We start from the raw sequence: 72,089 nt of genomic DNA, 5'->3' as shown, positions 1-72,089 counted from the left end.
CTTGCTTGCTAAAATAGGACTTTCCTATGCCCCTCTCCTTCTAGTCGTGATCTCCGGTCCACCAAAGCCAGAGATTGACCCAACAGGATGATCGATCTTATCCAGTCTTCGTTGAAATTGGTGTTTGCCTCATCCAGTCTTCATTCTAATCGGTGCTTGCATTGAATTAAACCACATGACTCTAAAGACAAAGACACGAGCCCCTTTTCAATTCCGACGTGTAAGAAGCGAGCATGTGAGCAAGTGCAGGCCTTAGCATTAGAAAAGCAAGGAAACCGTGAACGAATGCCAATTCATGTGCTTCTCTTTCAAGGCTGGGGCTTGGGCCTCTTGACTTTACCTTTTGAATTTGAAGTGGACCAACCTCGTGACTGATTTTACCTAAGAGAATCAAACGAACCGTACTCCCCCTATCTTATAACAACTAACAACCGGCTCATCCTTATTTAAGGAAAGCGCCTTCACTCCCTCCTACACACCCATTTAGCCTTGATAGGCCTTTAAGGAAGTAGAGACATGGGTTAAGTAGATTAAAGGATCCGTGCTAATAGTGAAAGGATGCATATGATAGATGCTCAGGAAGTAGCCTTTGGTAAGAAGTTTAAAGGCTCATAGCTTGCTAAAAAAAGAGTGACGCTTTAGCGCTAGCGCATGATCCGCCAAGTTTTCTCGATGCGAAGATTTCCGCCTCTATATTCAAAAAATTCAACAGGAATGAAAGAGTTACACGAAAGCCAATAGGATCTTCTTCTTACACTTCATTTAGTAGGGTAGTGGATGTTAAGCCCAGATTTAAGTCCAATCCTTACAAAGAAGGAAAGAATGCTTTTGGACTCAAACAAGGTAATTAGGCGCTATCGGCACTCTTTTATGGTAAAGGACTCATTCTGTTACCCAAGCCTAAGGCCAAGTACAATCTCATACACGAACTCCAACCCTAAAATAGGTTTCTCCAGCCCCAAGGGAAGGCCATCTCATTTCTTTCCTGAGATTAGTTTCGCTTCGCTTTGTAAGTTAGGTCGAATTTCACGAGCCATAATGCGCGAAAGAATCTTCCTCTCTTTCCCTTTACTAATTAAGAAGTCCCGTTTCTAAGGGTCTTTTTGGATATGAAAAAAGGTCGTGAAATTTGATGAAAAAGAATTAACTTTCAGAGCTAAATGCTAGGTTTTGGCCATAGCTAGATGATAAAACTTCGAATGATATTTCATCGATTAAAATATCTTCTTTAGATGAATCAGATGTTTAAAAGAAATGTAACTGGTTGAATGATTTCAACGTTGATAAGAATTGAGCTAATGCTGTTCTGCGATAGGAATTTTTCTAATGAGCGGGCTTCCCTCTATGTTATATGGCTTCTCCTGTTTCACTTTATGTTTACGAACTCCTCTCCCTATGTCGAGCTTCTTCGTTCCCCCCCTTTTTTCTTAAAGAATTTAGGACTCCACTCTTATGACAGAATGCGCTTCAGTCTCCGTCTCTTGTCTTAAAAACCTTTGACCCCAGCAATCGGAAAAAGACCCCTGATCGTCTTTGCTTTGACTTTGAACAAGGTGGATATGCTGAATCTGCAGATGGACCCATTTAAAGTAGAAAGTCTAAGGGGACCAATCTTGGTTACGATTCTCCCCTTCCTGTTGGAACGAGTGGAGCGAGTGAAATGTATGTAATGAGCCAGTTAGCTGCCCCTTCAATTAAGAGCATCTCGGGATAGTCCTGAAGATCATAATGACAGATTTGAGGGCTTTTCCTTCCCCTCCGATTATGATTATATAGGTAAGCACGCTGTTGGGGAGTCGGCTCATTCTCATACTAATGCTCGCAAGCACACGAGAACTCAAAGGAAAAACTACATTCCCTAAGCGGAAAGAGAAAGATGACAGCGATCAGTGCTCAGAAGGAAGTCAACTTAAATTCAAGCATCAAGCTTTAACGTAAATAAAGAATAAGAAATGTCTTTTTAGTATGGATTCTTCTTATTCTTCTGCTCGAACCGCCTTCTCTAAAGCGAAAGGGAGTTGAGGTAAAGTAAGAAGTACTCCAATACAATAAAGCAACAGTTAAAAGGGAAACCCTCCCTGGTACTCTTGAAGAGCACGTGTAAAACGATGCACTAAGGGAAACTCCATGGCTATGAAGAGATCAAATAGGTCGCAGCAGGTAGTTATTCTTACTAAGTCAAATTCAAGGGGTCAAGCCCTTTCATGAGACTAGCACATGAATCTGTATCTGTTCTAGTTGTGCTAAGTCCAAAATGACTCTATCTATATCTGTGACAGCAGTGCGCGATGACCATAGTGAGTGTTAAGAGAGATCGTACCAATCTCGGGAGAGGCTATGAGTACACAAGAAGAAGTTACCTCCGAATCTCGCATTTTATGCATTCCAGAAGTGAACTTGCTTTTCTCATCTATGCTTTCGACCTAGACGAGTTGAATGGATGAAAGAGTTTAGTCAATCTTCCTCAAAATCTTTTTGAAGGAAGTGGTGAATGATAAACTGGTAATCCAAGTCGGAAGTCCTCAAAGATAGGAAACTCTCTCTTATATACGCTATTTTGTCTCTATATTCCATTTATTTTCTTATCTTAGATGATTGAACTTATTTTCTCGACCTACAGGATATGAAGGGAAGAGATTGCTTGCTTGCGACAAGTAAGTGAAAACTGAACAAGCTCTCCCACATGGGCTAGTAAGATCAAACCCCCTTTCAGATAGCACTCCTGGATGCCTAACATCTTCCTTTGCTTAAAGTCTTCAACCCCAGGAGGGAACTTCTTCTTTAGCCAATCAGTCGGATCCTAGCTACCCCCTTCTGTAACCAACAAGCATTTTCTTATGGTATTAAGGAAAAAGTAGTTGGAAGCATAACTGAGACTAGATGTAACTGAAAGAAAGGGGATATAGAGGGCACGGTGAAGCAGGTAAGCGAAGGCTCTCTCTGCGCGGGCCCTAAGCTAAGGCCAGGGAAGAACTACTTATTTGTTCTGAAGCTGTATTTAAGAGATTTTCTGACTTTTACGTAGCATGCTAGCCCGTCGCTGTCTTTATGACCAGTCATCATCATCGATCCTTTCTTCTTTCAAACAGACTTAAAGAGTCTTTGCAATCAGAGTTACAAGAAAGAAAGAGAAGGGACTAACCTCAGGAAAGAGAAGGCTGAACTCTTCCTTTCGGCTTGTGGGTCTGACAATGACAAAAAAAAGGAAGGTCATTGACTTTAAAACTTGTATTTTCCTCCTTACCTTATCCTTCCTTATGTGCAGCCGTCGCTCATGCTACCTCGGATCAATCACTTCAGGCTCATTCATACCAAATCTTTACACCAACATGATACTTTTTAAAAGAAAAAAGGGTCAAACAAGAGAATTCTTGGGATTTGGCTTGGCAACTGCAATCTCTCCTGCCACACATGAAAAACTTGTGCTTTGGTCACATAACATAGTAGGCTGACTACCTGAAGGTTATGACTTTTGAAGATGTCCTCTTCTTCTTCCAACAACTGGCTTAGTGCCTTCTAGACAGACTCATTAAGGGATTACGGCATAAAAGAAAAGCAGGCTTTCCACTAGGCGAGGGACCCTACTCTAGTCAGAATTCATCCACCATGGCTTTTTGATAGAAGGTATCCTGTCCAGTAACTGGTAAAGACCCGCAAAACAAAGTTTAATGATTGGGCGAAACACCCAAGTGTTAAGTTGAAAGGAAGTTAAATGCAAAATAAGCTTCCCCATTCCAAAGTACAACTACAATAGAAAGCACAAACGCTAGCACAAGCGCGAGCCCTATAATGTCTCTACCTGGCTTACTATATATAATAACGTTAGGGGAACAAATTGATGGGAAACTCCAGGGTATACGAAGACAGAGGCTACACAAACATAAGGGGCAGATGATACATTCTTAGAACAATTTTGTAAGCATCCTATCTATCCAGTCGAATACTTATATAGTTAACATTATATCCGTACATTTAAGACAATAATGGGACTACTCACTACGCATGTTATGCTCTATTTTATCGTTATGCCGCCCCGCTTTTTTGGTAGAGAACTTCTACTTCCTATCTATACTATAGGGACGAGCATTCCATTACTGCGGCATCCAACTAATGTAAGAAACTGTTTTCTTTAAAATAAAATATAGTTGAGCTGTAACCTCACAACTAGAATAATAACTTCTTGGTTGAATAGTTAACAGGAAAGCGCCTATGATATGTCCTATAAAAATCTTTTTTCTATTATTTTTCTTTATTTAATTACTTTCAGATTTAAAAAAATTTCTTTAATTCTTTCTTTTTCTTTATTCTAAATTTTCTTTAATATTTCATAATTATAAGATAAGTTAATATTTCTTTTAATATTCTTTTCTTTTTTAAATTGAATATTATTTATACAGGAGCAAGACCAAATCATAGGCGCTTTCTTTTATGTCTTTGTTCTGATGCAACTTAAAGAAATGATAATAAGTAGTATTAAAAAGAACTATAGTTAAGAAGAAATTCTTATAGATATTCTAAGAAATATTAATTAATCTTCTTTAAATAATATGAATGAAATAAACTATATAAATATAAAATACAGGAGTGACTATCGAAATAGAGATATATGACAGTAAAACAACTATGGGAAAGATGCTCTTCTTAAGGTAGTTTACTTGTCATAGGTTGGGAGAATTGGAGGAACTCATTGACTTCATACCTCGAAAAGGGATTATAAACAAACACCGAAAGTGATCAGGATATCGGTGCAAATCAAATATTGTCTGTGATCCCCTTATCTAGAACATGTGGACAAGCTTGTTCATTCTAAACAACTGGCATAAATGCCCTATTCTTCTTAGTGGATTTATTCTAAGTCCTAGACTCGGAAGCCGCACTCGTCGACAAACTTCATATTCTCACTCCGTCCCTATAATGCTAGTTATGGAGATCGGTTAATATAGTAAGGCACCACGCATCTGGGCTGACTGGATCGACTACGCAAGACCGCTCCTTCGTAGACCGAGGATGAAGACTCATCGTATTAGTTGTACTTGCTATATGAAGTCTTAGATATGTTAATTTGACATTTATCATTAGGAAGATAGAAGTTCTCCGGTTTGAACGACAACAAACGAAACAACTGTTTGGGCAAGCAACGACAGCAGAGGGAGTTTCCAGAACAAAATAAATGACGAAGACAAATGAATGGGCAGAGGAAGGTAACAAATGAAGTTTCCGTGGTAAAAGTAGGGGCGGATGACTAAGTTGTATACCTTGGAGGGGTCAATAAGTATTCCTATTAGTAGTACATGATGAACCTAAGAATGGTCCCCTCCCGTGCCTTCGGCAAGCCTGTGTGCCACTGTTAGAGAGATAACAACGGCTGAGCACTGACCAGCACTTCTCGTAGGTTAGGATTTGGACACAAAATCCACATGCTCACATCTAACTTTCTACATATCTTATGCTCGCTCGGGAGAGGGAAAGCCATCATTTCCTTTAGCGAAGCTTAATTCTCTCATAAAAGCATCAAAGTACTCTCGTGTAACCGGGATCAAAGGAAGATTTTGACACTGAGAACAAACTTACAATTGATGCTTAGGATGGAGCTTTCTCAAATCACTCTCTTTGGTTGGCTTAATCTTCTTAAATCACATCTTGCCTAGGAGCTTGTTGTGATGTCCCACTGGATTCTCATAGGCTTGGTGAGAACATCTTCTAGTTGGCTGTGAGATGGTTCATAGGTAGGATTGACTATGCCTTGAGCAACCTGGCACTCATATGAAGTGCTGGTATTCGGTATATCTACGATGATAATAATAGGTCCACTTCAATATGTTTTGTTCTCTTATGATATACTTGATTTGCGGCAATAAATAGAGCAGCCTGATTATCACACTTGAGGAAAGCTGATGACAAGAACTTCAGTCCTAGATCCCTGAGTAGAGCCATTAACCAAGTAACTTACTGTTAATGCCATTGCCCCGTATTATACCTCTGCTGATGAGCGGGCCACTACACTTTGCTTTTTAGATTTCCATAAAATGGGAGAATGGCCAAGAAGAATACAATACCATGTGGTTGACTTGCGCTTGAAAGCACATGAGGCCCAATTCTCTTGGAAGTCTAAGAAGAATACAATACCTTGTGGTTGACTTGCGACTGAAAGCACATGAGGCCCAATCTGAGTCCCTATGTAATGTAATATGTAATAAGGCCTGTGAGTTGAGCTACAGAGTCACTGGCAAAGAGAATATCCTGACCACAAGCAGATTTGTGATATTTCAGTACCCAACGTACTGCTTGCATATGATCAGAGGTGGGGGCATGCAGAAATTTACTCAATAACTGGACAGAAAAGGCAATATCAGGCCTGGTTTGTGGGAATTATCGATATACTTCCCTTAAAAATAAGGATTATAATGAAATTATAATCTATGAAAACTAGTCATAAATGAATTACATAAACAAAATAGAATAGGGATGAAGAATCAACCTTCGGTCCTAGCAATAATGGCCTAAGAACAATATCAAAATGATATTCGCCTATTAGTTGCACCCAAGATGCTCCGAGAAATGCCCCTCAAATTGCTAGAATGAGATCCCCAAATTTTTCTAATTAATTTAGGGTTTTTTGTGTTTTGTTTTGATGAGAGAATGCTAGGTTAAAAATTAGGTTAGAAAATGATCTACCACTCCCTCTTAAAACCGTGTAGGAGGAAGAGTATTAGGGTAGATTTTTCTTTTCTCATTTTCGGCCCATCCAACCGAAATAATAAGGAGGATTATCTCCTTATTTTCGGTTTTACACCTACCAAAATAAGGTGATTAAATCTTCTTCTTTTTTGGTAGTTTACAAAATGTATATAAAATGTATAATTTATAAATTGTCATTTAATTTATTCCGTATTAATAAGTCTACATACAACAGCTTGCAATCGATTTATTAATGTCGGTCTGTAATAATTTATTATGACAATATCGTATAATATATACTTTAACTATAAATATCGCATATTTATAATTAGGTAATTAAATATAACTGGTTACGTTTAATTACGAATTAACATCTTAATTCGTTCAAGCTAACATTATATACATTAATTAAATATAACATATTATATTCAATTTACGAATTGACAGTTAATTCGTCTCAGCTAATATTATTTAATTAAATTAAATAATCGTCTCATCAACACATTGACTAACTGTTTAGTGAAAAACATGGACTAACCTTTTAGTCAGGCATCAATGTGATTATATTTTCATACAATCACATCTCTCAAACACATCCTTTAGGTGTGACTTTTAGGGACCAGTTGATCACCGCCATCAGTATGATAATAACGTCAAACTTTCTAGCAAGCCAACCGTTATTAAGTAATCGTTAATCAACTGATAAAATACGAAGTATACCCTTGTGAACCTATAAGAGATTTATAAATGTTATCACACTAATTGTGGAGGACACAAGCTCCAACAATCTCCCACTTGTCCTCACAAGTGTATGTGCGATAACCGATTCTCATATCCTAAAATTTCTCCCACTCAATGTAAAACAATTTGCAAAATCCGTATTCACAAAGTTCTTATTTTACAAGTGATCAATATCAAGAGTGGTTTCCCCGACTAGAGAGTAACTTAACTGATAAACGAATCATCATTCGAGCATGGCCATGCATTTCAGTTACAACTCCTCGAGTGGCCCTGAGAAATAACTAAACCTGATAAAGGTTGGATATTTTCTTCAACTCGAATCCTGCAGATGTAAGCACAGTATGAAATGACCCAGAAAAAATCTACTTAGTCTCCTGTTACGGCAGACCATGAGAAAGAAACCAAAGTCACCCAAAAATCTTCCTTAATCTCAAGAGACAGTCGATAGTCAAAAGAATCAACTCTAGGAACACAATGGACGTCCAATCCACGACCTGGCACCGAATGTTTTTAAACATTTAGGACTCCATTACGTTGTCACAAAAATTTGTCCTACGAGGTATCGTTATAACCCGTATTTGTGATCGATCAGCCAATAGATTGACTTATGGCTCGTTGAACCCACCATCAATCGACTGCACAATATAATAGCCAAAGTTATCAGCTCATATGGGCGATTACGGACCAAAACAAATATAATGTAATTCAGTTCACTTTGTGGCGTTCAATGTTGTCAGTACAATCCACATGAAAAACAAAATATGAAATAAAACGATGTAGTTATAAATAGTATATGAAAAAGATAATGTATCGAGTTCATAATCAACTACTACAACTCAGGAACACGTTTAATTCCCATGGAAATAACGTGCCCTTCATGCTTATCATAATTTAACGGTTTAGTGAAAGGATCCGCGATGTTGTCATCCGAAGCTATCTTGTCAATCACTATCTCTTCTTGCTCCACGTAATTACGGATCAGGTGAGCTTTCCGATGTACATGTCTGGACTTGTTGCTAGACTTTGGCTCCTTAGCCTGGAAGATGGCACCTCTATTGTCACAATAGATGGTGATCCGGTCATTCGAACTATGAACTATCGTAAGTCCTTGTAAGAATTGACGCATCCATATAGCTTCCTTTGCTACTTCCGAAGCGGCATAGTACTCGGATTCAGTAGTAGAATCTGCTACAACACTCTGTTTGGAACTCTTCCAGCTGACCGCAGCAACATTAAGAGTAAAGACGAACCCGGACTGAGATTTTGAATCATCGCGATCCGTTTGGAAGCTAGCATCTGCGTAACCAATTGCGCATAACTTAGTATCTCCTCCATAAGTCAATAACCTATCCTTAGTCCTCCGTAGGTACTTAGGGATGATTTTAACAACTATCTAGTGTGTTTCATCTGGATTGCCTTGGTACCGACTCGTCATACTCAATGCATATGCCACGTCTGGACGAGTGCATATCATGGCATACATGATCGATCCTATTGAAGATGCATAAGGAACACGACTCATGCGCTAAACCCCTTCAGGCGTCGTGGGTGACTGAGACTTGCTCAACTGCATCCCAGACGTCATTGGAAGGTTCCCCTTCTTGGAGTTGGTCATGCTGAACCTCTCAAGAATCTTATCCAAATAAGGCTCCTGACTTAGTGATAACTGTAATACTCCGTATTTATGAGTCTTGGGGTACTCTATCGAGTAGGCCTTACTCTGTCGAGTAAGGGAGTTTTGCGAAATAAAATAGTTTCTGACCTGTTGGGTACTCGATCGAGTAACTAGGGTACTCGATCGAGTAAGGGGGCACTCGATCGAGTACCTTAGCTACTCGATCGAGTAGCCGGTTTACGGGGAGTTTTTCTCGGGTTTTGTTAATTATGCGATTAAAGTATAAAACACTTCCGTCATTGTTTCCAAATCACTTTTCCAAAACCTAAATTACTGTTTAAGAGAGAAGGCAAGTTTGTTCTTAATCCTAATCGCATTGTTGACAAATCCCGGAGCTAGAGGTGTCGGATTTCATTGTTCTTGGCATCATAGTGTTCCTTGCGTCAAGGGTAAGTCCTACATACCAATTTTATAGCGTTTGGTTGACTTTGTTTAAACCCTAATTTTGGGATTGGAGGTTTTTATGATTTGTTAAGGTTAGATTGTGATTATGTGATTATGTGATAGGAGAAGGATTTGTAAAAGAGAGGTTTTGAGACAGCTGCTAGATCGTCTAATGATTGTGTTGCTTTCCAGGTAGGATTTCCTACTCAGTATTAGTCCCATAATGGGATATTGGTGATGTGTTGTATTTGGTTGTTTGATATAATGATTGTATTGTGTTTGTGGTTGTGATTGCTGTTGATGGTTCTCGAGATGCGTTCTCGGCTGAGTGGGGTCACTTGCGGGAGTGACTTCACGCCCTAGTTTCGCCCTTCGTGGAACCCGCCACGGAAGGGGATGTGCACATTAATGGGACAGGGTTATCGCTCGGTATGATGAGCGGGGCTTAGGTGGGAACGATGCGGTCCCCCATCGGCGTGGTGGTCCGTGGACGCCGTCGATATTGAGATGATGGGGATTGGTTGGTGTGTGTGTGTGTGTGTGTGTGTTCAAATTGTCTGTTTGTCTTATTATTGATATATATATATAAGTTGTGTGATTTATCTCGACCAGTTTAAATGTTTTAAAAACTGTGGTGATCCATTCGGGGGTGGTGAGCAGTTGCTTGGAAGGTATATCTTGGATACGCGTGGGATCTAGCTGGGGATGGAGTCATCACATATCAGAGTCTTTAGTCTTCCGCTGTGTTTATTAGAACAGTTCCTTTCAGTTGGTTTAAAGTTTGAGGACAGTTGTATTTTGCTTACAGTTGGTTTTGTAATGTAATCACTTAAACTTATTTAATAAAGTATGTTTCTTCATTGTCTTATGATTATCATGCCTCGGGTAACCGAGATGGTGACATCCTCATACCTGAGTGGTCCTGGTAAGGCACTTGGAGTATGGGGGTGTTACAAATGGTATCAGAGCGACGATCCTGAAACCTGTAACCAATGAATCTAATGAATCTAGGGAGTCAATTAAAATGAACCCGGGGTAAAGGTTGTAGGAGCTAATGCAAAGACTTGGGAGACGTCCTAAAGTCGCGAACTCGCCCTACAATTTTGAACCGGTCACCATGGGATATGTGTCGGGATCGTTATGTGCATATTGTGTGCTGTGTGTATCTATGTAGTAGTATGTTGCATGAATTGATGATGATGACGTGAATTGTATGTTGGTTGATTGTAAAGCTGAAAGTATAATGATTGATACATGTAATTTGGCATGTTATAATTATGTAAGAAAAAGTGTTTTGTCTATATATATATAAAGCGATGTGTAAGTATACATGTTGTTGTTGTCGTGTTGAGTAAAAGTACAGAAGGTTGGGAGTGTGAATTGAACATGTGCTGGGTGAATATGTTGAACGAATATGGTGGGTAAATATGTGGTATGATGGATAAATTAGTGGAAAAGATGAATCATCGTGGTATGATAACATGGTTCCGGATTAAGCATGTTATATAATGGAAGTTATTTTATAGTGTGTTATGTTAGTAACATGGAATAGGATTTGTTATGTATGAGTATGATTTGTCTTACGAAAGGCTATAGAATAAAAGCATGTGGGTAGTGCATGATGAATGTTGTTGCTTTGTTTTCGAAAATAATAATATGTGATTGGGGCTACTGGTTTCATGAGTATTGGGGTGTTTTCGTTTAACTTGGTTGTTGTTTAAGTTGTTTGGAAGTAAAAATCAAATAATTATGTCGTTTGATTACAACAAAGTTGTCTTTAAACTGTTATAACTTGAGATGCGTAAATGATTTAAATGTGATTCCAATTGGAGGTGATAGCTTGTTCTTTTACGATTCTAACGATAGGTCACACGTCCAAAACGACCAAGAAATGAGTGAGTTATGACTGTTTTACGAAAACTGGACAGTGCTGAGAATTGGGGTACTCGATCGAGTATCCTTGGTACTCGATCGAGTAAGGGGGCACTCGATCGAGTACCTTAGCTACTCGATCGAGTAGCCCTGGTGATTTGTTTTACGTGCTTCTGATCTTCACCTACTCGATCGAGTAAGTCCCTTACTCGATCGAGTGGCCTGTACTCGATCTAGTGACCCCTATTTTGGGTCATATGTTTATCTTTTGACTTCGTTGCATATTATGTTTAATTCAAAGGCGTTACTTTGCTTCTTTATACATTGTTTTACATGTATGTTGGTCTTGACGCATAAGTTACCCAATCTTGTGGTGTAAAGAGTGGCACCTATGATGAGTATGAGTTCGGTGGGGAGGACATGATTTATATCTGTTGTGATTGGTAAGACTTAATTGAGGCATAGAGCATGTTGTGTGAGACGAGATGAGTGACATAATTATATGTTGAGTAATGAAAATGTAAGTGAATGTGGGCAAGGCATAATGTAAGTTTAAGGAACGTGAGAATGAAAAGATTGAAAGAAAGGATGTGGATAGTAGCAACCTGAGATGTATAATAAATTATGGAGGGAGATGGTTAGAAATAGTGTTGAGTAAGAATATATGTAATGAAAGGTCGTTTGGAAATAGTGGTATATAGCAAACTTAATGGGACATGTCGCGACGTGGATTTGCAGGTAGTGACTGAGTTTGGAAATTTGTGTTATCGAGAGACGAAACTACTGTGTGATTTCCTTGGGTAATTAACGGTATTAAATGAATTCTGATTTCTAGATATGTAAAAAGGGAGATGCAATTGTTTGAACATTAAACGTTGATTCTATGGATAGATTAGTGGCAAGTGTGAGTGATAGCATAATAAGAGAAGATCCATGGTAAGAAAGAGTGAGATGATGTCGGTAGAAAATAATGGAATTTGAGTTTTGGAGCAACGAAGGGGGTAACTGGATTTTTAAAGAGTTAGCTAGAAGGAATAAGGAGTTGAACTATTAATTGGTATTATTGAGTGTAAAGAGAAAAGAAGGATAAAAGTAAGCTGAGAAAAATATTCACCGGAGTTATGTGATATAAAGGTAAGGAATCATTGAAATGTGTGATAGCGTCACGAGGATGTTAGCTAAAGGTTATATAGGAGTTTCAGGACAACATGATTGATACGGAGTTTCGGGGAATTAAGGGAGCAAGAAGTTGGTGGAGTATTGGCACGATACGAGGTATTTGGTGGAGAGTTGGATGACAACACAAATAAGATAGTATTGGGAATAATGTTGAGGTAATTTTGTGGATGGGTTTGATGTTCGTTATTTGGAATGATAACCAAATATAGGAGAAAAACCGTGTTATTTTGATATGAGTGTAAGAGGTTTGATATACGAGCAGTGGTGGTATTGTGGCGTTGTTACTAGTGGTTAAGAGTGATGGTATATTAGAAAGGTAGCAATTCTAAAGAGGTTGATTTGGTAGGGACCTGATTGTTGTGTATGATTGTGAGAGGGTATAAGATGTGGTTAGATGAGGCGGATGCTAATAGTTGAATAGTAAAGGTATGGTTATATTTGGCAGGAAGTGATGGTTGTGCGAATGGGGGAATATGTTATGAGGGGCATATGAGTTAAACTCGGGCGACAGGTAACCTTTATCGAGTGGTAACTTACGTGGTCAGGATTGACTAGTTGGTTGTGATTACGGTTCTATGATATGTGTAAATGTTTGTGTGAGGTTCTGACCTCACAAGAAGTGGTATGGTGTAATAATTATAAAGTTGTTTTATGAATGTTCTGTAATATATATATGTTGGACACGGTAATTTAATTGAATGATATCCAAAAAGGTAATAATTTGATTAATTTGACATGGCTAGTTATAATTTTATGTGTATTAATAACACATGTGTATTCCGTGAAATGGTAGAGATGATGTTCATGAGATGCTTATCTGTTTATTCATATAATATGTCGCGTTGTGATTGAGTAAAGTGGATTTGAGTAAGTTTTCTTGTCCGAAAGGTTATTTCCGAGTCAGTATTTATGGAATTGTATGTAGTTGTGATGTCTATCGATGTGGTTGTGGTGCCTCGGGTGGTGATCCGGGCACGATATTTAGTGTTGTGATGCGGGTATTTTCGCACTACGGTGTGGCTGTTGGTGGCGGTGTTGTGATGCCGTCACCGGTTTGGTGGAGTAGGCGGGATGATTATGATTCGAGTTTTCGAAAGTGCATACCAGTTATACATAGATTGTTGTTTTGTTTGCTGTTGTTCTTTGTGAGTTTTGGTTGAACATGTAGACAGTTGTCTTGCTTATTGATGTTTTCTTTACCAGGTTTAGTTAAGAATGAGGTAGAGTATGATATGAAATAGAGTTGAATATGTTTTCGTTGTTGTCATGGTATAGTGATATTCTGTTGATGGGACACGGTTGTGAGAGGTTGTTACAGTAATTTTGATCTTGTTCTAGATAAGGCTTTAGTGGACATGGTAATGGCAAGTGATTCGTGGAACATGTGTTGTAATGATCTGAAAGCGGCAGGTAGTTCATAATCTTTTGTTGGGACAGTGAGTGTAGGGTGTTGGGGGAATTAGTGTCATATTAAGTTATGTATGAGTTTTGCGGTAATGAAGGAAAGAACTTGAGGATCTAGTGTGAGTATAAGTAACGAGTGTGGATCGGGAGTTATGCTTCTGGAAGATAAGTGCTTTACATAGCGAGGTATGTTGGTTTGCAGTGATAATGGAGAGTTAGTATGGTGATTTTGCTACGAGCCTTATGGTATAGGTTAGGGGTGTGCAGATTGATTTGAAGTATGAGAACTGTTGAAGTAAGAGAGCCTTGAGAAATAGGAGTGATTATGGAAATGAGGTTATAGGCAGTTATCTTTGACATATGGTGGTGATGAGGATAATGAGATAATATAGCTAAGGGTTTAGTATTAGTGAGTTACGAGGACGTAACATTTGTCTTAAGAGGAGTAGGATGCAATAAAAGAGAGTTTCATGGTGGTGCATGCGGTAATATAATTGGAAGTAGAGTGTTAGCGTAGCGTAAAGGAGGGATTTGTTTTGTGGACAATACTTATAAAAGGCCATGGCCGTGCTTGTAGTAGTGTGATGCTTCGAAGTGTGAGAATATTTTATATGGTGTTGACAGTTGGAGGATGGTGTTATGAGTCTGAGTAAACTTCGAGGACGAAGTTCCTTTTAAGGGTGGTAGAATGTAACATTCCGTTTGATGTTATGAGTATTTTGGTAGTGTATGGAAATAGTGTTGAGAGAGATATAATGGAGTGGATACGATATCGTGAGCCATGTTGTGGAGGTAGGAATAGTTAGTGGAGTTGGTGTTACGAGTTCATGTTTGGGTTGGAGTTTTGTTTTGAGTTCTTAGTCACGTTTTTGTGTCTTGATCGAGTTAGTATGTTTGTTTTCATGTATGGGTTGAACTTCGGGGACGAAGTTCTTTTTAAGGAGGGAAGACTGTAATACTCCGTATTTATGAGTCTTGGGGTACTCTATCGAGTAGGCCTTACTCTGTCGAGTAAGGGAGTTTTGCGAAATAAAATAGTTTCTGACCTGTTGGGTACTCGATCGAGTAACTAGGGTACTCGATCGAGTAAGGGGGCACTCGATCGAGTACCTTAGCTACTCGATCGAGTAGCCGGTTTACGGGGAGTTTTTCTCGGGTTTTGTTAATTATGCGATTAAAGTATAAAACACTTCCGTCATTGTTTCCAAATCACTTTTCCAAAACCTAAATTACTGTTTAAGAGAGAAGGCAAGTGTGTTCTTAATCCTAATCGCATTGTTGACAAATCCCGGAGCTAGAGGTGTCGGATTTAATTGTTCTTGGCATCATAGTGTTCCTTGCGTCAAGGGTAAGTCCTACATACCAATTTTATAGCGTTTGGTTGACTTTGTTTAAACCCTAATTTTGGGATTGGAGGTTTTTATGATTTGTTAAGGTTAGATTGTGATTATGTGATTATGTGATAGGAGAAGGATTTGTAAAAGAGAGGTTTTGAGACAGCTGCTAGATCGTCTGATGATTGTGTTGCTTTCCGGGTAGGATTTCTACTCGTATTAGTCCCATAATGGGATATTGGTGATGTGTTGTATTTGGTTGTTTGATATAATGATTGTATTGTGTTTGTGGTTGTGATTCTTTGTTGATGGTTCTCGAGATGCGTTCTCGGCCGAGTGGGGTCACTTGCGGGAGTGACTTCACGCCCTAGTTTCGCCCTTCGTGGAACCCGCCACGGAAGGGGATGTGCACATTAATGGGACGGGGTTATCGCTCGGTATGATGAGCGGGGCTTAGGTGGGAACGATTGCGGTCCCCCATGGCGTGTAATGGGTCCGGTGGACGATCGGTATTGAGATGATGGGGGTTGGTTGGTGGTGTGTGTGTGTGTGTGTGATTCAAATTTTGTCTGTTTGTCTTATTATTGATATATATATATATATAAGTTGTGTGATTAATCGACCCGTTTAAATGTTTTAAAACTGTGGTGATCCATTCGGGGGTGGTGAGCGGTTGCTTAGCGGTATATCTTGGATACGCGTGGGATCTAGGGGATGGAGTCATCACATATCGTAGTCTTTAGTCTTCCATTGTGTTTATTAGAACAGTTCCTTTCAGTTGGTTTAAAGTTTGAGGACAGTTGTATTTTGCTTACAGTTGGTTTTGTAATGTAATCACTTAAACTTATTTAATAAAGTATGTTTCTTCATTGTCTTATGATTATCATGCCTCGGGTAACCGAGATGGTGACATCCTCATACCTGAGTGGTCCTGGTAAGGCACTTGGAATATGGGGGTGTTACAATAACATCCGTCGTGATCTATCTCGGTAGATACGGATTCCAAAATGCGTTGTGCCTCACCCAGATCTTTCATCTGGAAATGGTTCTTCAACCATCCTTTAACCGAAGATAAGAGAGGAATGTCATTCCCAATCAAGAGTATGTCATCGACATACAATATCAAGAATACAATCTTGCTCCCACTCGACTTGATATATAAGCATGGTTCCTCGACCGATCGAGTGAAACCATACTCTTTTATCACCTGGTCGAAACGATGATTCCAACTCCGAGAAGCTTGCTTAAGTCCATAAATGGAACGCTTAAGCTTGCACACTTTCTTAGGATTTTCAGGATCTATGAAACCTTCGGGTTGCACCATGTAAAACTCCTCCTCCAAATAACCGTTTAAGAAGGCGGTTTTCACATCCATTTGCCAAATTTCATAGTCATGAAAAGCGGCAATCGCTAAGATAATCCGAATGGAACGCAGCATAACTACGGGTGCAAAAATTTCATCATAATGCAATCCATGCACTTGAGTGAAACCATTTGCCACTAGTCGTGCCTTATAGGTGTCTGGTTGCGCGTCTACAGAATGCTTTATTTTGTAAAGCCATTTGTACTGTAGAGGTTTTACCTTATTAGGTAAATCAACAAGATCCCATATGTCATTCTCATACATGGAGTCCATCTCGGATTGCATGGCTTCAAGCCACAACTTTTAGTCGGAACAGGTCATGACACCTTTATAGGTAGCGGGTTCATTACTCTCTTGGAGCAAAACGTCACTCTCCTCGACCATACCAATGTACCTGTCCGGAGGAAAATAGACTCTACCCGACCTCCTAGGTTCCTGAGGAATATTAACCGTATCATCAGTTGCAGGAACAACTTCCTCCATCTGTTCCTCGGTTGTTGGTTCTGGAATCTCCGACAGCTCGAAGGTTATATTACTTGTCTTGTTCTCGAGAAATTCTCTCTGAGAACGTCGCACTAGACGCAACAAAAACTCGATGTTCGGTAGGCGAATAGAAGTAATGACCAAACATTCCTTTTGGATAACCAATAAAGTATGTCTTGACCGATCGCAGGCCGAACTTATCCTCGTGTCTCCACTTGACATAAGCCTCGCAGCCCCAAACCCGAATAAAGGACAAGTTGGGGACCGTTCCCCTCCACATTTCATATGGAGTCTTGTCGACAGCTTTAGTCGGACTTCGGTTAAGTATAAGAGCAGCTGACAAAAGAGCAAAACCCCAAAATGAATCAGGTACCAGTGTGTGATTCATCATGGATCGAACCATATCAAGTAATGTTCGATTTCTCCGTTCGGACACACCATTTAATTGAGGTGTTCCAGGTGGAGTTAACTGTAAAATGATTCCACAGTCTTTAAGGTGTTGATCAAACTCATTTGAAAGATATTCGCCACCCCGATCTGAACGAAGTGCTTTAACCTTTCTACCCAGTTGGTTCTCAACCTTATTTTGGTATTCGTTCAATTTCTCAAAGGACTCACTTTTATGCTTCATTAAGTAGACATATCCGTATCTACTCAAATCGTCCATGAAAGTGATAAAATATCTATAGCCATCTCTAGCGGTAAGTGACATAGGTCCACATACGTCAGTATGTATGAGTCCTAATAGGTCACTAGCGCGCATTCCAACACCTTTGAAGGAAATTCGAGTCATCTTGCCGATAAAACATGATTCACACGTGCCAAATGTATAAAAATCGAATGCGGGAATAGTCCCATTCTCGAGGAGTTTCTTTACACGTTTTTCATTTTTGTGTCCCATTCGACAATGCCATAGATAAGTTTGATCTTTGTCACCAACCTTTAATTTCTTATTATTCACGTGTAATATATCTGTGGTTTGATCTAAGATGTAAATTCCATTCATGGAAACTGCTTTGCCATAAATCATTTCATTGAAAGAGAAAATACAGCTATTATCCTTTATTGAAAATGCAAATCCGTCTTTATCGAGTACGGAAACAGAAATAATGTTCTTAGATAAACTAGGTACATAGTAACAGTTATATAAATATAACGCAAACCCACTAGGGGCTGGATTACGTATGTTCCTTTTGAGACTGCAGAAACTCGTGCTCCATTCTTGACTAGCAGGTCCACATCACCCTTTGCGAGAGGTGTGATGTTCTTTAGGCCCTGCAAATGATTACACAGATGAGAACCACAACCAGTATCAAGTACCCAAGTTCCGAAACTTGCATGGTTAATCTCAATCATATGAATATAAGATGACATACCAACAGGAGTGACGCGGATTGCTTTTATGTCCTCACGGTAAACGGGACAGTTCCTCCTCCAATGTCCAGACTTGTGACAATGGTGGCATTCAACGTTACCGTTCTTGCTCTTTGCCTTGCCTAGTGAGCCACTAGTCTCACCAGGCCCACTCTTACCGTTTCCTGACTTTTTAAACTTCGGCTTTCCTACAGTTAGGTCGCCGTGAGCCTTGTCCTTACCTTTATTCTTGTTGGAAATCATGAGAACATCTTGCTTCATGCTCCCACTCAATTTCATATCCTTCTCGGTCTGTACGAGAAGTGAGTAAAGCTCATGAGGACTTTTCTTCATGCCATTCATATAGTAATTTGCCCTAAAGAAGGCAAAGCCATCATGAAGTGAATGAAGCATACGGTCAATGACTATGCTCTCACTGATTTTGCAATCAAGTGCCTCTAGCTTCTCGACATTCTCAATCATGTGAAGAATGTGTGGGCTAACCGGTTGGCCCTTATGGAGTTTCGCATCAAAGAAGCAACAGGTATGCTCATAAGTAACGATTCTCGGTGCTTTTGAGAACTCGTTATTAAGCGTGGTGAAAATCTTGTTTGCACCTTGGGCAATGAAGCGTCTCTGCTAATTGGTTTCTATTGCAAAGATGAGTACGTTGTTTATCGCACCCGCTTCCATAATGAAGTCACTATAAGCTTTAAGCCAGGACTCGCGTCCAAGTGTGGCACTTGGCATAGGGATTTCGTTATTTCCAGCCATTTGTTGTAACAATATTATCAAATAAGACGTATTCTACACTGCGAGAAGAAGAATAAATATAATAAGCATACTCATCGTTTATGATTTAAGTCTAATGCAATACTGTTATAACGCGAAGACTCAAGCATTTATACAATTGACCTCCCTCAAAAATTATATAAATGATCCCAAGACTCAATTATCTGTAAATTGATAAGCCAACCTTTTGGCTAATTCTACTGTTAGAATTCTTGGTCGATAAATTTCTGTAAATTCTATCTATAGTCCATCATAATCACGAGAAACTCTTCGGACTATAATGTTGAGGTAAACTAAGTCAACACAAACTACTTACCCAACGTAGAAGGGGTCATATGGAGAGTAAGGTCCTATATGCCTACCGACGAAGAAGGGATTCATAGTTGTTTGCCCTTATAAAGACTAGTCTCATTTTCAGTTTTAGAGGAGGATCCCATCAACTTTATTTTAATTCATTTTAAGTGAACTAATATCTAGCATGCGAGAATGAATAAACTAAGACGATGGCTTAAAAAGTGTGACATCTGTATGTCTATGAAAACTAACATTCAACCTATATGAGTCAATTTTCATGCATTTTAGTAGGTGGTTCGGTTTAGGCGGAATATGATGCGCTAACTAACATGTGAATGAAAAGCAATAAGAAAGGTAAAACGTAAAACAAAATAAAGTCCTAGTGTGGCCTATCTACCCAAATGAACATTAAATACAATTTTGGAATCCATCCTTGGACCCGAGAAGCTTGTCTTGATGTTCCATCTTGGTCTATGTAGCGGGAGTGAGCTCCAATCTCCATCTTTAGTCTTCTTTAAAATTATAATTAAAATTACAAAATAAACCTATTTACATTCTAATTTCAAAACATAATACTTAAAGAAAATAAAAGGAGATTCGAGATCTCAAAATTACATTAAAAATTATGTTTCCATCATTACGAAAACATAATTTAACTAAGGTCACACTAGGTATTACAAATTACAACCGAGTGCAAAAATACGTAAATAAAACAATCCAACGATTCATTCAACTAAAATAAAAATGCATCAACTATAAAATTAAACATACCAGACATAATTCCTTAATTATGTAGATTAATTTATCCAAACCACCTATTTAAATGATCAAATTATGTGACAATTTCTCAATTATTCACATTAATTCAATCTTAATTCACATTAATCTTGTAATATGAATTAATCCATCAATATTTTATACTTCTTTAAAATAATTAGGTATCTAAAAATTGTGAACTTCTTCACAACAATTAATCATACATTGTTAATTTAATGTATAATCAATATTGGCCAAAAACAACCAAAAAATAAAAACAGAAATTTTTCTTTAAAAAAATTGCTCTCGGCAATATCAGCAAAACGAAAAAAAAAAAAGTTTTTTTTCTTCCTTTTTTTTTTCTCTCGGTATTTTAGCAAAAACACCAAAAAAAAAAATTTTCTCGGCTGAATTAAAACGAAACAAGCCAAATTTTTATTTTATCAAAACAAAAACATAAAGATGAACAATTTGTTTATAGTTGCTATTAGGGCAAGATTGGCATAATCACCTTTTAATTTAAACATGTAAATTAATGAAACATGATTCTAAACAACGATTTAAAACCATATATGCCAAGAACTATATAGCAAAAACAAATTTAACATCATTAATCAAAAGCAATTTCCATTTACATTTCAATTTAATCCTAATTAAATCAAAACATCTACAAATTATCATATTATCATCTTAAATAATTAAAACAACAATATAAAAAATAAAAATGGAAACAAAAGATCAACAAAACCGAAAATCAATTCGGCATACAAAAAAAAAATGATTCGGCATTTTAAAAAAAATTCGGCCGATTAGTTTTTTTTTTTCATTTCTACAAATTTTTGTTTAAATCATTTATGAAAATCATACAAAAATAATTTCGTGGCCTTGGCTCTGATACCACTTGTGAGAATTATCGGTATACATCCCTTAAAAATAAGGATTATAACGAAATTATAATCTATGAAAACTAGTCATAAATGAATTGCATAAACAAAATAGAATAGGGATGAAGAATCAACCTTCGGTCCTAGCAATAATGGCATAAGAACAATATCAAAATGATATTCGCCTATTAGTTGCACCCAAGATGCTCCGAGAAATGCCCCTCAAATAACTAGAATGAGATCCCCAAATTTTTCTAATTAATTTAGGGTTTTTTGTGTTTTGTTTTGATGAGAGAATGCTAGGTTAAAAATTAGGTTAGAAAATGATCTACCACTCCCTCTTAAAACCGTGTAGGAGGAAGAGTATTAGGGTAGATTTTTCTTTCCTCATTTTCGGCCCATCCAACCGAAATAATAAGGAGGATTATCTCCTTATTTTCGGTTTTTCACCTACCAAAATAAGGTGATTAAATCTTCTTCTTTTTTGTAGTTTACAAAATCAATATAAAGTGTATAATTTATAAATTGTCATTTAATTTATTCCGTATTAATAAGTCTACATATAACAGCTTGCAGTCGATTTATTAATGTCGGTCTGTAATAATTTATTATGACAATATCGTATAATATATATTTTAACTATAAATATCGCATATTTATAATTAGCTAATTAAATATAACTGGTTACGTTTAATTACGAATTAACATCTTAATTCGTTCAAGCTAACATTATACACATTAATTAAATATAACATATTATATTCAATTTACGAATTGACAGTTAATTCGTCTCAGCTAATATTATTTAATTAAATTAAATAATCGTCTCATCAACACATTGACTAACTGTTTAGTCAAATACATGGACTAACCTTTTAGTCAGGCGTCAATGTGATTATATTTTCATACAATCACATCTCTCAAACACATCCTTTAGGTGTGACTTTTAGGGACCAGTTGATCACCGCCATCAGTATGATAATAACGTCAAACTTTCTAGCAAGCCAACCGTTATTAAGTAATCGGTAATCAACTGATAAAATACGAAGTATACCCTTGTGAACCTATAAGAGATTTATAAATGTTATCACACTAATTGTGGAGGACAAAAGCTCCAACATGGTTATAGTTGAAAAAATGAGCTTGCCCACAAGTTTCCTGTAGTTTTCAGGATGTGGTAAAGGAGTGCATTTCCCTCGCTCCAACTAGAGGATAGGTTTAACAGGAAGTTTCAGTGACTTGGAATTATCCATGTTAAAAGTCTTAAGCAGATCCAGAGTATATTTTCTCTGTGATATAAAGATACATGTTGTACTTCTTTCAACTTCCAGGCCCAAGAAGTACTTCAATTCCCCCAAATCTTTCATGTGGGAGGAGGAGTTCAGTTGATTCTTAAGAGCTTGAATGGCAGAGGGATCATCCCCTGCAATAACCATGTCATCCACATAGATGAGCACAACATTTGTACTTCCATGATGCTGCATGATAAAGAGGGAATGGTTAGCATGGGATTGCATGAAATTGCATTGGATAAGAACCTAAGACAGTTTGGAGAACCACTGTCTCATTTCCTGTTTAAGGTTAAGGCCAAAGAGAGACTTAAGTAGTTTACAGACTTTGCCAGCCATCCGAGGATCACACTCCCCCTCTCATGTGGGAGACACAACACCATTACAATATTCTGGTGGCAGCTTCATGTAAACATCTTCTGCTAGGTCTCCATGGAGAAAGGCATTGGCCACATCCATCTGGCAAGTAAACCAGATCTTCATGGAGATTATGGCCATTAGGGCCCTCACCGTCGACATCTTTGCCACAGGTACAAAGGTTTCCTCAAAATACAATCTATATCTCTGTCTGAAGCCTTGTATGACCAACCTTGCCTTGTGTCTTTCTATAGAGCCATCTGGATTGTAATTTGTTTCGTATATCCATTTGCAACCTATAGCTTTCCTTCCCTTAGGCAAATAAGTGATGACCCAAGTATTGTTAGTGGCTAAGGCTTGTAACTCTGAGTTTATAGCCTGAACCCGTTTCTTCTCTTGAATTGTATCTTTGAAGTGAAGAGGGTTTGGTGTGGAGTTGTCAATAGTGGCATTTCCACCAAAAGATTTAGTCAAGTGGAGCTGTGCTACATTGGCTGCAGTAGCTGGTGCCATGACTGGATTGTCAATTTCCAAATCCTTTGTCCATTCTGGTGCCCTGCTGGATCTCTGAGGTCTGATGACAAGCTCTGCAGTATCAGGACTACCTGTGGCTGGTGTTTCATGTGTCTCAGAAATAGGAGTTAACATAAGGGCGGGAAGATCTTCCGACCCTGGAAAAAGCAACACACGTGCCATTACTTTTGAAAAAGACCCATAAGCATGTGTATTAAATTCTACACTTTATTCCCTTATTCAAAAAATTTTTAAATATAATTGTAATATCGGTACGATTCTACCTATCCTATATTGCCATTTCTCATCAATTGGTCTAATCATCCGAGCCCTTTAGTTTAGGCCGTTTTGGGAAAACTAGCGATATTGACATAGGCTGTGTTGTGCCTTCGTCTAATCTTCCGAGCCACATAAGGAATTTAGCAAAAGTGGCGCGATATTTAGATTTGACTTTGAGGAGCGATATCGACATTTGACGACCGATATTATGAAAAATGGACCAATATTGACAAAGAAAGGACCGATATTGAGTGAGATTGATCTTTTCGGGCACTTGTTTGGGCTTAAGCGCTTTACTTAAGCATCGGGCTGTTTAAGTCCGGAAATGATATGTCAAAGCGTCTTGCGTGTTTGAGCTTGTGTCCAACACAATTAGTGTTATAACATTTATAAATCTCTTATAGGTTCACAAGGGTATACTTTGTATTTTATCAGTTGATTAACGATTACCTAATAACGGTTGACTTGCTGGAAGTTTGACGTTATTATCATGCTGATGGCGGTGATCAACTGGTCCCTAAAAGTCACACCTAAAGGATGTGTTTGAGAGATGTGATTATGGAAATGTAATCACATTGATGCCTAATATGACTAAAAGGTTAGTCTATATGTTTGACTAAACAGTTAGTAAAAGTGATGATGAGACGATTATTTAATGCAATTAAATAATTTTAGCTGAAACGAATTAACTGTCAATTCGTAAATTGAATATAATATGTTATATTTAATTAATGTATATAATGTTAGCTTAAACGAATTAAGATGTTAATTCGTAATTAAACGTAATCGGTTATATTTAATTAGCTAATTATAAATATGCGATATTTATAGTTAAAGTATATATTATACGAGATTGTCATATTAAATTATTACCGACCGGTATTAATAACTCGACTGCAAGATGTTGTGTGTAGATTGATTAATACGGAATAAATTAAATGACAATTTATAAATTATACACTTTTTATACATTTTGTAAACTACCAAAAATAAGAAGATTTAATCACCTTATTTTGGTAGGTGGAAAAACCGAAAATAAGGAGATAATCCTCCTTATTATTTCGGTGGTCAAAACCGAAAAAAAAGGAAGAAATATCTTCCCTTATTCCTCTCCCATATTTCGGTTATAATAGGGAGAGAGGGAGATCATTTTCGACTAATCCTTTTAAACCTAATTTTGACCTAATCACTCTCTCATCAAAAATCATAAAAAAACCCTAAATTAATTAGTAAAATTGGGGATCTCATTCTAGCAATTTGAGGGGCATTTCTCGGAGCATCTTGGGTGCAATGATTAGGCAAATATCAATTCGATATTTTTCTTAGGCCATAATTGCTAGGACCGAAGGTTGTTTCTTAATCTCTTCTCTTTTGTTTATGTAATTTCATTTATGACTCGTTTTTCATAGATTATAATTTCGTTATAATCCTTAATCTTAAAGAAAGTATACCGATATTTTCTACAAGTGGTATCAGAGCAAAGGCCACGAAATTATTTTTGTATGATTTTCATAAATGAATTTATACAAAAAAATTTTGAGGAAAAAAATTCATTCGGCTGTGAGGTATTTTTTTGCCGAGTGCAAAAAATGTTTTTTGCCGAGTTGTTTGTTCTTGTTTTGATGATTTGTTCCATTTTGATTTATTGATATTATTGTTTTAATAGGTTAAGATAATAATATTATAAATTTGTAGATGTTTTGATTTAACAAGAATTAAATTGAAACTTTTCAAAACCTAATTTACTGTCAAGAGAGAAAGCAAAGTAAACAGAGAATGTTGAGAGAGAAAGTTAGAGAGAGAAACGGTTAACGTTTTTGTTTGCTTTTCTTCCAAGCAATGGCTAGAACAAGGAAAACAACCAAAAATCATCCGAAAACTCCAATTTCTAATAAAAAAAATACACAAAATTCACAAAACAAGTTGATTTTAGTCTGAATTCTTCTAATAAAGGGAAATCACAACGACAATTGCAATTTTCCTCGCAGGAATTGGAAGCTGACTTGCACTCAATCATCGAAGGGGACGAAGAGCTGTCTGATCCTGAGAAGGAAGTTGTAGTTGTTCCTGTGGTTACTCCGGTGGCTACTCCGGTGGTTACGCCTATGGTAAGAATTACTAAAGATGATGTTGCTGGTGAAATCTCTTTTTGGTCCACTGCTGTTGTTTGTTACGTACTAGGTGCAAACCCTCCAAGCTCTGTTTTGACGGGGTTTGTTCGAAGGGTATGGCAAGCTCAGGGTGTGGACAAAATCTCGTTTCTACCAAACGGTATCTTTCTCGTTAGGTTTAAAACAAAGGAGCAGCAGCAATTTGTATTGGGGAATGGTCATCTGCTTTTTGATAATAAACCTGTTATTATTAAAGAGTGGACACCTGAGATGAAGCTGATAAAACATGATGTGAAGCGTATTCCAATTTCGATGAAAATTCATGGACTGGATGTGAAGTACTGGGGGATGGGTTGTCTTAAGAAATTGTGTGAGGTGGTAGGAAAATTCATTCGCTGTGATGAAGCCACCTTGCATAAAAACTTTCTTGGTTTTGCCCGTATCATGATTGAAGTAGATATTGGGCAAGACTTCCCTGAAGTTATTAAGTTCCAGGATGAAAATGGTGAGGTTCAAACGTTGCAGGTTATGTATGATTGGCTCCCCTTATCATGTACAGCTTGCAAAGGTGTGGGTCATTTGACTGAAAATTACAGGAAGGTGGGGAAGAAACCAGTGCCAAAGAAAGTTTGGCGACCTAAGGGTCCTGTGGTAAGGCAGCCATAACCTATTGTGGAGCCTGGTGTTTCTGCACATGTTCAGGAGAAGAGGAAACAGAAGGAGACCACTCCTGATGTTGTGCTAACTCCGGTAATGGTGGCTAAGACACCCGTGGTTGAAACTTCTATTCCTAGAAGTTTTTTAACCAAACTGTTGAGAACTGAGACTGGTGGACGCAGGTCCTTTACTTCTGGGGGAGTCTCTTTCAAGGAGAACCTCTCAAACTCATTGCAGAAGTCCAGATTGGGGTTAATTGAGCATTGCACTGTGGAGAAAGGGGGGACAAGTAGGACACCCTCTGATAATGGGTAGTTATGGAGTTTGGAACATTCGAGGTCTAAATAATCCTAATAAACAAAAAGAAATAAAAAAATTCCTTCATTATAATAAAGTGGGATTGTTTGGCCTCTTAGAAACAAAAATTAGTAATAAAAATTGGAATAAAGTGAGATGCAATTTATGTGATGATTGGGCAATTTGTACCAATTATAGTCTTCACAAAGGTGGTAGAATTTGGGTTATTTGGGATCCTCAGTTGTTTGAGGTGGATATACTGGATGTAACTGTGCAGTGTATTCATTCTCTGGTAACTGATAAAGTTAGGAAAATGAAGTTCTGGTTTACTGTTGTTTATGGCATGAATAAAGCTGTGGAGAGGGAGCCTTTATGGAGTAGTTTAAGACATTATTATTCTACTGTGAATGGTCCCTGGATTGTTGGGGGAGATTTCAATACTGTCCTTGCTGGGAATGAAAGAATTGGAGGTGCACCAATAACAAATGCTGAGATGAGGCCACTGTTACAGGTGGTCCATGATTGTGAGTTGGCTGATCTTGGGGCTAGGGGAGCTTTCTTTACCTGGACGAATAAGCATGAGTCTGGGACTAAGATTTATAGCAGAATTGATAGAATGCTTGTTAATGATGAATGGATTATCAAGTTTCCTCACAGCTATGTGCATTTTTTACCTGAGGGGATGTTTGATCATTGTCCTGGTTTGGTAAAGCTTGAGGAGGAGACATATGACAGGAGGGCCCCTTTTAAGTATTTTAACATGTGGGCTCTAGCTCCTGAATATGGCAGTATCATTCAGAATGGTTGGCAAAGGCATTTTCATGGCACTGCAATGTATCAAGTAGTAAAGAAGTTAAAAAGCCTGAAGTATGATTTAAAGCAATTGAATAAGTGCCAGTTTGCAGACGTTGAGAATTTGACTAATGTTGCTGAGATTGCTTTAAAAGAGTTCCAGGAGATGTTGATTCATGATCCTTTGAACTCTGGTTTGTGTATTTCTGAGAGGGAGTGTGCCAAAGAGTTAGAGGGTTTGATTAAGGCCAGAGATAGCTATCTGAGACAAAAAGCTAAATGCGACTGGTTAAAGAGGGGATGATAATACTGCTTTCTTTCATGCTTGTATTAGAAGGAGAAGAGCAGCTAATAGAGTATACCAGATCAGGGATGGGAATAATACTCTATGTTCAACCCCTGATGAAATTCAGAGAGCTTTCCAGGAGTACTACACTTCTCTTCTGGGCGCTTCAACTGAGGTGCATCAGATCAGTACGAAAATAGTTCAGTATGGTAGATGCTTGTCACAGGAGCATTGTGATAGTCTGGTTGTTCCTATTACTGATGATGAAATAAGAACAGCCATGTTTGATATTCCTGGGAACAAAGCTCCAGGCCCTGACGGGTATAGCAGTCAATTCTTCAAGGATAACTGGAGTATTGTAGGGCCTGATATCTCGTATCTTGCAATTAAGGATGTGTTTCACACTGGCAATTTCTTGAAGCAATGCAATGCCACCACATTAACTTTGATTCCAAAGGTTGCTTTGCCTGAAACAGTGCATCAATTCAGGCCTATTGCCTGCTGTAACACTATTTATAAGTGTTTATCTAAGGTTCTGTGTAATAGATTGAGCCAGATATTACCTACAATAGTGAGCCCTTCACAGAGTGCTTTTGTCAAAGGAAGAGATATAGTTGGCAATATCTTGATTTGCCAGGATTTAATTAAACTTTACAAAAGGAAAGCTTGCTCTCCTAGAATCCTTTTGAAGCTTGATTTGCAAAAGGCCTATGATTCTGTGGAGTGGAGTTTTGTGGATGCAATGACCAAGGCATTGGGGTTTCCTTCTAAATTTCAGAAGCTTCTAATGCAGTGTGTGACTACCCCAACTTTTACTCTGTCACTCAATGGAGAAACTTTTGGCTTCTTTAAGGGGAAGAGAGGCCTTAGACAAGGAGATCCTCTTTCTCCCCTTTTGTTTACTCTTTATCTAGAGTATTTGAGTAGGATTTTAATGGTGGTGCAGCAACATGAGCAATTTCATTACCATCCTTTATGTAACAGGATAAATCTCTCCCACTTATGTTTTGCTGATGATCTAATCTTGTTCTGCAAAGGGGACAAACAGTCTATCCAGCTGTTATTCCAAGCTTTTGATTATTTCTCTAAAGCTACTGGACTGAAGATGAATAGGAGCAAGTCTAGTTTTTATTGCAATGGCATGGACAGTCATTTAATTGATGAGATTGAATCCATGTCTGGCATGAAAAGGGACACAGTACCTTTTAAGTATTTAGGGGTGTGTGTCTCCCCAAAGTGACTTTCTGTTCTTGACTGTCAGTGCTTGGTGGATAAGGTTGTGGAGAGGGTGAGACGTCTGGGTACTAGGAAGCTGTCCTATGCAGGCAGGACTGTGCTTATTAAGGCAGTTCTAGAAACTCTTCATAGTTATTGGGCTCGAATTTTTATTTTGCCTAAGACAGTCATAAAGAGGATTGAAAGCATCTGTAGGAAGTTCCTATGGCATGGTAATGAGATGAAGGAAAGCCCTTCACTTGTTTCATGGGAGCACATATGCAGACCCTTGAAACAGGGTGGTCTAGGCTTTAGAGACTTGCATTGCTGGAACATTGCAGCCATAGGGAAATATGCGTGGTGGGTAGCCAATAAGGAGGATCATCTGTGGGTTCGTTGGGTCCATGCCATTTATATAAAGCAGCAACAGTGGCAGGATTATAAACCAGGATTGGGTAGTAGCTAGGCTTGGAGGAAGATCTGTCAGGTTAAGGACAGGCTCCAGCAATTGCTGTTCACTTCTGGTTCCTGTTATAGCATTAAAGACGGGTATAAGTGGCTTAAGCCTGATGGGGAAAAGGTTCCTTGGTATCCTTGGGTACTCAATAAGTGGATTGTTCCCAAGCATGGTTTTTTGTGTTGGTTAGTGGCCCGTAGGAGACTCTTAACTCAGGATAGGTTGTTTACTATGGGAGTGATCAATCAGAACCTGTGCTATTTTTGTGGTGTGCGGGAAGAGAGTCATCAGCATCTGTTCTTTGAGTGTAGTTATAGCTTGAAATGCATACAAGATATAAGTGACTGGTGTATGGTTGGTTTACCACAGAAGGACTGCATCCAGTGGTGGGTTGATTGGCGACAGTCATCTCTGTGCAGGAAGAAAGTTGTGGGAGTTATATTAGCATGCAGTATGTATTTTATCTGGTCTGCTCGCAATACTTGCAGGCTTGAGGGATACTTACATCGACCAGAAAGACTTGGACAGCTTGTGAAGAAGGAGAGTATTAGTAGGTTGCATAATGTTGAAATTAAATGTAATAGTAGTAGAGTTAAGCAATGGCTTGATGATATCTTGCACTGATGAGTTTGGTGCAGGATAGTTCAATCATGTTGATGTAATATGTAACTTGGTTCTTGGGTTATTAATGATACTACTTACATTTTCTCAAAAAAAAAAAGAATTAAATTGAAATGTAAATGGAATTGTATTGATTAATGATGATTTTTGTTTTTGCTATATAGTTTTTGGCATACATGATTAAATTGTTGTTTAAGATCATGATTCATTAATATTTTGATGATTATGCCAATCTTGTTCTAGTAGCAACTTTAAACAAACTTGTTCATTATTAATTGGGTTGTTTTCGAAAAACAATTATGTTTTTTTTTTATTTTAGGGCATTATGCCGCAAGAAAAAAAAATAAGGAACTGTTTTTGTTTTTATTTCTCAGATTTGTCGATTAAAAAAAAAAAATTTACTGTTTTCCTTTGTGGAAATGCCGAGATCTAAAGGCAAAAGAAAATTTTTTATTTTGGCAAGAAAGCCGTGAGCAAAGAAAAGAAAAAAAAGGGGCTGTTTTTTTTTTATTATTTTTTTGAGAAAGGCCGAGAGCTTAAAAAAAAACGGTTTTTTTGTTTTTTTTGCTGAAATGCCGTGAGCATTTTAAGAAAAAAAATTTCTGTTTTTTTTTCTTGTTGTTCTTGGCCAATAATTAGAATTATACATTACTTTTACAATGTATGATTAATTGTTGTGAAGAGGTTCACAAATCATAGATACCTAATTATTTTAAAGAGGTTTAAAATAATGTTAGATTAATTCATATTACAAGATTAATGTGAATTAAGATTAAAATTAATGTGAGTAATTGAGGAATTGTAAAATAATTTGATCATTTAAAATAGGTGGTTTGGATAAATTACTCTACATAATTAAGGAATTATGTCTTGTATGTTTAATTTATTAGTTGATGCATTTTTATTTAGTTGAATGTTTTGTTGAATGGTTTTATTTACGTATTTTTGCAATCGGTTGTAATTTGTAATACGTAGTGTGACCTTAGTTAAATTACGTTTTCTTAATGATGGAAACATAATTTTTAATGTAATTTTGAGATCTCGTATCTCCTTTTGGTTTTCTTTAAGTATTATGGTTTTGAAATTAGAATTTAAATAGGTTTATTATGTAATTTTTAAATTGTAATTTTTGAGAAGACTAAAGACGGAGATTGGATTGCTCACTCCCGCTACATGGACCAAGATGGAACATCAAGACAAGCTTCTCGGGTCCAAGGACGGATTCCAAAGTTGTATTTATGTTCATTTTGGTAGATAGGCCACACTAGGACTTTATTTTCCTTTTACGTTTTTCATTCTCGTTACTTTTCATTCACATGATAGTTAGTGCATCATATTCCGCCTAAACCAAACCACCTACTAAAATGCATGAAAATTGACTCACATAGGTTGAATGTTAGTTTTCATAGACATACAGATGTCACACTTTTTAAGCCATCACGTTAGTTTATTCATTCTCGCGTGCTAGATATTAGTTCACTTAAAATGAATTAAAATAAAGTTGATGGGATCTTCCTCTAAAACTGAAATTGAGACTAGTCTTTATAAGGGCAAACAACTATGAATCCCTTCTTCATCGGTAGGCATATAGGACCTTACTCTCCACATGACCCCTTCTACGTTGGGTAAGTAGTTTGTGTTGACTTAGTTTACCTCAACATTATAATCTGAAGAGTTTCTCGTGATTATGATGGACTAAAGATAGAATTTACAGAAATTTATCGACCAAGAATTCTAACAGTAGAATTAGCCAAGAGGTTGGCTTATCAATTTACAGATAATTGAGTCTTAGGATCATTTATATAATGCTTGAGAGAGGTCGATTGTATAAATGCTTGAGTCTTTGCGTTATAACAGTATTGCATTAAGACTTAAATCATAACGATGAGTATGCTTATTATATTTATTCTTCTTTTCGCAGTGTAGAATACGTATATTTTGATAATACTGTTACAACAAATGGCTGGAAATAACAAAATCTCAATGCCAAGTACCACACTTTGACGCGAGTCCTGGCTGAAAGCTTTCATGGACCACATGAATCAGTTCACACGTCTGAAAAATGACGGGTCCAACTTTGCGGATTGGGAGGCATCATTGCGAAATGCTGCCATTGCTGACGGTAAGCTCAAGTACTTAACTGAGCCAATACCGGTAAACCCTGTCCCCAATGCAGGAGTTAACGAGTCACTTGCTTATAGTGACTTCGTCATGGAAGCGGGTGCGATAAAGAACGTACTCATCTTTGCAATGGAAACCAATTTGCAAAGACGCTTCATTGCCCAAGGTGCAAACAAGATTTTCACCACGCTCACTAACGAGTTCTCCAAAGCACCGAGAATCGTTACTTATGAGCATACCTATCGCTTTTTTGATGCGAAACTCAAGAAGGGCCAACCGGTTAGCCCACACATTCTTAACATGATTGAGAATGTCGAGAAATTGGAGGCACTTGATTGCAAAATCAGTGAGAGCATAGTCATTGACCGTATGCTTCATTCACTTCATGGTGGTTTTGCCCTTTTCAGGGCAAATTACTACATGAATGACATGAAGAAAAGTCCTCATGAGCTACACTCACTTCTCGTACAGACCGAGAAGGATATGAAATTGAGTGGAAGCATGAAGCAAGATGTTCTCATGATTTCCAACAAGAATAAGGGTAAGGGCAAAGCTCCCGGCGACCTAACTGTAGTTAAGCCAAAGTTTAAGAAGCCAGGAAACGGTAAGAGTGGGCTTGATGAGACTAGTGGCTCACAAGGCAAGGCAAAGAGCAAGGGCGGTGACATTGAGTGCCACCATTGTCACAAGACTGGACATTGGAGGAGGAACTGTCCCGTGTACCGTGAGGACATAAAAGCAGGCCGCGTCTCTCCTGTTGGTAAGTCATCTTATATTCATATGATTGAGATTAACCATGCAAGTTTCGGAACTTGGGTACTTGATACTGGTTGTGGTTCTCATCTGTGTAATCATTTGCAGGGCCTAAAAAACATCACACCTCTCGGAAAGGGTGATGTGGACCTGCGAGTCGGGAATGGAGCTAAAGTTGCTGCAGTCTCAAAGGGAACATACGTAATCCAACTCCCTAGTGGTTTTGAGTTATATTTATATAACTGTTACTATGTACCCAGTTTGTCTAAGAACATTATTTTTGTTTCCATACTTGATAAAGACGGTTTTTCATTTTCAATAAAGGATAATAGCTGTATTTTCTCTTTCAATGAAATGATTTATGGCAAATCAGTTTCCATGAATGGAATTTACATCTTAGATCAAACTACAGATATATTACACGTGAATAATAAGAAATTAAAGGTTGGTGACAAAGATCAAACCTATCTATGGCATTGTCGAATGGGACACATAAATGAAAAACGTGTAAAGAAACTCGTCGAGAATGGGACTATTCCCGCATTCGATTTTTCTACATTTGGCACGTGTGAATCATGTCTTATCGGCAAAATGAGTCGAATTTCCTTCAAAGGTGTTGGAATGCGCGCTAGTGACCTACTAGGACTCATACATACTGACGTATCTGGACCTATGTCAATTACCGCTAGAGATGGCTATAGATATTTTATCACTTTCACAGACGATTTGAGTAGATACGGATATGTCTACTTAATGAAGCATAAAAGTGAAACCTTTGAGAAATTCAAGGAATACCAGAACAAGGTTGAGAACCAACTGGGAAGAAAGGTTAAAGCAATCCGTTCAGATCGTGGTGGCGAATATCTTTCAAATGAGTTTGATCAACACCTTAAAGACTGTGGAATCGTTTTACAGTTAACTCCACCTGGAACACCTCAATTAAATGGTGTGTCCGAACGGAGAAATCGAACATTACTTGATATGGTTCGATCCATGATGAGGCACACGGTAGTACCTGATTCATTATGGGGTTTTGCTCTTTTGTCAGCTGCTCTTATACTTAACCGAAGTCCGACTAAAGCTGTCGACAAGACTCCATATGAAATGTGGAGGGGAACGGTCCCCAACTTGTCCTTTATTTGGGTTTGGGGCTACGAGGCTTATGTCAAGTGGAGACTCGAGGATAAGCTCGGCCCGCGATCGGTCAAGACATACTTTATTGGTTATCCAAAAGGAATGTTTGGTCATTACTTCTATTCGCCTACGGAAGATCGAGTTTTTGTTGCGCCTAGTGCGACGTTCTTAGAGAAAGAATTTCTCGAGAACAAGTCAAGTAATAGAACCTTCGATCTGTCAAAGATTCAAGAAACAACAACCGAGGAACAGATGGAGGAAGTTGTTCCTCCAACTGATGATACGGTTAATATTCCTCAAAAACCTAGGAGGTCGGGTAGAGTCTCTAATCCTCCAGACAGATACATTGGTATGGTCGAGGAGAATGACGTTTTGCTCCTAGAGAGTAATGAACCCGCTACCTATAAAGGTGCCATGACCTGTTCCGACTCAAAGCTATGGCTTGAAGCCATGCAATCCGAGATGGACTCCATGTAAGAGAATGACGTATGGGATCTAGTTGACTTACCTAATAAGGTAAAACCTCTAAAGTGCAAAAGGCTTTACAAAATAAAGCGCTCTGTAGACGGGCAACCAGATACCTATAAGGCACGACTAGTGGCAAAAGGTTTCACTCAAATGCACGGATTGCATTATGATGAAATTTTTGCACCCGTAGTTATGCTGCGTTCCATTCGGATTATCTTAGCGATTGTCGCTTTTCATGACTATGAAATTTGGCAAATGGATGTGAAAACCGCCTTCTTAAACGGTTATTTGGAGGAAGAGTTGTACATGGTACAACCCGAAGGTTTCATAGATCCTGAAAATCCTAAGAAAGTGTGCAAGCTTAAGCGTTCCATTTATGGACTTAAGCAAGCTTCTCGGAGTTGGAATCATCGTTTCGACCAAGTGATAAAAGTGTATGGTTTTACTCGATCGGTCGAGGAACCATGCTTATATATCAAGTCGAGTGGGAGTAAGATTGTTTTCTTGATATTGTATGTCGATGATATACTCTTGATTGGGAATGGCATTCCTCTCTTATCTTCGGTTAAAGGATGGTTGAAGAACTATTTCCGGATGAAAGATCTGGGTGAGGCACAACGCATATTGGGAATTCGTATCTACCGAGATAGATCACGACGGACGATATCAATGAGTCAACAGTCTTATTTGTATAAGATTCTTGAAAGGTTCAGCATGACCAACTCCAAGAAGGGGAACCTTCCAATGACGTCTAGGATGCAGTTGAGCAAGTCTCAGTCACCCACGACGCCTGAAGGGATTGAGCGCATGAGTCGTGTTCCTTATGCATCAGTTATAGGATCAATCATGTATGCCATGATATGCACACGTCCAGACGTGGCATATGCATTGAGTATGACGAGTCGGTACCAAAAGAATCCAGGTGAAACACACTGGATAGCTGTTAAAAACATCCTTAAGTACCTACCGAGGACTAAGGATAGGGTATTGACTTATGGAGGAGATACTAAGCTATGCACAATCGGTTACGCAGATGTTAGCTTCCAAACGGATCGAGATGATTCAAAATCTTAGTCCGGGTTTGTCTTTACTCTTAATGGTGCTGCGGTCAGCTGGAAGAGTTCCAAACAGGATGTTGTAGCAGATTCTACCATGAACTGAGTACTATCGCTTCGGAAGCAAAGAAAGGAAGCTATATGGATGCGTCAATTCTTACAAGGACTTACGATAGTTCCTAGTTTGAATGACCCGATCACTATCTATTGTGACAATAGAGGTGCCATCTTCCAGGCTAAGGAGCCTAAGTCTAGCAACAAGTCTAGACATGTACATCGGAAGGATCACCTAATTCGTGATTACGTGGAGCAAGAGGAAATAGTGATTGACAAGATAGCTTCGGATGACAACATCGCGGATCCTCTCATTAAACCGTTGAATTATGATAAGCATGAAGGGCACGTTATTTCCATGGGAATTAAACGTGTTCCTGAGTTGTAGTAGTTGATTATGAATTCGATACATTATCTTTTTTCATATACTATTTATAACTTCATCGTTTTATATCATATTTTGTTTTTCATGTGGATTGTACTGACAACATTGAACGCCACAATGTGAACTGAATTACATTATATTTGTTTTGGTCCGTAATTACCTACATGAGCTGATAACTCTGGCTATTATATTGTGCAGTCGATTGATGGTGGGTTCACCGAGCCATAAGTCAAACAGTTGGCTGATCGATCAGAGATACGAGTAATAATGATACCTCGTAGGACAATTTTTGTGAGGACGTAATGGAGTCCTAAATGTTTAATAACATTCGGTGCCAGGTCGTGGATTGGACGTCCATTGTGTTCCTAGAGTCAATTCTTTTGACTATCGACTGTCTCTTGAGATTAATGCAGTTTTTGGGTGACTTTGGTTTCTTTCTCATGGTCTGCAGTAACAGGAGGCCAAGCAGATTTTTTCTGGGTCATTTCATACTGTGCTTATATCTGTAGGATTCGAGTTGAAGAAAATATCCAACCTTTATCAGGTTTAGTTATTTCTCAGGGCCACTCGAGGAGTTGTAACTGAAATGCATGGCCATGCTCGAATGATGATTCGTTTATCAGTTAAGTTACTCTCTAGTCGGGAAAACCACTCTTGATATTGATCACTTGTAAAATACGACCTTTATGAATACGGATTTTGCAAATTGTTTTACATTAAGTGGGAGAAATTTTAGGATATGAGAATCGGTTATCGCATATACACTTGTGAGGACAAGTGGGAGATTGTTGGAGCTTGTGTCCTCCACAATTAGTGTGATAACATTTATAAATCTCTTATAGGTTCACAAGGGTATACTTTGTATTTTATCAGTTGATTAACGACTACCTAATAACGTTGGCTTGCTGGAAAGTTTGACGTTATTATCATGCTGATGGCGGTGATCAACTCGCCCCTAAAAGTCACACCTAAAGGATGTGTTTGAGAGATGTGATTATGGAAATGTAATCACATTGATGCCTAATATGACTAAAAGGTTAGTCCATGTATTTGACTAAACAGTTAGTCAAAGTGATGATGAGACGATTATTTAATGCAATTAAATAATTTTAGCTGAAACGAATTAACTGTCATTCGTAAATTGAATATAATATGTTATATTTAATTAATGTATATAATGTTAGCTTAAACGAATTAAGATGTTAATTCGTAATTAAACGTAATCGGTTATATTTAATTAGCTAATTATAAATATGCGATATTTATAGTTAAAGTAACTCGACTGCAAGCTGTTTTGTGTAGACTGATTAATACGGAATAAATTAAATGACAATTTATAAATTATACACTTTATATACATTTTGTAAACTACCAAAAATAAGAAGATTTAATCACCTTATTTTGGTAGGTGGAAAAAGAGAAAATAAGGAGATAATCCTCCTTATAATTTCGGTGGTCAAAACCGAAAAAAAAGGAAGAAATATCTTCCCTTATTCCTCTCCGATATTTCGGTTATAATAGGGAGAGAGGGAGATCATTTTCGACTAATCCTTTTTAACCTAATTTTGACCTAATCACTCTCTCATCAAAAATCACAAAAAAACCCTAAATTAATTAGTAAATTTGGGGATCTCATTCTAGCAATTGAGGGGCATTTCTCGGAGCATCTTGGGTGCAACGATTAGGCGAATATCAATTCGATATTGTTCTTAGGCCATAATTGCTAGGACCGAAGGTTGTTTCTTAATCTCTTCTCTTTTGTTTATGTAATTTCATTTATGACTCGTTTTTCATAGATTATAATTTCGTTATAATCCTTAATCTTAAAGGAAGTATACTGATATTTCCTACATTGCGCTCTTTCTACTGAGATTGTTTGGGAGCACATGCACTATTCAAGAAAAGTGGTAAGATCGATAGAATCGCATCCTTGCTTCGATTCTTTTCTTTCCTCTTTGCCGGTCCATAGGCCTATGTTGGGGTTGGGAGTACGCTCTTCGTTCTAATGCTCAAAATGTTCTAGAAGAGCGTACTCCCAACCCCAACATAGGCCTATGGAAAGTGTAGTCCTTTCGTCTTTAAGGGGCGAGGGTAGAGGCATGTTGGATGAAACTGCTTAATCCTACTATTGTATTGATTGTATTGGAGGATACGGTACCACCCCACCTATTATATCATGATTCTCCGATATAATATTATAGGTAAAGAGGCATAGGAATGCATTTTATTAATAAATAGATTATATTGTGTTGTAAATAGGTTATGAAAGAAGTCGCATAGTAAGTAACAAGGGAGGCAAATGACAAGGGGCCAACCCCAGCACTAAAAACTAATTTTTTACCGAGAATCCTGGAAAAGTCTTATCTTAGTGATGCAAGCACACATGCCTTGGAAAAGAGGAAAAGAGAGTGGTCTTTCTCTTTCGAGCAGAACCCAAAGCCATGACGTCTTTTCAACCCAGGGTCGAGAGAGTCATATCACGTGTCGTAGTTTGTTTCGAGCTTTCTAATAAGAATTAAACTTTGTCGCAATCATACAATAAATCAGGGAAATGGGGCCCAAGCAAACCGAGCCCAAGCAGAAAGTCTTGAAACCAAGCCAAATTAAGGAAGGAACTAAGAGCAAGCCTAGCCATATTTATCTTCCTATGCTTACCCTGAGTTTTACCCTTTTTTAAGTTAAGAAAGGATTGAAACCAAATTAAAAATCTCGTGTGAGATCTCGTAAGAGAATGAAACTGCTGCCGTTGGTCCTATCTCAGCAGAAAGGTACCTGCATTCTGCCGCTTTTGTCTTGTATATAACTCCGTGTTAACCTTCTATAAAAAAATAGGTAAACACCTTAAAACCGAGAAACCAATCCTTCTTGTTTGCACTCTAATGCTCACCATCTTTCGCCAGCAAATGCTTGAACTTCTAATTCTCATGCTCCTCCTCACTGTAGAGCTTTCTTTGAAACTAAACAAGCTACGCTCCCTCTCACATGAGTTCGAGTAGCTATCGCCCCTTTGGTCTTGGATTCTAACGAGCCAACTTTCCTCTCCTTTCCTTTATAGTATATTCGAGCCAAGTTTCTTTCCTCTCCTCTGGAAAAGGTAAGCGTAAAAGGTAAGCGGAAAGGGTAAGCTACAAAGCATGAGCGGTTTACAAACGAAATAGTTTGAATAGTGACATAGTACTTGCCCGAAAGCAGATCGGGAGAGAGAAAGACACTACTATGTTCCAATGTTCCATCAATTATTGTACCACCGAGGGAAGTTTAATCTCATCCCAACTGAGTCCCCCCCCCCCCAGCAACATAATCTTAAGAAAACTTGAAATGACGAATTCAGTATTTGATTAACGCGGGAAGGCAGGTCGAGCTCCTTCGGACCCTCTTGGTAAAGAAGTTTCGGCCAACTAATACATAAAGACATAAAGTCAGTATCTTTTACGTCACACGAGCAGGTCGAACAAACTCAGTCTACTGGTTACAAGAGGGATCCTGAATCCCAAAGGGTCTTTACAGAAGAAGCTTCATCTACACCTTTCAAATCCAAATCAAAGGCTTGTTTGCCTATTCGACCTGACCTGGCCTATAATTTAAGATGAAAAGTGAAATACTATATAAGAGGTTATTAGCTTACTCATCATGCAGAGAGAAGTCTCTATTTGCTTTGCTTATTTTTTTTCTTTATGTTAATTCTTTTTATATTTGTTTAATTTAATTTGTTTTAAAAATTTTATACTAATTTATTCTTGTTCTTTTATTTAACTTTTTAGCCTCTTAGTGCGCACCTGTAAACCTTCTAACTAATCCTGTAACTTTCTAATATGTCTCTGATCAACAGCGTCTATCTGTCGTGAGTTGAGAGATGAATGTCTTGCGTGCTTATAGCGCCTTAGTTGCAGCTTTACTTGGGCAACCGTCCTCTTTATCTTAGCTGTTTTCGTGAGTTTATTGATTTTCTTGTCGATTTAAAAGCCTTAATAATAGAACAGTTTACTCTCGCTACGTCGTTCGTTTCATATCTTGCTCGTACAGCTACGTTTGTTCGTTTCGCTGACGGAGGAACAAAACCATGTATGAATGTTACATGCCAATCCTAGAGCTGACTATCTTCAGCCCAAACAGTTGTTTCATTTGTTTCGCTGCTTGCTCGTGCAGTCGTTTCAGCAGAACCCACCAGTTAACTTACTTTAAATATGTCCATTCCTCTCACTACCGCTCGAGCTATAAATAGCCTCTTCTAAGATAGAAAAATGCACATGTAAAAAGGAAGCTTGGACTTACAAGTACCACGTCCTATCATTAAACCACAGAATACGTATTACGATTGGTTTCCCTCTGCCCGAAAGCACGGTATGTCTTCAAATCCCTACCTTATTGCACACACTAAGGGAGTACTTAAAGAACAGAATGAATCTTAGTATGGGCTCTCCTTTCACAAGCCTTCTTTCTTTCACGAATACACTTCATAGCGCAAGATAAGGACAGAGCCCCTTATAGTATTCTATAGGGCATGCGGGGCAGCCTTACACGTTACACGTTACCTATCGGTCATAAGACCCGCCAATCACTACTCTTTGTGACACCTATTTCCTTGTTTTCACTTATATAGGGCTCAATCTGGGTCCTCAAAACGTACTTCCCTGGATGAAGGTATCCCCCTACTTTAGATCTTCAAACTTCTTTTACAGGCAAGTAGTCTCGATATAGGAGGTGAGAAATATGGTTTAATAAGGTATATCATTCGAAGATCCTAATGAACTTCCACATACAGTTTATGCGGGAAACACCACTATGGCCAATCAGTATGCCCAGTCGAGGCTGTATTCTATCTCAATTCCCCCATCAATTTGTGACAAACTATTAGCTTTATTACAGAGTGCAACATTAATTCATAAGGATTCGAGTTTGCCTTGCTAGAATGAATGTGCTTAACACGTGAGGGCATATGCTGTTAGAACGACGTGCGAGCTTGAAAAAGCAAACTTCTTAATCCCCATGTTCAGTTACAGAATGTGCGCCAAAGGAATCTCAGCATACGTAAAGAAAGAACAAAGGGCAGAACAGTAGACCATATCGGCAACCACATCAGTAACCACGTCAGTAACTAGAAGAAGATCCCGAACATTAGCATTATAACAACAGCACATCGCAAGTCAATTACAAGAGCATTCTCATATCATTATTATATGCGTAATTTTATTTCTTATTTCTTGAGCTTATTAATTAATCACATAAGTCAGTCGTCTCATAAGGCATAGAAAGAACACCACTAACCAGGAAAGACAGAGAAGAGAAAGGATTCATGTGGAAAGGAATCTAAGTCTTGAGTTGGCCAAAAAGAATTCCAATTCTAATTATAGAATGCAGCAGACCTACGCCCTATTTACTCTCACTCACGCCCGAGAAGCCCCCGAAGCTCACTTACCTTATAATATAAGATGATCTTGTAAGAAAAGCAAGTATATCCTTGTTGTGTGTACAATGTCTCTAAGCTGTGCCAAGTTAGTTACTTATATTAATGAAAAGATCAATCAAAATAGGAATTTTCTTAAAGAAGACAATCTTCAGATGATTGGGCCATTCTCCTTATATGCATTCTCTTCTACCATTTAATTATGAAAAGAAAACAGGGAAGAGCGGTTCACGTATAGTTTCGGATTGAATTGAAATTCATTCCTGGGATTAAGTCACAATTCGAAGAAAGAATATTAAAAGGCGAACATAACACACAAGAAGAAAGATAGCACCTAACCCCGAAAATGAGGCTTATACTTAGAAAATGAGGCCTATGATTCCATACTTAGAGGGGAAGGATACCCTAGGAAAGAATTTATTCGACGAAGAGCCTGCTCTCTTCTTTTGACAGCCCCGTCAAGCTACCACCCAATCTCCAACCTGCAAACGACACGAGCTCCAGTATCTCCTTGCACAATAGGACTTTAATGGCAATACTTATTTGACTGCATGTAAGGATGAGTTTGGGCAGCTCCTTTACAAGAAATGTTGGGCTCAGAGTTCAGTTGTGGAGAGTATCTCAATATTTCTTTCTTTTCAAGGCGAGGCATATTCATATGTCGAAGAAGGACCATTTCCGCTCATAGAACATGGAAAAAAAAGGGAAGGTCAAGGACCAAGGGCGCGATGTAAGAAGCGTAGGTCAAAGTAGCAAGAGTATGCGACAAGCAGTTGCATGCATGTTCGGTGTAGTAGATCATCTGTAACGAGATGAATTAATATAAAGAAAATTAGAGTTATTAAATTAAAAATTTTTATTTAATGAATGTCATATATAAGACAAAAGTACAGAATATTCTTTGGTAATGGGTGGGAATGGCTTCCCTTTACTAAAATTAAACCTTCTGATGGCTAAGCAAGTGAGTCTCAGTCTTGGTTCCCTTCACCCCGATTATGGACTAAGCTTGTATTGAATTTATCTCATGTAATAAGATATCATGAGAGATTTCCCGTGTTGTTGAAATATATGAAGCGAGAGTATATAGATGCTTTCCTCTCCTTCTTAGTCGAGTTCTTTATGACCTCTAGAATATGGTGGAAATTCGGTCCAAATTCCCTGGCTTTGGGCTCTGTTCGAATGCAAGCACTCTGTTATCGGAATGAAATGAGTCGAGGTCATTCATAACCTATTTATAATATTCAGGTTCTAGACTCGCCTTACTATCTATAAAGGACTACACCCTATAATAATAAGGGCATTCCGCTCGTTTGTTACGGGCTTTATAATAAGAATGAAACCCCTTGAGTCGGATTAGCATTAGGATACAGGGGTCGAGTAAGCTAGGCTAAAATCCACTTCTAATTATAATGCGAGTAGCTTCGCCCTTTGGGTCGAGGAAGTTAAGGGTGTGTTGACGATCATATTCGATATCGATCAAGCCATTTAGTCTATAAATTTACCTGTTCATAAAGAGTCTAATCTTCAACCCGAGCCATGGAATCTTAAACCGAGATAAGGGTCTTTGGACCCGTGCCATTACTTCTAAAAAAACCCAAACCAGAAAAGGATGCTCTCTACACCCTCGTTTCCTTCACTCGAACCTTTTAAATTTTTAATATTAAATAATAGGGCGACTCGCTCCTTCATTTGATTTCGAGGAAGTAATTTAACAGAGAGCACGAGATAGGCTTTTAGGGATACGGAATAATTTTAACCATCAGTCGAAATAGGTCCATTCAAAGGGCAATCGCCAATTGATATCTGGGAACTCATTTGACCCGGGGGAGAAAGACACCTCTATGAATTTGACCTATAAGTGAAATGGACCTACCGCATTCCGTAACTTGTAGACCACACTAGGTAAGTTGTCTTCCACTTTTATTCTTAATTATCACTATTTTGCGTGGAATCATACTATGTTTATGTCCTAAATTGTCGATATCGCTTAATAATAACGTAAGTAATATAAGTCATTTCGGGTTCCATAAGAGAAAAAAGACATGCCCGCATGGCTACCTTGTGGACACCTTTACACGCTTAAAAAACCGCTTTCATTCTTTGCTTATTAGGCTGACCTATAAAAAAAGGTCGTAGGAGCCCTTAGTAAGCCTATCCCACACAATCTACCAATGTATTCCCCTAAGCCTTATACGCATCAAGTCAAATGCTTTGTGGGCTGGGAGATAGGGATTTGGTCAATAAAGGTGTAACTATTAAGTCAGGACTTCTTTTCGGGCAAAGCCAATGCAATGCAAACCAAGCACACATGTCATTCCGATCTCTCGTTACAACACTCGCTGCATTCGTTTCGCTCGCTCTATCACAAGAAAGATGATTAAAGGATAGAAATTCAATACCATAAGAGGATAGGAAGGGAAGCCATATAACCAGGTAGATTAAGGTTGGGTTACCGGTCCTTTGACTCATCCTGGCATGCCACATGCTCTCCTCTCGCTCCCTTTCCTTGGTAAAGAATAAGAAAAAGGGGAAAGGAGCCCAGCTCAAGACTCTCGAACCTATCCTTTCGTTTCTTCGCTCGTTTGCTACACCACGAAGAACGTGTACATTGCTTCATTGTCTGATACCCTAATTGCCATTGTTGCGCCTTCTTTATTAGAGTCAAAGCCACTTGCCAACATAGTCTATGTTAACATCCTAGAGGGCTTTGTAACAGCTTACTCCAACTGCATAATTGTTCCAGGATTATGCTAGTTCCTATCTACCCTCTTGATTGAGTAAATTACAGCCGTCTCACTAGCAGTAGCAGTCTCAGAAGCACACCTGTGATCCACTAAGCACACACTATAACAACTGCCTTACATCTATATAGTCGCCCCTATACTATAACTACTACTAGCTTCCAGAATCACAAGAACTATAAGAATACAAGGGAAGAAAGGGTGCCCTACTATCAATTTACATGGCATTCCGTAACATTAGTGGAACATATAAACTTCAAATAGCAAGCATATAACAGGTGGCTTACAGCTCTACAAGTACAAACAGAAGAAGGAAGACTAGCCCCATAAGCGAGTGCTTCTTGAACAACCGTTGTCCCAGTAGAACGTCTTTATTAAGAATCTCGCCCTCAACCCATATACTATAGCAAGCAGCTTCCTTCACTAGCAGTAAGATCGGGAACATTAACTACCTTTCGATCAGACGTATTCTTTTGAGCAAACGTATTCTTATTATAAGAGAAAGCTTTATAGTCCTTTACTACTGATGCAACGTGGGTTAGGTTGGCTTCATCTATTTGCGCCGATTGGTATTCTACTTAATCAGGTCTTTCTGAAACCGGTACATGGTTCTACCTTTTGTTAAGCATAAAACGCTCTTAGTAAGGGTGCTTCCATTTCCAATAGTGTAGGCGTACCGGATAAAGTAGGTAGACAAGCACCCAAGGTTGCCAAAACTGATGTAAGAGTTATTAGTTCCTCTATAATTATACAACAAGATACTTTCTTGGTTCTTCTACGAAATATAAAGCAAAAGCGGTTGCAGAATAAACATACATAATCGCGCGCCTAAACTTTAAGAAAAGTCTTGTTCTAAAGGTAGCTTCGTGAGCTACGAATCCTGGGAATGACCTCTATCTAAAGGTGCATTCTTATTCTCAGGCATATGTTGTGGATTGTCCTGATTGGGACCCGTCTCGAGAATATAGTTATGCTCTTATTAGAAGAAAATATAGGGCAATGCACCTTTCATATGGAAAAGAAAGTAACCATGTACGATTGTGTTTGGGCTGGGGGCGTATAATGCCTATAAGATTCTTGGTATAAAGTCAAGTGAACGACAATAGACATAGTTTATGACAATAATGACCTCTTTTTATGGCTATAGCTACTGTTCAAAGGAACATCCTAAAGGTAGGTTAGTGAAGCCTCTTCTGGCACGTAAACCACAATTGCTTCTGCTTACACTATATTGTAAGCGTCTGTATCTATTTACATGGACCTTGCATCAGTTGATTCCACGGGAGCTCTTTCTGCTACAACTCTATAGATTGCTTCGACAAGAGATCTATCTATAAAATAAGCTATATCTGACTTACTGCGTTATAGTTATCCTACGGGGCAAGCTACAAAAAAAAGGAACAAGTAGTCTGTCTAGTAGCTAGGGAGTACGACCTCAAGCCCACAAACCTAACTTGCGAACATAACCTTAGAAAGTGACTTCTATTAATTGGGGACCTTACCTAGTTTCAACCATTGATGAGAGATCCCACGAGATGTCGAATCCAAAGTCTGGACTCGAGTTGGAAATCTTTGATGGCCAATTCTTTGATGCTGCAATGACAAGTGAAACCACATGCCTAGAGACAACTCCTTTTCAAATGCTTCAGTACCAGCGCCTTCTTCTTGTTAAGCATTCGTTCGAGCTCCTAATGATATTTAGATTTCGAAGGGTACCCGTTGTACAAATCACTGAACTGATAAGACCAGACACTAACGCCAAATCCAGCCACTTAACTTGCTTCTGCTGCCCCTAATAGATATTATATATGGACAAAGCAAGTGAATTGCACTATTTATTTAGGAATTAACGCACATTAATCTAAGAGCAGAATGAATGGAAGTAAGGGCGCTTCTCCTTTATATTATATTATCAAGCTAGGGAATTTATTTTCTTTAATGAGATTATAGGCATTCTTTCGATTTCATGTTCTCTTATAAAAATTTAAACCCTTAACGTGGAATTAGCATAACTCTTTGAATTGTTCATTAATTTAGTCAAAATAGAGCAGTGACTACTTTAATAAAATTGGCAGAATGCAGAATGAAGAAGAGATCCATCTTGATTGTATGGAAGAGTGCCCTTTATCAGGAGTAGGGCGTGTAGACTGGTTGGATTGGGTGCCTTCCTTTCTGGGTGGACTGGATTGTAGACTCTTATGCTATATGTGCTATCTTATTAACATGGTACGTAGTTTGTAAGCAGAAAAATGCATATCCGGAATGCAGCCTGCCTTTGTCTTTCTTAATGGGGCGGTATGTGGCTTAGAATCCTACTCTTCTTCTAAAGACCTGGATCGCACTTAGGCGCAGGATGAATCTAAGTAGCTTACTTGGGCTCTTTCCAATGCTAAACCAGTGAATTGCCCTATTGATTGCTCCCTATTGAATGAAAGGAGAATGGACCCCTATCCTGCACTTAATAGTAAGATGGATTTCAGCATGGCTGTGAATGACGGAAATTATCCTAAACAACCTATCGACTGTACTTCCCTTCTAGAGTGGATGGGGTTCCTGCTGTTACGCGCATCCTTTCTGTAACTATCCTCCTTAAGGCGCTTCCTACAATTTTTTTTTCTTAAGAGATATGCTAGAGAGAGACGACTATTCGAACGTAACACTAGGCATTGGCCTTTCTACCCAACGCAATTCCATTAATATAATGCACCGCACTGATACCGTATCAATCTGATTAAACAACCTGGTAAACCAGTCTTACCTTTACCCCTTTATGGTAGTGATAGTGAGAGAATTAAGCTGAAGTTCAGGGATGAGTTCGGCCGCAGGCGAGCGGATGATGGACAGGGAGGTCGAAATGCGATTTTTCGAAAGAAAGAAAAGAAATGTGTTGGCGCGACGACTCCTCTTGCACTCAATCTCAGAAACCGCCTTTCATCTCAATGCTGGGGCAGAAGAATGAATCTAAGCTGACGACTCCCCACACGTTGGCTTTCCCTCGTCTTCTGACTACTGACTCTATATGTTAGAACGGAGTCTTGTCCTTCTCTTGGCTCTCGCTTAAGGCGATGATTTCCCCCTACTACCTACTTGATTTATTTGACAAGAGTGCGTAGGGATGCAAGATGCACGCTGGGTTCTGTTCGAATGAAGCATCAAGCACTCTCTGCCCGAGCACGGGGACTGTGTTAAATCATACCCTATGTCTTAGCCCCAATCTTTAAGTGCGATTTTTTGATGAAAGAACCAGTCATCACACTTGTTCCTGCGCTTGACTTTAATCTCAATCTTAGACTCTTCGTCTCGCTATAAGCAGCACACAGATAATCTAATCGCTATTATGAAAGAGAAAGAGAGAATCCTTCTCCACCACCACAACCATTACCCGCAGCCGCAGATAGGGCCACCAAAGCATAGATCTAAGAAGTGAACTTCTCACCCGTATAGAAGAGTAGACGTACTACTTGCTGCTAGCATCCCACCCCTGACTCGTTATGCCGCACTGGGCTTTTCTTTTGAGTCGAGGAGTGACTGCCTCTCTCCTTTATAGTACGGGAGGACTTCCCGGTAAGAGCCTACCCGTCCTTATACCTTGTAGTCGACCACTTTGCGTTCTCTTCTTCCGATATCGCACTCTCTCCTAATGCTTGACTTTAGAGTGAGCGCCAACTTTATGTTACAACAACTCTTATTCGAGCCTGCTTCGTACTACCCTACTAATCTTCTGTGTGGATTCGAGAGGAAGCTTCCCCTTTTACATACAAGACACTGTCTTTATCCTTATACAAGACGCCCCTTTCCATTGAAATTCTTCTTGCTATACACGTTTGTGCCATGCCATACTTTACAACAAATAGACTGGACTACTAGGAGGCGCGCTAATCTCTCCCAATCGCCCATATAAACATAATCCCATATATACGCCTTCATTCACTTCATATGGTATAGAGTCTTGAAGTAAGACAAAGTAAACTAAGCAAGCTATAGGGGAAAGCCTATGTCTTTCCGGTGGGGCCTATCGAGCATAAATTTCTCTTCCTATCACGCAAGAGTAGTCCATTTTATCCGCACTTGAGAGCCTTCGCCTCACCTCTTATAAGAATGATATTGAACAGAGAAAGAACCTCTCCTCTATAGAGTACTTTATAGGTATAGGCAGAGTGTAGTCGAGAACTTCCCGTCAATACTCATAACATAGAGAGACTGAACTCTTGACACTAGCCCTATTTCTTGCACTCGCTCAACAAGAAGAAGAAGAAAGGAGTTAGTGTCAAGTGCCCCATGATTTCCTAATCTATTTAAGCCATGAATCACAGACTAATGCTCCATCTCACATTAATACTAAATTAACTTGCTTCCTGCTCCTTCTACTGCTTCCCCAGAAAGAGTCTTTCTTCAACCTCCATGTGACTCCAATCGCCTTGACTAAGTGTTTAAACTGACTTTCGAAAGAGATAAAGATTTTAAATCTCTTAATTCGGAGATAGAAAGAGAGAACCAGTGATAGAACGGATCCCCCCAGCCAGCCAGCTTTCGTTCAACGGGCACCGGGCACTAGGCACCGGCACTGGTTCATAAGCCATTTTTCCCCGAACCTGACTCCGACCCTGACCATAGCTTTCCTTTCCTAGCCCTGACCTTGAACCTCTTGGGTCTGCAATCTTCCTTGCAAGACGCGCTCTTTGAAATGCAAATGACATTCAATTTCCACAAATCCAAAAAGAGACTCTTGGTACGCTATCTTGCTAGACTGATCATTGGTGGTGGCGCTTCTTACCTATATTTTCTCACTCGGTCCTTGTTTGCATAAGCACTTCTAACAAACTTGCTCTTGGTTGAAGTGCGGCTACTAAAGAAGGAGTCCACTTTGATTGACACACCGAACTTTGCTCTCAGATACATTCTTCTCTGTCCTTCCTTTCCATGGGTTCTTGTCTCTTTTGGCGCGCATGCCCGCTATGATTATGTGGTTCATGGCATTAGAGAATTCTTCTTTAATTATTTAACAAATATTAGATAAGTTAGTATGACTTGTTGGTTTTTCGATTCTTTATCTTTTCTTGCCTCCCTCATCAACAACTGCCCCTTGATAACTTGGCAGCACGGGTCCATAATCCACCTAAAGGATCTTGCTTGTCACCTAAAAGATGCTCGGGTTGAAGCATTGGCTGAAGTGGCAGCAGCAAGGGCAGGAAGAGGAGTGGGACGAAAGGCTGGTGCAGGTGCAGGGGAAAGACAAGCTTCTCGGGAAGAAGATGCGGTAGAGGAAGAAGACTGACCTAATATCGCGCATGAGCATGAGGTTGATAGTGGGAATTAAGGCTTCTCAGACTTGGACACGGTCAGTGGGGTAGGGTCAAGCCGTGGAAAGGGCTCGGACAGCAAACCACTCAACTGGGTAGTGAGTGTTCCGAGGAGATCGGTCTTAAGGATTATCTTTCTTCATAAGGTGGTCCAGGAAGCTTAAGCTAGCTTATTCCCATAAGCAAGCACTCAGAAAGTAAACAACTCCCTTTGGTCAAGCAAGCGCTTATTAGGAAAGGGAAGAGAAGAACTAACTATGCTTCTATAGAATTCCAATTCAATTCCTGTAAGAAAATGCAAGAAGATCAAATGAAGTAACAAAGGGATGACTCGCCCTATTAAGCCTTAAAAAGAAAACCAGAACAAGTGAGCCTTTTCCGCCTTTGAAGAAGACCCTTCCCCGGAAAGGGAAGAAGCAAGGGCTCTCACGACTGAAGACCTTTCCCCTAGTTATAATTACAGGATTGGATTTCAGATGTCCTGCTTTCTTGTATGAAGTCTGCTTTTGACTTACGATCCGAACTTTGGGCTAACACCGCATCCGAATCTTGCCCTTGCTTATCACACCCTTGGCCATTGAAATTGCTTGCCATTGTATTAAGTGTATGATTCTTTAGTATTTGAGGACACTAATGAGGGGGCTTGTCCTTGCTTGCCCAATTTGTTATACGAATGCCTTTCCTGCAACCTGCAATAAGGTAAGGCGTTAATACATGTACTTATGTAGCCAAAAAAGAAACAAGCAGCTGACGCACCAATCACCTTTTTCGGGTAGAATTATTCATCTTTTTCTTGAAAAGGGAAAATATGTCTTAAACCCATAATCGACCCATAATCGAATATAACTAACCAACCTGATCACGTAAGTTACCACCTGATAACGGTTACCTCTCGCCCGAGCTTAACTCGTATGCCCTTCATAACACATTCTCCCATTCACGTAACTATAACCTCTTGACAAATGTAACCATACCATCAATACCCAACTACTAGCAACCGCCTCCTATAACCACATCGTATATTCCCATACAACCATACATACTAATCCGACCTCCACAAAATCAACCTCTTTAGAATGGCTATCTTTCCTATTTATCATCACCCTTAACCACTAGTGACAACACCACGACACCACCATTGTTCATATAACAAATCTTTTACACTCACCTCTAATATCACAGTTCATACCTATTTCGGTTAACATCCCAAATAACGAACATTAAACCCATCAACAAAATTTACCTTAACATTCATTCCAATTCTATCCTTAATTGTTTCGTCACCCAACTCACCACCAAAATCTTATATCGTGCAAATACTCTACCAACTTTTACTCCCCTTAATTCCTCGAAACTCAAGACTAACATGTTGTCCTGAAAATCCTATATGACCATTAACTCACATCCTCATGGTAGTATCATACATCTCGACAATTCCTTACTTCTGTATCACATAACTCCGGTCAAAATTCTCCTAGTTTACTCCCCCATTCTTCTCTTTTTTTACTCGAAAAAATCAATTAACAATTCAACTCCTTATTCCTTTTACCTAACTCTTTAGTGCTATGGTTACCTTCTCATTGCTCCAAAACTCAAATCCCTTTATTTCATATCAGTACCATCTCACTCTTTCTTACCATGGATCTTCTCTCATCATGCTATCACTCACCCTTGTCACCAATCTTGTAACACCCTCAATTATTCAGGAGCCTTTAGCTAGACATCCCAAGTAAATGAGAACGTTACCATCTCGGTTTCCCGAGGTAGTGATTAAAAAAGTTCAACCAACCAAAGTACTTTAAATTAAAACTTAGCGATTACATGTTTATTAGAACTTAATCAAACTAAACTTAATATAAAATAAGATACAACTCGTAGCGAAAATAAATAAAGTGATCAAATAATATATGTGGTCTAGACTTCTAGGTAACTGGCCGAGTCATCACGCATTCCCATAAGCTCCCAAGTCAGCTAATCTTTAGTACCTGTCAAATCTGCTCCCCGTTATTGTTCATCACAGGTCTTCACGAATACATGGTCAACCACGACGTTGAGTAGGAATAAGTACTAATAACAAGAACATACGATAGGCAATCCAATTCCATTCACATTGTACCACTCCCTTAATAGCGTGCTCCTTCTCATTAGTTGGCACACCTCCCTTAACAACGTGCTCATACTACTTTAGTACCCCTCCCTTAACAACGTACCGCCATCATGTAATAGTACCCCTTCCTCACAACGTATATATTACCAACTCCCAGAGTACAAACTCCCTCAACAAAGTACATCTGACTATAGCACAGCTTTTCACAATTTTCACATTCACAATAAGCAATAACAATTTAAATCACCTCATCACAATTATTAATATCAACTAACACAATGCAATATAAATCTCCCTTCCAACCATTATAATATCAATGTATGAACAATTCACATATGATCAATTCCACTTTAATATAAATCATCCGTTATATCAAATATTAACGAACAAGAGTTGAGTACGATTTATCCCTACCTGGTAAGCAATTCCAATAAGCAGCTCAAGCGGTCCAAATAATTAAAGCAAACGAACCGATTATAACTTCTTCACAAATCCGTCACCTAACATATTAATAATATTTGCAATTGCTATTATTCTATAAACAATTGCTTAATTATATTTTAATTACGTAATTATATTATCTCGTAAATTAACAATTATAAAAACCCGTCTTTAACCAAACTAAAATCAAACCCAAACCCGTGTCTAACACCCATAAACAAAACTCTACAAATACCCATGTAAACCACCCGTAACAATCACCCACAAACACCCTCATTGGCCGTGCCTCACCGTGTCCACCACCCCCATTCAAAGTGAGTACAGGCGACCACCCAGATCTAGGTCAAGTCCAATCACCAGACCCAAAACCTATGCCCTAACACCCATTCAAAACACGACATAAGACGACCAACAACAGCAGCAATAACCCTTCCAACACCGTGTATTAAACCCATGACTACGGCCACTACAACAACTCTCATACCCAACGGCCACCTCCATTACCCCCTGGTCCACGACAGTTCTAACGGTACCCTCCAACCTGACTCACGGTCAGAAACACGACTATGTTGCTCGTCTTAAGACGGTCACGCACGACCCTACCACTTCCTCTATTTCGCCCCTATTTCACGCTCAACCGGCAACCCTTACGCAAAACACCACCCATGTCCACCCACGACCACCCATAAGCGTCGACTAACCACCCTGAGCCAACCCAACTGAGGTACAGTCTCACCCAACCACGGCAATGGGTTATAAACACTATTCTATCGTGCAAACTACCATCAGGCATTCCCTCGAGACTCCGGCTAACCACCGTACAAAGAGCCACCAACAACCGCCCTAATGCTACCCCTATGGTCGACGCACCACCCACGGTCCATCCCCCAGGTCCGGTCTCGAGTCAAGCATGGTGGGGGTCCTAAATAAGTAAAAACCGAGTCACACAGCCACCCTAAACACCCACGAAAAACCCAATAATTACCCCTACCCCGACGGTCAACGGTGGTCAAACAGATGGTCTGGTCACTCCCTAATGGTCCACGTCCACGTTCAAGGCCTTAGCTAGTCATATGGTGGTCTAGTTTACGAGTTATATAAGTTATAAAATAAATACATTAAATTATAAGACAGTCTTACTTTTTATTGCTAATTGCTCATTCCGTCTCTTAAATCTCCTTCCTCTTTCTTTGTGAATTATTTTTCAGATATCATGTTATTTATAGTCTAAGTTTGGAGAGTATATGAGGCCAATTAGGAAACTATTGCCTTTTTCCGATTATTATTGGGAATTATCATATTATTATTATTATCATTATAAATTATATTATTATTATTATTATTATTGTTATTATTATTATTATTATTATTATTATTATTATTATTATTATTATTATTATTATTATTATTATTATTATTATTATTATTATTATTATTATTATTATTATTACATATTATTACATATTATTACATATTATATTAGCCTTCCCACAAGTAGAATTACTACATATTTCCTTTACTAATTTTATTATAACACTAATATTATTTAGGATTATTAATATTATAATTATTATTATCTGAACCTATTATTATTCTCCTCATTAATATTATTATTATTAAATCCCGAAACAATTCCCGACCATGCTCATACTAGGCCAAATATAATCGGCCCACTTATATATAACACACGGCACAAGGCCTTATTACTAGCTAAGCCCAATTCCCGACTTGCTTACTTACTTTATTATTTAATTAACATCTCATTTGCAATTATTATTAGAAATGTTATTAATTAATTATTTAAATTACATAAATTATTTTCATAAATTATTATTAAATTAAGGGGTATTACAGTCTTCCCCCCTTAAAATGAACTTCGTCCCGAAGTTCGCCCATAACTACTATAACAACATCTATAAACATCCACACAACTGAGCACCATCCAACTTATGAAAAGACAATCATCCATTCACAATTATCAACTACACCAATCCTATCACAAGATGTCACAATAATAACTGGAAACATTTGTAGTATCACATTCCTTCCCCCTAAATATAAACTTCGTCCTCGAAGTTCGGGATATCAAACAACTGGAATAAACAAACCATTTGTTATAACATCACAAAACATGTAATATACATTGTAACACAAGACAACCATTATTTCCAACATAATATTGATTGATGATATAATAAAAGTTACTAAACGGAAATTAAATAACTACAATTAATTTAGATTTATTACTTGAGCTTTTATTTCTTACTAATGACATCTAACTTAAACATGGATGCAATATATATAGGCTTAGGGCAACACATTCCGCATATCACTAGACATGTTATTCTATTTCACAAAATTTACAACATCAAAATGCCAAGGTGAGAGATAAGAAACAATTCGTTTGAAATTTTAGCATAACTTACATTTTCAAGGATAAAAAAAACATGTTACAACTTCCAAAACCATTAATAAATAATAACATAATTACTTCTTGATAACTTATAATTTTTAGAAAATACAGAGAGTTAACAATTCATGAGAGAAAGAATCAAGTCAAAAACTCATAAGGTCAATTTATAATGCATTTTATAAATTATTTGGTCGAAACAGAAATTTTACAGCAACTTGTCAGAAACTTAGGTCAACATGTAAAAAATAACTATAAATTGTCAAAATATTATTTTGCAACGTGGCTTATCAATTTAGAAAAATATACGAATATTCTAAACAGTGGAGTTGGAATCATATCTAAATAAGTAAGTTTTGAATGGCGATTTTTACAAAAATATGGAACGAAAACATCACTGTACAGGAATATTCTGTCCACTAAAATATTTATTACTCCTAAACCCTATATTTTTTAAGCATGAGACATACGGCATATGAAATATAACTCATAAGGCTATCACGCATAAAAATTTCGTGCAAGGATATTAAACAGGAAATAAATGGCAGCTAAAGCAATCAAGGTTAAAATTTCGAGGATCCAACCAAATCACATTCTTCACAATTTCACACAATTTCCGTAATACTTCACATGTTAACCATAATTACGCCTCCTACATACATGCCAACATACTTTTCTCATATCCACATGTTATAACAATGCTTAAAAATCATATCACATCCCTTCTCCGTAAAAGCAAGGTTACGTCCCCGTAACCGTAATCATCAATGAAAACAATATTCAAACAAGGTAAACAAAATTCCTAAGACAATAAACGATATTCATTTTAAATTACCCCACACTGTAATATCTCTCAAGGTAACTGGTTCAAAACTGAAAGGGCCAGAAGTTTGGTGTGAGGGGGCCCCTAACTCATCCCAAGTCTTAAGTGGGCTCCTAACAGTTCCTACCCGGGTTCATTTTATTTAGACACCTCCTAAATTCATTATTAAATTCATTGGTTAGGCCTGAGGATCATTTTGCTCTGATACCACTAGCGATCGATCCTCAGGCCTAACCAGGTAATTTGGGGGTTTTGGGAGTATTTTGATAATAGATGGTGATTGTAAGATTATGTGATTGATAAGAGGTGATTTCGTAGAGAAAAGTTTCTGATTAGCTGATTGTGACGATCTTGGTGACTGCTTTTCCAGGTAGGGTTTCCCTACTCAGTTATTGTGTAAATGATTATAAGATGGTTGTTGTATGATTGGCATGTAATTATATGGTAATTGGTTTTGGTAATAGTGGTTGTATAATTGGTTGGATGTGTTTGTCTGTGGTTCGCGAGGCGCGTCCTCGGCTGAGTGAAGTCACTTGCGGGAGTGGCGTCACGCCCTTGATTCGCCCTCTGTGGAACCCGCCACAGGAGGGGATGTGCACATTAAGAAACTTGGATTTTCGCTCGGAGTTGATGAGCAGGGATTTGGTGGGAACGGTTGCGGTCCCCCATTGGCGGTGTGGAATATCTGTTGCGATGGATATTCTGGCAGGGCTACACACTTTAGTCTGTAGTCAGGTGATTGTTGATGTGACGGTGTTGGAGATTGTAATTGTGTATATGTTGTTGTTTATTCTATATTATTTATGTTGTAACTGACCTCGTTTAATTGTTTTAAAAATTGTGGTGATACATTCGGGGATGGTGACCAGTTCTTGAGCAAGTATGAGATGGATGCGCATGGGATAGCTGGAATTGAGACATCGTGTGTCACTTAGAGTCTTGATGTGACTCATATTTGAGCACATTTAGTCCCCTAATTGAACCTATTTTTCATACTATTATAACATTTCATGGCCATTTTATCCGTCAATTCCTTCCTATTTGGCTTTCCTATTGCATTGTATATGTTTTGTAGGAAGGAAGATAATTAGGCGGAATTCCCGTCTTTCATGTATATTTAGAAGCTTTTTGACGATATTGGATGGACTAGTATGAAGAGGAGGCAAGAATGATGACCAAGGATATAGGAATAAATAGTATATAGAAGGATCATAGGCTTAAAAGCAAGGATGACGAGAAGAAAGCCAATGCAAGAAGAAATTGCTCGGAACCCAAACCAAGATTTGTTCCTTTGGATCTGAAAGTATGCTAGATTAAACGACATCGAAAAATCAAGTGGTCTAGGCTTTTGAATCACTCCAAGAAGAGCCCGGATGAGGAAATGACGTCCGTTTTACGATCCGAGCTCAAATAGACAAGCTGTCCGCCAATCCGCGCGTCCCGAGACTCAAGACGCTCGTCCCCAGACCCAAGACGAGTGTCTCCCCTTTAAGACTCTTGTCTTCCTTTCCTATTATCCGAGCGTCTCCCCTCCAAGACGAGCGTCTTCTCCCCTCATAATCCGAGCGTCTCCTCCACGATCCACTCGGATCACAGTCCAGGGAGCCCGTGCCTATTCTCCACATGCTCGGGACGAGCATATTGTGGCGGGACTAGCAACGTGATATGCGCATCTCCTTCGAGAGGAGCATTTCCCTACTCAGCACTTAGTAATGCTATTTACTAATCTACCATTGCTTATCCTAATGATGTACCACTATATATACTCCATTTGTAATAATCAAAGCACCAAGTTTCCTTAGATTAAATCAAGCTATCTTAGATTAGATTAGGAGTAGATTAGAATAGATTAATCTCAATCATTCCATAAAATTACACATTAATTTTTCTTTAATTATTGTTCAAGTTTATTATTGGGTAATTCAAGTTTATTATTGGGTAATTGAATATTATTGGGTTATTATTGGAGAATCGACAACTCTCCATCAATCAAGTTCTCTTCTTTTATTCTTTGCTTTATTATTTGGAATCATCTTCATAGGTATAATTCTCTTTACTCATGTTTAATTATTGATAATCACATTCATTTATTCATCATGTTTTGCTTTGTTAATATGATTGACAACCTTATTAGCATGTTGAACTTGATAATGAGTGAGTAGTCTTTTAGCTAGGATTAATGGGAAATTAGGGGAAACCAACATGGGGATTGATTCATGCTTAATCTAATATGTTTACATAATTTATTTTCTTGCTTGTTGTGATTTCAACTTATGCACATGTTATGTTTGATGAAATGCGAGCCTATGAATCCTTGCATTTTTTACCCATCACTTATCTTTTTTCAATGAGACTTGTAAGACATAAACCAACTCGAGTCTTATGAGACCACGCATATAGTTGAATAGGAAGGACTAAGTCGACTTGTAGGTGTTGTACAATCTAATCGATTCGGCTCCGGGGCCCAAACCTTCTTAGGGATTGTAAGATATACACTAACTCAATCCCATCACAACAATAAGTGCTTGCATCTAGTAGAGAACATGTTTGTATGATCAACTCTCATGAATCCCCTATGAACCCATGATATCCTAGCACTCTTAATAATTTGTTTACATCCTTCCTCTTTATTGCTTGTTTTACTTTATTGCTTCTATTAGTCTAGACTCACCAACTACAAACCCAAATCAATTGTGACACTAGCATAAATTGAGATAGATAGACTTAGAACCCAAAGCACACCGTCCCATGGATCGACCTCGACTTAACCACTAACTTGTTGTTTGTTGAGAATATAAATGTATTTGATTGGGAGACCCGACGACAATCTCACCCATCAAGTCTTCCGCTGTGTTGATGAACTTATATTTCTTTTAGTTGGTTTTGATAATTTGGAACACTTGTATCACTTTACAGTTCTGGGATTTTTGTTATGTAATCACTTAAACTTAATCATCTAAAGTATGTTCTTTTATGGTCAATTTGATATACATTGCCTCGGGTAACCGAGATGGTAGCACTTTCATGTTTTATGTGGTCCTGGTAAGGCACCTTGGTGTATGGGGGTGTTACAAATATACTTGATTGAGTGGACCATCTAGGGTTCTTATTGTGACTTCTGGAAAGGGCGCATTGGATCAAGTGTGGAGGGGGACTCGGCCGAGTAGGGGGACTCGGCCGAGTAGGGGGACTCGGCCGAGTAGGCAGGACTCGACCGAGTATGTCCTGTTACTCAAACGAGTTCCTCTGAGAAAGATGATTTTGCTTATTTGCTCGTAATGAGTGTGCTTATTTGATGTGTTATTTTAACTTATGGCATTTTATGTTTCCGTTAAAGTGGTTATTCATGATGTATGATAAGTTAGAGGGATTGCATGGTGTAGGGTGTTATGAAATGGTCGGTACGATTTACGCAAAAAAGGCTTATATTTGGGTATGGTTGGGAAAGGAATGTGGATATGATCAGTTTATTATGGCGGAAATAATTGACAAAAACGAGTGTGACTAAGATGATAAGTGAATAATGTATTTGGAGAGTTATAAATGCGAAACATGGGTTTTGTTGTAAGTTTGTTCATTTGAGGGTGGATTTGAGCAGTGTAGGTGGGAAGGTGTATGATGTCGGGAAGGAGGGTGTAACACCCCTATTAATTAGGAAGCCTTTAGCATGGCTTTCCTAGATAACTAGACGCTACACATCTTGTTTTCCCAAGGTAGTGAATGCGAACAACTATTTAGAAGCATATTTAGCATAGATAAGTTTCAGCGTTAAGAGAATTAATACATGCCCGGGACTTTAAGCTAAAATACCAAATATACAAACCAAATAGAAATACTCGGAGTCTAATAAATAATGTCAAAACTAAGAATGTTAAGTGGTGACACGCTAAGTGAAAGACCGCTCCAAGTCTCGGACTCATCAATATGCACAATGCAACCTGTCAATCCACGGATTCCCATATGACCGAAAATATCGTATGCTTCACCACCGATTTTGAAAACATTAAAGGTTAGTCTCAATAATACGAGTGCTCACAATACCATATGAGTGAAAAGATATGAGATGCAATAAAGACATGCAAGAGTGAAGTATGAGAATCACAAGTCACCTCCAAATCAACCCGGTGACGACATCGTAACACCGCCATCAACTGTCGGACCGCAGTCCGTAAAACATACTCGTGAGTCATGACAAGCCTAAAGTATCGAGCCCGGGTGCCAACCGGACCCCTGTCAGATGTCGTGACACCACACGAGTCCCTCCATACTCAAGTTGTAAGTTGCACGTCCTCCTTGGAGTGGGAAATTGCAAGGAGCGACCCAAGCGTAGGACGGTCTCCCGAACTGCCTTACTTCTTCTCAACAACACAACCATACACCAACAATCCTCTACCACATCCCACTAACATACTCCAACATTCACAAGTAACCAAAGTGCCACATAATGTATATCAAATAAATCCACTTCACATTAACATGAACTATAATATGACATGAATGCATGTACCCACAAGTATTCCAATTCTTTAGTCACCCATTCTCAATCTCAAGTTATAATGAAATTCCAATGATAATGTGAAACTAATACCATTTACCCATTATCATGATATAATGAATTTCCAATAATTAGATGCAACTAACATCATTTTCCTAATAAGTTATAATGCAATTATGGGATTTACTAAGAAATCCATGGCAATTGACACAATTGTAAACAACTATATTACCAAGACCGAGTAGGGAAACCCTACCTTTTAAATAATCTTCCATAATAAGCACACACACTAGAAGGGCTACTTTATGAAGTCTCCTCCTACAATTAATTAAATAAATACTATCACAAATATGCTTTACAACAAAAAGAATACTCATAATCCCTTAATTAAACTATATAATTACCCAACACTCTAATTAAATACCCATAAGACAAACCCCCGAATTCTAAGGTTACTACCAAGAATAAGAGGAGAAAAAAGGATGAACAATAACTTACAAAAGGCAAAGAATAAGAAAGCGTGGAGCTTGGTGCACAAATCTTTAAGATAAGGTAGATCTCTAAGGATAAGGTTTTGAAGGATATTTTAGAGAGGTTTTGGGTGCTTGAGAGGGAGTTGAGCGTGTTTAGGGTTTGTAAAATGGAGATGAAAGATGAATATGATGTTGTTTGTATATAAAGGCTCAAAACACAGAGCCCAACTCGCAGAATATTAGTCTGAACCCATACACACTCGGTCGAGTGCACTAGCCACTCGGCCGAGTGACACATAGCCAGAATCTGGGTTTAAGCCCAGGAGGCACTCGTTCACCCAACTCGGTCGAGTGAGTGCTACTCGGTCGAGTACTCTATTTTTCTCGGCCGAGTGCATGTAGAAACCTCATTTATGCACCTCCCGCCAAACACCCAGTGATGAGTGGGTCGCATGTTTAACATATAGAGCGAATTATGACATTTCGTAAGTTCGTTGACAAGTGGTAGCTCAAACATTTGTGACAACCCTTTGGTTGTCATCTAAGTTCCGATACGATCGTCTTGACAGTAATTAGAGTTTATTTGGAGTCCGTGTAAAAAACCATCTTTATTTTCTAAAACCGTCTTAGTCTGAGTCGGAATGTTCTAGAATTTACACAAAACTTAATTTTCTAATATTATTGTTAATATTCACGAAATATCTACCTTGGGGAATAAGGAAGCTATCAATGTTCCCCTTTTCTATTGCAAAAACGCGGTAATCTTTCTTGTTGAGAAAGAAAAGCCTCAGGAGAGGACGCGGTAGATGCTGCCCCACTTGGAAGGACCGTAGTGCCTGTTGCGCCTTTTCCAGGACTGGTTTTTCGTCAATTTCCATAATATTTTAGGATTCTTTCCAAATCCTATCTTTTCCTAAACCTCCACCTCGTGATCAGTATAAATAGAGGCCTCCGCCTCACATATTTTTCACGCGAGTGTTCGCCCCTTCTCTTCTCCCTATGAATTATAAGACTATCGTTATTGCTTTTGACGCCTACGTGCTTGATCACTCGACCACGTAAGCCCAAATCCTTTTGGGTACCAGTCTCGTTGCATGACCGACCAATTTGACCAACTCCACAATTAATCAATCTTAATCAATTTGTTACTTATCCTTTTTTAAGAGCACTTTCGTTTGCATCAAATCGAGTCGAACAACTACTAAACGACAACTTAGTTAATCTTGCTTTGTTAAACATGTAAGTCTGAGAGTGTAAATCCCACTTTAATATTGTTTTACTTCTGTATTATAACTTTTGTATGAATTTATAAGCATGCTCAAAACCGTTTTCAAAAGTTAAGTTTTACACCTTTTTTGACGAAATAGCAGCGAGGCACTGTCGAGAGGGAACGCAACGGCTGTTCCGCCTTCTGAATGAGTCGCAGCATCTACTGCGCCTCTTTTCACTACAACAAATCATCACTTGCGCCACGAATTATGCCACGGGAACTTATAATTCGTGGCTAAATTTTGCTTAGCCACGGGAAAAACTTATTCATTATTTTGGAAAAAAAATTTATGCCACGGGATAACTTTTCCCGTGGCAAAAAGTCACTTCCGCCACGAATTAGGTTACACCCGTGGCAAATAATTATTTTAGCCACGGCCTATGTCACACCCGTGGCGAAATTTTATTTAGTCACGAATTGTTCTGTGGCAAATATTTTTTTAGCCACGAACAAAAAAACACCTGTGGCGAATATCTTTTCCGACTTAAATCTGAATGAAATTTAATCAAATATAATAATATGAAAATACATTTGAATATAAAAATTTAGAAACACTTTGATTAATTTAATTAATATTTTTTATTGTTTTATTTACTTTAATAAGAAATTTTAAAATTTTATAAACTTATATGCAAGCAAAGAAAAGTTTATCGTCTAATTTTTTGATTTTTTACAGATCACATTTATGTTTTGTAGTTTTTCAAAATATTGATAATTTAAAAAAATTGTTTTAATATATACTCTGTTTATTAAAGTCGGGAATTTCTTTTACTTTTTTTTTTTAAAATTAAACTTTATAATCTTGAATAACAATATTAAATAATCGCATGATCACATTTAAAGATATAGCATATCAAATTGAATAAAAAAGTTATTTACCATCTATCTTTGAAAATCCAAAATTAGTACTCCCTCCTATTCTGAATAAGTGTCCCATTTGGATAATGGCACGAAAATTAAGGAATATAGCTAAAAGAATGAAAATTATTGTATAGGGGTAAGAATATATGAGTTAAATAATGAAAAGTATTGAATATGATGGGTTATGAGTGGGTGGGGTGGTAAATAAAGAAAAGAGCTAAGGGTAGGAAAGTAAAAAAACCATGTCCAAATATGGCAAATGGGACAGTTATGTGAATAGACGGAAATGGCAAATGGGACAGTTATTTAGAATAGGAGGGAGTATATTGTTAAACTATTTCATTCAAAATTTTATTTCCAACTTTATTTGTAGGATATTTATAGAAAAATTTGAATTTGATATAAAATTTACGGAAATTTCTCATGGTACCCTCGAACTTTGCCAGATTACGCATGGTACCCCTTATTTTAAGTTTCTACATATGTTGCCCTTGTGTTTACCTTTTTCATTCCCAGAATACTCTTTCGGGAAATTTCGTCATAACGTCGTTACTCCTATAAGTAATTTGATGAGTAATTGTGTATGTTATGTTGTTATTGTTATATTATTTAGTTACTAAATGTTAGTTTGTTAGACAAAATAATGATTTAGGTATTATTAGATGATGAATTGATAGTGTATTATATAACAAAAAAAGGCGTCACAAGACATATGAGTAGCGGCGTTATAACGGAAGTTTGTCAAAGGGTATTCTGAGACTAAAAAACGTAAATACAGGGGTACTATATGTAAAAACTTTATAAAAATTGTACCATATGTAATCTGTCAAAATTCGAGAGTACCGTGAAAAATTTACTTAAAATTTAACTTGCTGAGAAAAAAAATTGGAAAATTTTTTTCATTGAAAATGAGCACATCACACGGAAAAATATATAAATTATAATAATTTAAAGTCACATGTGCAAATAATGTAAAAATTTTAAGAAAAGAAACGATAAGTTCATAACAAAGAGAAATCAGTTAGGAAAATAAGCGATTCTTTTGTACAATAATCTTTTTCGTGGTTTTTGGGTAAAAAAGTGACTATTTTTTTGTTAATAGTGATCACTTTGGGGAAAAAAGACCTTTAATTATAAAAAGCGGTCATTATTTTACCAAAAAATGGTCTCATTTTTCATATCTTAGGTACAACGGTTATACAATAGAATTTGCGAAGAAAAATATACGAAAAAATGAGTACATGAGAAATGAAAATAAGTATGTCGATAAACAAAAGATAAAAAATGTTAGGAAAACACAATTAATTTTACTTTTTGGAGAAAATGGATTACTGACTTGGGCAAAAAAATGATGTCAAAATCATTAATTAGGAGGTTAATGTCGAAATTTTAATTGTTTCGGCCAAAATAATGTTTTTACCGCAAAAACTTGTAAAACATGTAACATTTATGTAATTAAATAGTACTAAAGGTAAGATTTGAAAGAAAAAAAATACACTTAAAAGGATTCAAAGTGCTAATTATATCAACAAAGGTAACATTCAATTTCGGTGGCACATCAAAATAACTCTCAGATTAAGCGTGCTCGGTGAGAGTAGTGTTGGGATGGGTGACCTCGGGAAGCCTCTTCGATGCTAAAAAATGCATGACTCGTGAAACGAAATAACGTTCAAATGAATCAAGTTAACTAGCGAAACAATTACCTAGATTGTCATGGTTCTGTATATGATAAAATACCCATTGTGAAAAATAAAAAAATTATTTTACGTTTGATTATTTAATTTTCATATATATTGTTTGTCACAGAAATTATTTTTTCGCCACGGGAAATTTCTTTGGCCACGGGAGTTATTAGCCACGAGAGAATTCGTGGCCAAAAATTCAATAATAGCCACGTTCTTGTTTTTCCCGTGGCTATCTCTTTGCCACGGCCACTTGCGCCACGGAAGGTATTCCCGTGGCAAAATGATTTAGCCACGGAAATTTAGTACTTACGCCACGAATTTAGCCGTGGCCCAAGTGCTCATTTGTAGTAGTGTTTAGAGGCTGCTTAGCCGTTGTTTCTCTCCTTCTTCTTCCTCCTGTTCTCTGTTGTTCGTCCCTTCCCCTGTTTTCTCTCCTTATTTCTTTCAAACCTATAATTTCATGTTTCTTAAAATATTTTTGTCAATCCTTTTCGACATAAATCCCGTATAGTCAATATTTGCGGGTTTTCGTCATTTATTCAAACCCGGATTTAAAGGATTCGATTTCTCTTGTAGATACCCGTATCTGTCGATAATGGAATTTACAGAAATTCTGCCAGCTACCCGATGATGATAGGACACATGAATTCTCAAATGACGTATTTGTGACACGGATACGTCACATGGATGTCAAGCAAGTTTACGTCGACGGTTTCTGTTAATTTAAATGGTTATTTAAATTGACATTTTGAATGTTTTGAAATAAATAGTTATTTGTTTCTTTGCATTTTGATTTTGAAGATTTATGAAATAAAAGTTTTTATTTAATTTATTTAAGATTTGATGATTTTTGAAATAAATGTAATTTATTTAATTCGATTTGAATTTAAGTTGCGAGATTTTATTTACGATTTATCGTTATAAATTGTTTTTAAAAGTATTAATTTGGATTTTTGATTTTTGGTTTAAAAACTCAAAGTATGTGCTTTTGTGACGGTTTTTATTTATCGTTTTATTTAATTCGAAGTTTCGAGTTTTTTATAAGTGATTTTTGAGGAGCCATTTTGAAGCACGATTTATGCCAAGTTTTGGCACGAGTCTTGAGGCAAATACCAACCCATTACCCTCTCCCATGATCCCATGTTCGAACCCCACAATAAGCAGCCCAAAATCCCTCCTTTAGCACACCCAAAACACGACACAAACAACCCACCTCCACCACGGCCTCCACCGTTTTGGCAGCACCCAAACCCACACCAAACACCTCTAAACCCGTCTCCATTCTCACCTAGCTCACTCACCTAGCCCAGACCACATGTCAAGCCTTAACCATAGACCATAACCCAACCTAACCAAGCCCCAATAAGCCACGAACCAAGCTTGCCCGAGCCCTTACCGTGCTCTGTTTTGGCGAGCTTTGGAGCTCGTTTCTTGAGCTCCAAGCACACAAAACAACACTCATCTCCTTTCCCATCAAGTAAGATATCTTCCCTATATTTCTACCTTCTATTGCCAGCTAAAAAAATCAGAAAAAGATAGAGAATAAGCTTGCATAAGATAATTACCAAAGACCGAGTCCTATGACTTTCCTATGCTCTAAGCCATCGAAAGCCTAGTTCCTCTACCGATATAAGCTCTACTCATCCTATACCATGATATACCAATGAAACCTAGGGCTCACATATCATAAAACGTGCCTCAAGCAACCAGATTCAACTCGAAGAAGATCTTCATCTTCTTCCTCGAGTTCATTCCGCCAAAAAACCAGAGCACTGTTCTACCCCTTTGAAAATCCCACTCGAAACCACCCCAAATCACCACCACAATTCGTGAAATTTGACATACGTAATCTAGTTAGTGCCCTTGATTGACTCTTGCCTTAAGGAAATGCACTTGGTAAATTAAATAACTCAATACTTTACCTTGCGCGATTTTCAGAAGTTTCTGACCAGCACTGTTGTGCTTCGTTTTTAGTAATTTTAAATGCATTTTTAGTTTGGTTTTTTTGTTAAAGATCAAAAATTTGAAGTTTGAAGATTCCAATACATCTTTCGGTTTGAAAAATCATTTGAGTATTGAAGTCGTGGTGATCGTTTGAAGTTCGTTGCGCAAAGTTGGGTTAAACACGTGAAACATGTTTGTTATTTGAATTCTATTTCGTTTGATTGATTTGAAAACCATCATAGACGTACCAAGAAGCTTGCATCCGAGATACATGTAAGTTGAGGGTGCCAAAAATCACTAGTTTCTTCCCTTAATGCAATTTATTTAATTAATTATCGGTTTATCGTTTTATCGTATTAATTATGCTATTTAGCGATAATATTGTTATTGTTGATAATTATGGAGGAGGATGATATTATTATTGTTGTTGAATGCCAATGGATGCCTATGGATGGATTATTGCTTGTGTGGATTAATTTCTGTTAGGAATTAGACGATTTGTATTGTTATATGAATTGTTTTCGCATGCTCATCGTTAATTATGCTAGATTTATTCTCGTATGTTTAGATCTATGTTTAATTTGATGTCAATGTTTTAAATTTGAAATTTTAACATGCTTTTTATGTTTAATTAGTATGTTTATAATTAAAGTTTGCATCTTTGATATTGTTATTGTTAATTTATGATTAATTAGATTAAATAATGAAATTGTTTAATTTTAATTCGTATCTTAGCATGGACTATGAGATGTATGCATGAACATGAGAATTACTCGCTTAAATTAGATTATGCATGTTTGTATGATTTAATTTGGTTGCTTATTCACATGTTAGTTTAATTAATAAAGTTTAATTAATTAGAATTGCATGAAATCGCCTGAATTTGTGCCGATTTGGTTGTCTCGTGTGTATGTCGTGTGTCACGGCTTTCTAGGCTAAGAATTAGTCTAATGTATGTATGATTGACATGATTGGCATGATAAGATAAGCATGTTTAGATTTAACTGTTTTTATTATGATTTAATTGAAATCGTTAGCATGTTTATTCAATTATCGTCATGTTTGTTTGCTTGGCCGATTTGAGTCATGTGTGATGCCTCGTGGCACGTTTCCCTAGGCTGTTTTACGTCTTAGTTTAGTCCTTTTGCTTGCCTTGTTCATATGCCAATCGTTTGGGAAACAATTGTTTGATTTGGATGCATGTTTGTTTCTTTTCATTCGCATATGATTATATTGTTTCATGTCACTTGTTTGAAGCCCGACTTGACTTAGAATAGGTCATGTATGCACCCTTGGTGGTCACGTTGGCCATGTGTGGTGTTCGTCCATGATGACCCTTGTTTCGTTGATTGGTGTTTGTTAATGCCTTGTTTGCTTATTGGCTTTTATTGCAATTGTTATTGTGATCTAACTCATGTTTGTTACAGTGCCGCTTGAGTAAGAAGTTTCTTTCTCTCCTCGTTGTTTGTTTTTATGCTAGAATAGCTTAATGAACTCACATGTTTAAATTGCATGACGAAGTTATGTCCATTTAATCCACTAGAATTGATTGTCACATGTTAGGGTTAGGGTTTAATATGAATGGTTGCATACGACAAATACTAGTTTAATTAAATTGGCCATTGTTTGACTTAGTAGAGACTCTTGTTTCCAACCGACGGGGTTGGGTGTTTGAATGAGCTTCCCAACATGTACCCACACACGAATCCATTTTCTCTAAAACGGTTTCAAAATGTCCTTAAATTTGGTGGCGACTCCAGGTGTTTGAAAAACCCCCGTGGATTATTAAATTCCCACATTCACATCTCCATATCGGGTCGTTTGAATTCGTCTTTGTATATGCTTTTAGTTTGTTTTCCAGTATTAATTTCAAACTTATTCTCCTTTAGTTTCATTCAAAGTTTCGATCTTTGTAAATCTGACATCGTAAATCATCGTATTTTAGTAAACCGTTGTATAATTCGTTTTAATCTAACTTATGACAATATTTAGTACATATAACATGCTAAATCACTTCCTCTTGAGTCGTATATAAGTAATCAACGTAAATTAACCAATGAACAATAACTAACCCGTTGGCCTGACTTTCACAGTCAGAACCCAGCTCAAGAGCATACGCATGAACTGATGCGCCTCTTCTAGGGGACGCAGCAGATGTTGTGCCTGTTCTGGGTTGGTTTCTGCCTCCGATATCGTCTCGTTTTGACGTAGGCTTTCTAATAGGTTTCCAATCAACTATTATCCATATTATCACCTTAATTCGACATATTTTCGTATTTCAATTCTTAATTCTCAATTTTCAATTCACTTTCATTTTATTTATTTATTTTATTTCATTTTAAAGTTCTTTTCGAGAATGTTTATGACGTAAATTCAATGTCCCTTTGTAATTTATTTGTGTTGTTTGTTCTTGTATGATTTATTTACTTGGAAATTCACATGTAAATGAATGTAAGTTCTCCGCTTTGACCCAATTGTATGCTAAATTTTATGTCAACCGACTTAGTCTAATTCTCACATGCCAAGATTAATATTGTGAATTTTGCATCGCATGCATATAATCAACAACATATCAAGTGTAAGTGACTACCCTGATCATTAGTAGAGGCCGCTCTCGAGGCGGGCGGGATTAAGTGTTCGATTAAAGAGCTTCCTAATACGTACCCTCACCCCTTACTCAAGATCTCTGTGAGCATCCGTGTTCATTGACATTGAGAGAGTCATTCTAGACATAGAATGGTAAGGGTAACGAATTTCTTAATGTTCATCTCACTACTTCTTGTCTTGACAAGGCATGAAGTATTCAAACGGTTCCAATTTTCCATAAAAATTGGTGGCGACTCCACAAATGCAGCCTTGTTCAAACCTTTCATAGGTTTCAATGCCTTTCAAATCGGTAACAGCCCATGACATGCTTTGTTCACAAAGTTCCGTGGGTGAAGTGTCGCCGCCTCAAAAATTCCAACGCGGGGATGCGCGCGGGAGGGTTTCCTGTTCTATAGTGCACAACTAGAAAATCAGGGGTATTACAGTCTTCTTCCCTTAAAACGAACTTCGTCCCCGAAGTTCACATCCGATCCATACAAAGCACCTTTAACACTTCTCTTTATGTCCTAACAACACCCCATCGGAAGGTCTCTACTACACATGGCCCTCACATGCCCACATATACCAAGACAACTAATGACTAACAGGACCAACAAACGACTATTAAGATGAAATAAACTCACTAAACAAAAGAAACTTGCACTTTGCGTACACTCTCCACCCTTCTAAAAATAAGGTTAAGGCCTCGTAACCAAACTCATACCTGATCAAAGAGGAGAGCATATCGCTCTTTCATGGCTTCCTTGGCCTCCCATGTAGCCTCTTCTACCTGATGATTAGACCAAAGCACCAATACCAATACTGTTTCCCAATGCCTTATCTTTCTCACTTTCTAGTCTAAGATTTCCTTAGGAGTCTGTACATAAGTTAAGGTATCATCCAACTCGATCGTTTCTGCTTCAAGAACATGGGAAGGATCACTTACATAATTCCGCAGTTGAGACATGTGAAATATGTTGTGTACTCGCTCAAGTGCCGGTGAAAGTGCCAAACGGTAGGCCACTTCCCTGACCATATCCAATATCTCATATGGACCGATGAACTTTTAGCTCAACTTACCTTTCTTCCCAAACATCATTACTCCTCTCATGGGAGAAACCTTAAGTAGCCCTTTATCCCCAACCGCGAATTTGATATCGCTCGTCCTCAAATCGACAAAACTCTTTTGCCTATCTTGTGCCGCTCTTGATCTCATCCTTTCTGAAACACATGCATGCACTTGATCCACCATATCTTGGATAATTTCAGGTCCTAATATGACAACTTCGGTACTATCATCCCAACATATTGGACTTCGGCATTTTATTCCATATAAGGTCTTAAAAGGAACCATACTGATGCTTTCATGGTAGCTATTGTTGTAATAAAACTCAATTATATCGAATCGTTCCTCCAAGTACCTCAAAACTCCATGACAGAAGCTCTCAACATGTTTTCCAAGGTTTCGATGGTCCTCTCCGTTTGCCCATCCGTTACCAGATGAAATGTCATACTCATCTTCAATTGAGTACCCAAGGAGCTTTGCAATTCATGCCAGAATCTAGAGATGAATCTAGAATCAACGATCCGACACTATGTCTTTAGTTATACCATGCAACTTCACCACATTCTTCCGGTAAGCATTAGCTAATTCCACCTTGCTCCAAGTATCCTTCATCGGCACAAAGTGAGCCGACTTGGTAAGCCTATCGACAATGACCCAAATCACGTTGTTACCTTTTTAACTTCTTGGTAGTCCCATATAATGAAGTCCATTGATAACAATTCCCATTTACACTCCGGCACATCCAATGGTTGGACTTTACCTTGAGGTCTCTTATGTTCCCCTTTAACCCATTGGCATGTCAAGCATCATGCCACAAATTCCTCTACTTCCTTCTTCATACCCGGCCACCAAAACGTTTTTTTGAGGTCCTTATACAAATTGTTGAAGGTCAAAGACCCCTAATTAGACTCCTATAATTAGATTACCAAATTACATTAATTTAGTGTTTAAATGATCTATGTAAGATGCATATAAATATAAAAGCATAATAATAATAGAAGTAGAATTTCCTTACAATAATAATGGAAAAATACGCACAACAAGACTTGTTCTCTTATAGGAATTTCTACTAAACTTGGAAAGATCCTCTACCCAACCTCCAATGTTGAAGGTCTCCATTGGTTGCACCCAAGAACTTGCCTCCAAATAATATATGTAGTATTAACTAGATATTATAAATATTACCCTTAAATATAAGTAAAAAATATTACTAACACTTAGTAATAATATGTAAATAGTATATTTAATGTTACTAATAGTTAGTAAGAATTTCTAATAATTTGAGAGAGTTTTAGTGAGAAGTATTTTTTTGGTGTAAAAATACAAGTAACGCTAGTGGAAAATATTGAGCAAAAATTGCTCAATAACTGGACAAGGGTGCCGTCCACAATAGGTGAGAGGGAGAGTTTGAGTGTTCAACATAATGTGTCATATTTGTGATGATTACACACCTTGATTAGGAAAAAAGAAATGGGGAAGAACAAAAGCAAACGTACATGTGGAAGAAATCTTCATTTTGTCCAAGATGCTTGATTTGGTCGAAACTTTGTCATCCAAGCTCTCCAATCAAATACTATTTATATTCTCAAAAAAATACTCTTAGTAGAGCGGTAAGTAAAGGTCGGATCCCAAGGGACGGGTATTGTATTGACTTATCGGTTGTCAATAGCTATGTCTTTGGTGTCACAATTTGGGTTGAGGTTGGGAGTTGCAATCTAAACTACTTAACAAAAGTAAGGTAAATAAATGAAAGTAAAGCAAATTAAGTAAATAGGGTTTGTAAACAACTGATTAAAGTCATGGGTTCATAGGGGAATCATGATGAGATCACATAAATAAGTTTCATAGATGCAAGCAATTTATTGTTGTAATAGAATCGAGTTGGTTTATATCTTACAATTCCTAGAGAGTTTTGGGTCTCGAAGCCGAGTCAGTCAAGACTTTACAACACTTACAGCGACTTAATTCTCCCTATTCAACTATATGCATGGTCTAACAAGCCTTGAGTTGGTTTATGTCTTACAAGTCTTGTTAAAAGGATAAGAGAATCATGCTAGGTTGTCAATCAAGCATTTCATCAAGCATAACATGTGCATAAGTTGAAACTACAACCAGAAAGCATTCATATTAACTTATTAAGTAAAGATATACTCTATGATTAACTCCCTTAATCCCCCGCTAACCCTAGTGAAGGAACTACTCACTCATTATCATGGTGAACATGCTAACAATGGTGTCAATCATCATAACAAGTCTAAACATGATAGAAGAGTAAAATAATAAACAAGGATTTAAGTAATGAGTAGAGAATTTGTACCAACTTATGATGATCAAATAGAAAGCAAAGAATAATATAAGAAAACTTGATTAATGATGAAGAGTTGTCAATTCTCCAATAATCCCCAAATAATCTTTAAATTAGCTAACTAGATGTAAGAATACTTGAA

This window comes from Silene latifolia, chromosome 2, assembly GCF_048544455.1.
Source record: "Silene latifolia isolate original U9 population chromosome 2, ASM4854445v1, whole genome shotgun sequence".
NCBI classification, from domain to species: domain Eukaryota; kingdom Viridiplantae; phylum Streptophyta; class Magnoliopsida; order Caryophyllales; family Caryophyllaceae; genus Silene; species Silene latifolia.
Note: the sequence above shows the minus strand (reverse complement) of the source record.